Here is a 66,007-nt window from a genome sequence, read left to right on the forward strand (position 1 = left end):
ACAGAGCAAATTGAGATTTTCAAAGCTGTATTTTCAACCTTTCTCCTCACACAATCCTGTTATATTAAAAAAACCTCAAACCGAACTGGTGAGTAAGCCTTTGGATCTCACTAGTGTAGCCTTGATAATGCTCCTGTCACAAACATATTTGCAAAGATGAGTGTATTAGGGGTTTTTTTTACATGAATTCAAAAAAGAAAGCATTTTTTTTTTAAATAAGAGGGCATGGAATGTGGGAAATAAGAGCAGCCCAAATTTATTGTCCTTTGAAGAATTTTGTAACATTATCAAGAAAAAGCCTGTTGGTGATGTCTTTTTGGGAGTGAAGTCTCTTCAGCAAATAAGTGTTTAATAATCCTCGTGCTCTCATTTTTGTAATAATTTCAGTCTCATATTAAATATGACTTGTTCAGATGTTTCTCTGATACAAGGTATGTGTGTCAGTGTTTGGACAGAGAAAAATTGGATTCATATCTCTGTTATGCTTTCAAATTGCTAGGTCAGATTTGGGTCTCTGGCTGTAAATTCTTCAATTCTATTCTAAGTCAAAGGAATGTGACAGATTTAATACCTAGAATAAGTTATTAACTGCAATGATGCATAAACCAGCGGCACTTTCCAAAAAGTAGTCTATGCTGCTTCTGTTTTCTAAAGAAAAATTAAAATATAATCCTATTTCCTTGTTTCTTACAGCTCTTGCAAAAATTTTCTTGATTAATCCATCAAGAACTTGAAACTGATGTGCCCATAAATACAATCTTCTGAGTTTTTTTTATTGAGGTAATATTTCTGTGGGGATTAGTTACCCTTTCAAAATTTAAAAAGCAAGAGGAATTCATACATGAACAAAGCATTGAAGAATCACTAGCTATAAACAGAAAGTGCCTGTATCTACTGTTTATAGAAGACTAATATAGAATTACGGGCTGTGTGGAAAGGAATCAAGAAAGATTGGGCGAGTAGGGAACTTTGCCAGCCTGTGCATGTGCTCAGCTAAAAAACAGACAGAGTGACCTGTTGACTTGGTGACTGAAAACACTTGGGTTTGCTTCTCCTGCAGGCTAGTAAGTTATGGTGGGCCCCACACTTTCCACATCAGCCTGGTTTACCCCTGCTGTTCTGGGGACCCTTGTGTGCGTCGCCAAGTGGAGCCTACGGTTCCTACACACAGTTTTGATTTTGGGGATATATCTTTAAAATTATTCTAACTAACTGGCACTGTTCACGAGGAGAGGCTGCTTTTTTGGTATTGAATGATGATTTTTGGTGATTACTAAGGGCTTGGAGAAGGCAACCTACTATGCTTATCAATAAATGAGTTTTGTTTCCAAGGTATTAGAGAATTTGTCCCTGAGCAACAGTCTAAAGGATCACTGGACTACCGTGAATGTCTGCATTTGGAGAAAGGTCTGTGGGAAAAGCACATTACTTTTTATTACTAAAGAACCATATAGGGTAGAGTTCCAGCCCACAAACCAGATTTGGGAATTTTGGTATAATCAATGGAGCCATATCTCTCCACAGTTAGTATTTGCTTAATGTAAGCTAAAAAACAACTGCCATACCTCACATTTCACTTTCTGGTATCCTCAATAATTGGCTAAAGCATGGTGGATATTATTGCCTGTTATCTTATTCTCTTTGCAGTTACTTGCATGAATAACAGGAAATGAGCATGGTTTTTATTTTTTAATGAATAATATATTTTTTCAACCATTACATTACCTTCATTTGTTGTTAAAAGGGTGGGAATGTGATCCTAAGTTACTGCAAGAGAAATAATGTAGAGTGTGGACTTGAACTGAGGACTCCTATGTCCCAGAAAAGAAGCATGATTTAAGAATTTTATCTCTCATTTTGACTGTAATATTTATCCTAAATTTGAAATAGAAATGGTTTTGTTAGAAGGCTGCATCTCAGTATTTGCTTTCAGAAAAAAACTTAAACTGAAAAGTTGTCATTTAGCCCTAAGTAGATACAGATTTTGGTATATAGCATGGAGCAATTATACAAGAAATGAACTTCAATGAGTGTTTTATCCTTTCTGCTACATCTGTGGTGTTTTGGGAAAACCACCTACTAGGCAAGAGCCAAGACAATTAAAAAAGCTCTCATGAAACCTATGAGGATAAGCCTGTCTTACCTGCAAAAGACAATTTTGCTTTTTAAGCAGAAGAATAATCACAGGACAGAGTTATAATGTATTATCCTCTTAAAAGTGTTCTCATGATAGTCTTCACTGTGCCCATTCAGGAGCCAGGTTCAGTAAGCACTAAATATTTACCCTGAGGTAGTAGTGCAAGATCTGTTAGGTCTTGGTTGCTACTAAGCACTAGTGATGAAAGCTAATGATTGAAAGACACCACTTTAATATTTTGATGATCATCTTAATACATTTATGACATTTTAAACATACTTTTTAGGGGTTTTTTAATTATATATTTTACATATATATAACTTCAGCATGGCTAAGTGTTTGGGACACAGTGATAAATTATAGGAAACGAAGGAAATGTTGAAACTGAGACTGCTGTGCTGCCTTTAATTCACCATGTTGTGTCTGGTTGAAGCTGGGACCCCAAATCAGTGGGGAACATTCTGTACCTATAAATCACTACCAGTCATGTGCACATTTACATCATCACTCTTGTTCTGTTATGAGAATAATTTTCTGTTGTCTTAGGTACCCTTGGCATTTCTGATGGTTTATGAATAGTTACTCTTATACTGAATTATATGTTGTGCTGTGACAGAGGCATCAGACACATTTTGTCTTTCACACTTTATACCAGATCGTTGCATTTATTACTGGTGTTAACAGCACCCTACCTCCAGCAGCCAGCACAAAAGTAGGAAATACACAGGGTGATGGAAACAATTTAAAGGTGTTTATTAGGACTGCTTAAATGTTTTAAATAACCAGAAATTTTAACTGCTGTAGGGAGGCAATATGTGGACTGGGGTTTGTTAGGTGTGATGTAGATCTATCAGGGAGTTGACTTGGATGTAAAAGTCCTCGAAATGCAAGAATGAGAATCACCATCCTGCTCGTGGCACTAGGGCTGGAACTAGATCATCTTCCAGGTGCCTTTGAGCCCAGGCCATTCTGTGATTATATGATATAAAAGGGAGTGTACAGTTCAGATAATTGCTGCTCAGATCCTTCAACTGCTACTTCACACTGTGTACAAAGCTACTGTGATAAACTTGATCATTTGAAAGCTGTGATTAGTATTTTAAAGAGTAGGGGGAAATCCAATTATTTGGGAAGTAGGGCCAACTGAATTGAAACTAATTCTGTAAGCACTGAGGTTCCAAATTCTGTTTTTTAGAGAAAATGTAGCATAACACAAGTCATATCTTTAAAAAAAAATGTTTAAATGGGCTTTAATTTCATACTTTTTTGATGTATTGGAGGTAGTTTTCATGATGTCATCCAGATAGTTTAAATAAACAGTTTGCATATAAGGTTAACAAGCTGCAGTGGTAGCTGGGTCTGTGTGGGATTATATTAGAATTAATTTGATCAATTACTTTCAGTTCCAGAGGTCTCCAGATGAGCCAGAAGCCAGCATATGCAGTTTGGCAGATGAAGAATCAGTGCAGTCAACACATGCCGTGAAGGTAATGAACATTCTTTCAAACTTCATTTTTCATCCTGAGCAGAGAAGACAAGCAAGCCAAGACACTGCTGCTCAGAGCAGCCAAAATGATAACCATAAATAATCATAATAGAAAGCCCATGGCTTAAATGAAATAGGGAAGGATAAAATAAGTATTTTGCCATTAAAATGATGTTTCTAAACCTCAAATTTTCATTATGATTTGCCCTGGAGTACATGAAGTTTCTTCAAGCTTGAGATGAAGCTTATGAATTAAAAGATTGCTGAATATTTTCTTTTGATAAACTGCTCACAAGAAGAGGCTGGTATAAATAACATTTAGTCAAATCAGGGGAAATCTTAATAATAATGTATTTCATTTTCACTGCTGATCTGAAAACCCAGGAGGATCAATCCTATTGGCCAGCTTTCACTGAAGAAGTGGGAGGCACACCTGTGAAAGGATTCCATGGGCTCAGTCCAGTCTGGAGCTCATATTCCCATACACACAGAACTTCTGATGACTTTTTAGACACTTTTAACCAGGCTAGAGCTATAAAACAGGATCACAGATTTGAAACACTCAACAAGAGCAAGCTGCCTGTAGTCCATGCCTCTAATCTGTTTCTTGCTGCTGAGAGAAAATTGTTATTGTCTTGAAATTTGCTGGTATCCAAGCATAATTAAAATGACAACTTAGTGGAAATTGGAAAATTTGACAAGTGCAAAAAGAGTAATCTGTCATGCATTTCATTCTGTATATACACTCTTCTTTCTATCAGCTGCATCTTCTTTCTTTCCCTGTCTCTCACTAATAACTTCTGTGTATGAGCAAACTTGATGTACTTAAAACAAATTATCAATAGGCCCATGGATACCAACCATTTTGATTTTTTATTTACAAATATAACAATTTTGCTCTTCTAAAAGAAGGTTTTGTATTTATATTTAAATGTCTAAGCATGAATTTAGAATGTTATGTTTTATTAATACAGTAATCTGCTATAAATTTTCATTTAACTGTAGGTGCACAGTTCCATGTTAAGTTGAAATTGTCAGATGGTTTGTGTTAATAATATAAATGTTAGGATTTGTGTTTCATATTATGCAAGATTAAGACAGAATACAGCCTAAAAAATCTGTCCTCATTACAAATCTGATATGTCTGTTGGAAAGAAGAATTTCTTTTGACTATTTCCATGCAACTTTTTAAATGACAACTTTTAAAAATAATGAAGCCAAAGGGAAGCAGATTGGCTCTGCTTAATAATATTTTAATCAGAATTGCTTATACCTTCAACTTCTTTCAAAAAATCTGTGCTAGCAGTGTTTGCAACTCAGTAATTTTTTTAACAGTGTTTTGATAAGTTTTCCTCTTATTGAAATAGCAAACACACTTAAATTCAGTTTTAATATTTAAATTTTGAGATTCACAGTGTTACCACATTTTCAATTGGTATGTGTGACAGCAAATTTCAATCAGCCAAGCCCTGATAGCCAGACATCTGGTTTCTCTCTCTTCTCAGAACAGTCTGTTACCCATATGCAGCTACTGCCAAGTGATTTGCTTCAGGTTCCTACCTTGGCATTTCCCAGTCATGCAGCCACTGTGCTTTGTTACCTCTGAGCAGAGATTCCGGGCAGAAGTCCTGCAGTTCACTCTGCACGTGGATTGTTGTCGTGTAAGTTTTAATCTGCACTGTAAGAGTAAAGACAGCACCTATTAGAGACTGCATTGCCCCTGTCTCCTTCCTTCACGTCTCCCACTGCTTTTCAGTAGCTCAAATAAATGCTCCTTCAGACTTTTCCATTTGCACTGCTGAAAGAAGCAAGCTGTACACAGTGCAGACACAGCTGGCAGCGGGTGGCCATCAGGTCTGCAGCAAACCAGGTCATTAAGACCTGCAGTTTGCAGGGGAAAGAAGGAAATTTGCCACGTGCAATCAACACCCACGGTTCATTAAATGCCTCTCAGTTGTCGTAGGTGATGTTGCCTGACAAGGGGGAGCAACCCACTGCAGTCAATTCTGATAATGTTATTTCACTATCAAAAATTTGGCTATCATAGCTATAATGAAATGTTGACAGTAGGTGATTTTAAGCGTTTTCAGTGTTCAGGTACTGGATCATACTGCTCACAAAACACAGTTGTTTTCACCATAGTTTTTACTAGATAGGAAACTCTACCTTCACCTCGTGTATGCAGCATTATTGGCTGTCAGGGCATGTTCCTTTAGGCTGTCTTGCTTGCTCTGTTCTATCTGGATACGTAACAATGCACATCTGAAGAAATGTTTATTGACTTCACTGAGATTTAGAGTTTGTATGTCTGGGAACACTCAAGAAAACTAATACAAATTAACTAAAGGTGTGAATTTAGAGTTGTGATTACTTTAACTGCATTATGTGCACATTCTCATTCAAAATTAAAGTGGCCCTAATTCAATCTAACTACATTTACTTCCAAAGTAAATTAATACATTCTAAATGAGAGTTGGCTACGCAGAAACTTAAAGTGGTTTAGCCAATCTATTTTAAAAGTTAATTCAGATTGATTTTTCTGCATGCTCTAGACAAAAACATCAAGTCTTAAATGGAATGTGAAATCCTATTTCATTTAGGTGTGTAGTGTAAAATGTTACTTGCTAGTTCCGCTAAGAAATATTCTGCATGACTGCAGCCTATGTCTTACACCTAGAGATATTTTTTAAGGATCAAAATACTGCTTTTGTCACTATTTTTTTCTACATTACTATTCCTTTGCAACAGAGGCTGCTTACAGATATGTCAACCTCTCTGGACCTTAGATCAGCAGTATTGGAGTGTTTTTAAAATAAATGGTTTTATGTCAGGGTTAGAAAGCTATTGCAAGTCTTCTGAAGGAAGAGAAATTAACATACTATTATTATATCTTGAACCAGCACAAACCAGAACTCAGGTCCATGAAGAATATGTAGCTGAAAGAAGGCATGCTGGGCTGGTTTAGAGAAGTTGTTGTGAGATTAATACAGTATACATGCATACATACAGATCCAAGCTCCCCTTAGATTAAGAAATAACAGCTATGGACTATAATGTGTAACAGCAGAGATCCACACTAACTGCTGGGCTGCTGTTGATGCCATACACTCTTATTTACTGGCTCTTATAGCAGCAGAATAAAATGCTGCAAGAAAGATGATTGCAGATGATTCTTGTTAACAGCCACCCCTATCAATACAGCAGTAGTTAATGGTATTTTCTTACAGCATGATATCATGTAGTATGTTTTACCTACTTATCCAATTTAGAGCAAGAGAAGAACAATTATTTTTTCAAAGCTGAAGCATGCTGCATTCTTACAGAGAGAACCATTAGTACATCATTAGTTCACCCTTAGCTCAAACAACATCCTTTGCTGATTGATTGATAGATGGACAGGAGAACAATATTTATGGTATGTATAACCTGTGAAGATAAGTTAGAGGAAGACTTATGACGTGCCTCAATGAGTTAGTATAACAAATTTTACTGGTGGTCAATAAAGATTTGTGCTCCTAACCTTCTTGGTTGTTTTGATGAGAAAGGAAAGATATGCCTGCTTATTAAAGTGCAGCTGTACCATAGCCTAGTATACTGCTTTTAATTTAACTAAGGGTCCCTGGAGGGCTTCTCTTCTGATAGCACACACTAAGACTACCCCTATGCCATGATTGTTATTGTTAACAGTACTTGTTCTATGAGGTTGATGTGGAAAAACTACCACATATTACAGCTATACCTTCATTTGATTGTATAGTTGTATGTGAACAGAGACTTTGAGACATAGATTGCTATTGAAATTAGGTTTATAAATATTTTGGGCTGTGAAACTCAGGGGTAGGAAGAACTTTAGGATTTTTAAAATTTGAGTTATGAAAGATGGGATAAGAATTCCTGAATTAACTTCCAATTGGAATAATTTAAATGCCTAAATTCAGACTACAGGTATGAACTTGTTCATGCTTAATATGTCAAAATTTTAACATCTGGCCTTAAAATGTTTTCATTTTTTTTGAATCAGTTGGTGTTTCAAAGAACTAAGCCTTACAAAATCAAATACAGAATGCCCAGCAAAGTGTCACATGTTCAGATCTAAAGCAAGCTGAATCTTATCTTTCAAAACAAGTCTGTCTAGAGGCCACAAAAATTTGTGCTTTCAGTGTGTTCAAGCTGCATTTTGAATCCAAAGCCAGTTCTTTTGGCAGCTTCAGAACTGCTTTTTCATGTTTATTTGAGACTATTTATGGAAAGGATATTCAACATCTAAGGAACTTCCTATAACCCTTTTCAAAGTCTCATGAGCGTAAAAAAAAAATAGAAAATATTTTTTTGAAAAATATAGAGATGGCAAACCTATTATTCGCATTTATGTCATATTTTGTGAGCTACCCTAAAGCACTTCATGCTATATGTGCTTCCTCAGAATTTGTACTTATGTTGATAAGATGAGGATAATTTGATACAAAATAAAACACACCGAGAAAATGAAAAAATTCAATCAACTATGGAGTGAATTGATTAAATTTTCTGTTTGGTGAAGTCTATATAATACTTCTCCCTGAATGTAAAACGATTTCTCTGGGACTGCTGAATTGAAATAGTAATAAGAAGGGCATATTCACTGAAAATTTTAAACAGCAGTACCAACTCTATGACATAGGAAGTTTAAATAAAGTAATGCTGGTTACTTAATCTGCTAAGGCTACAGCTGATCAGTCAGCATGGTCTGGTACTTAACATAAATTGCATGCATGCAAGCTGTAGCTAAGTTGTAATAAAGTTGTCCAAATAGAGGCTAAGATCAGAGCTGTTTGTGAAACTGAGCCGAGAATGTGAGAGTGCAAACAGGTTGGGGCTGCAGCTCCAGCAGGTTGCAATCCTCTGCACAGGCACCTGGCAGTCCAGCAGTGGCAAAAAGGGCTCCCTGAGCTCAGTGCCTTACTATCTTAATGTCAGGACCTTCAGTGCAAGGGTGTTGATTTTAACTACTGCCAAATACAGTGATTTATCAGCTCAGCATGTCTCATGGGGCTGTGCTTGGGCCAGTTGCAGCTGCACAGCTGGTGCTGCCCTTGAGGGGCAGGGATGAATGCTGCCTCTACTGCAGGGTCAGCACAAAGTAATGTTATATGATGGCACACGTGAGGTCCAGCTACAGAGCAAGTCACTAAAATCAGCAAAAGTATGAATGAGGAACTCATTCTCATCAGGATCAGTGGAAAACCAACTTTGAACTTCTACGTTTTGGTTTTCCTACTATGACAAAGGAAATAAAGATGTTTTAACTCCTCCTATCTTTGTCATCTATTAATAAAATTTAGGCCTAATTGCTATTCTTCTGTGACAAGAATTAGTTGGTGACACAGCAATTTCTTACACCAGTACTATTTGAGGAATCACTTGCTCCATTTGTGGTATCTTTAATACTGAATTCCCTACTTGAGTGAGTTTTGTAATTTTTAATCATAAACAGATTTAGTAAGAACTCCTTGAAATAAACAATTCTTTTAAGATCACTCAGTCATCTGGGGGGCATGCATGTGCATTGCACACCAAGGAGTGTATCCTTGCTTTGTCTGGGATTGAGTTAATTTTCTTCCTAGTCGCTGGTACAGTGCTGTGTTTTGAATTTAGTATGAGAATAGTGTCAATAATGCTTTAGTCTTAGGTAAGTGGTGTCTACCCTGAATTAAGGACTTTTTAATGACCCCTGCTTTGGCACTGAGCATAAGAAGCTGAGAGGGAGCACAACCAGAACACCCAGTCTGAGCTGGCCAGGAGGATATTCCATACCACAGAATGTTTTGTCCGGGGGGAGTTGAACAGGAGCTGCTGATCTTAAGCTCAGCAGTCTTAAGCTGTGCCAGGAGAGATTTAGGCTAGACATTAGGAAACAATTCTCTTCAGAAAGCATGGTTAAGCAATGGAATGGGCTGCCCAGTGAGGTGGTAGAGTCACCATCCCTCGAGGTGTTTAAAAAAAGAGAATGGATGTGGCACTCATTCCATGGCTTAGTTGATAAGTGAGTGTTAGGTCAGAGGTTGGAGTTGATGATCTCAAAGGTCTTTTCCAGCCTTGTTGATTCCTTGATTCTATGGCTTGGGAACAGTCTAGGCATCTGTCAGCAGGTGATGAGCATTGTGCATCACTTCTTTCTCTTGAGTTTTATTCCTCTTTCTCTCTCCTCTTCTTTACTACTAGTACTGTTACTATCATTAGCATTGGTATTATACTGTATCTTATTTCAATTATTAAACTGTTTTAATCTTAACACTCCATCAAAGTGCAAATATATCATGCTAAATTGATCTTCTCCAGTAGAAGAGTTGTCTGTGTGAGTTGTCTTGAGGGTTTCAAGCTCCTTTTTTCCAAGTTGTAAAGCTGGCAGCAGATTTTTTTTTATTATCCTCTTAAGAATTTTCAGGATGGAATGAGTCATTCCCACAGTGTAGTACAGCAGTCCTTCTGATAGCAGCTTCTGCAACAACCAGGTATTGTCCATATGGGCCACAGCAAATCTTCCATATAGGAATCTTGGTACTTTGGATGCCCAGTCACAGGGAACAACTCAGAGCTCTTTTGGCCCTTGATGACTACAACACAGAAGGACACCCACAGCCTTTAGATATTTACAGTTCAGGAAAAGAAATAACAGGCAAGATGAACAAATGCAAGGGGCTAATAAAGTGGCACAGTAGGCCTGGTACAAATAAAAATTAAAAGAGTAACAGAAACATTAAAAATCTGTTTTCCTAAAGGACTTTGTGACATCAAAGAACCTCTGGATGATGTCAAGGGGTCAGTGCTGCAGCATGTAGAACTCCTGGCCAAAAAAAGGGTAAAGGGAGAAAGGTAAACGGAGAAAGACCAGATTTTATTAAACCTGCATCTTTGTTTGAAGTCTTGTAGCACCACTGTCCATCTTCCATTCTGCTAAATATTCTGATTTATACCTTACATCTCTTCATCCATTCACATACAAACACGAGTAAGAACTTGTGAACAACTAAGAACACATTGAGAAACAAAACTTCCCTGTATTGATTTTTAGTGATTCAAAACTCATTCAATGTATGTATTCAATGTATACAAACAAGAACCACTAGGAAAAGATAATTAAATAATAGTCCCTAGCAGCTGTTTCACACATACACAGAATTGTTTATGTGATAACCTATTATGAGATAACCTTATTGATCAAAATACAACCCTATCTGAGCACTAAATGCTATTACTGGAATTTCAAAGACATTCCTAATCCAGATATACATTTTCTACATTTTTAGGCTTCAGTATTAAAGATGGTAAGAAAGAACACTCCAGTGTTTTTCTTTTTTCTTTAGCAGCAGACATACAATTTTATTTTATTCTCCTTTAAAAGTTGAAATGCCTTGATTTTGTCCCAATTTTAAAGAAAAACTGACTACTCCTGAAAGAACCAGCCTATAAGGTAAGAATTTGATATTGCTACAGGGGAAAATGCACTGCAAATTAAAGGCTGCTAAGTAATTTGTTTGACCTAGAAGAATTCCTGCTTCAAGATGTTGGCAGGCAAGGGAATAGAAATTTGCATTTGCTATATACAGAACAAGCTTAGAAGGTTACCCATATTATTTCAGGGACTAGATATTCAGTTCTAAATCCTTGGCTGAAGAATGCCTTTGTGCTTCAAAGGAGCTGGTAGTCTCATTAAAGTCACCCCTACGTTTTGGTGTTTTGGATCAGGCACTTAACTCTCTTCTCTTCTGATATCTTCTGAGGCTGACTCAGCTTTTAGCATATCTAATGGGTGGAGATGTTAGCCAAAGAATGTTGGCATCCTTGTGTGCCATCAGCCAAAGAGAGGCCAGCACCAGAGTTGCCCCCCTGGCTCTGTGCTGCCAGATGCTGCTTGTGCTGGGGCACTCAGTCTGTGCATTTAGGAAGCTGTCTGCACAGGGCTGAAGCAATAAAGACTGTACAGGACACATGTTCTCTCAGGCTTAGTCTTGCTCACTTGATCTTTAAATGGAGCCAAAACAAATGGTGTTTATACATGACCTAACCCAGTGGGCTCCCAGCGGATGACATGGGCTCATATTTGCTATTGCGTTACAAAATATTAAGAAGCTATTGAGGGGTCATTATTATTCAGTGCATGCCTGAAAGTGCAAATGGTGTTTTTGAAAAGCCTCCAGTAAAAGTTAATCTAGCTCTGTAGTTTTGCAGTGTAATGAATAGTCACTTTCCAGCCAGTCAGAATTCTAATTACAGCTCACTGCAAAGAGACAAATGAATTTATCTGCAGTCTCAGTTTGCAGTGCAGGCACACACATGCACAATGAAGTGCATGATGAATGATGATGAATCCATGACCCCTTCTATATTCCTCTCTCAAAGCATGGGATTTGATATCTCTTCAAAGCACAAAAGAAAGGATAAACAATCATCAGTCATTTTTAACAAGGAAAGTTTAGTAAAGGGAAGCAAACAAAATCTGTCTTCAGTTTATGCTACCCATAAAAGAAACAAATTCAAGTGTTGAGCTTTTGAGGGAAAGCAGTGAGAAAAATCAACGCTTAGGTACAAAAAACCTAAACCAAAACATAACAAAAAAAACACCCCCAATTTAAAAAATAAAAAAGACCCCCGAAAAACCAAAAAAAACAAACTCACAAAATCAGAAAAAAGAGAACCAAAACAAATGAAAGGAACCCCTCCACACCTTGACTGAGTCATTTTGGAGTAGGAAAAATAAATAAAGGAGACAATCACTTGGCTGTATTCTCCATAAACCAGAGACCTAGACAAAATAACCTGGTAGTTACTAAACCACCTCTCCCTGCGTTTGAGAAGGATGATATCTGATAAAGATATCAGAATGACCCCTGTGAGTATGGGAGGAGCAACCTCTCTGCCCAGCAACTTCACCACTGTGAGCATTCTAGTGGTGGCTGCCTTTACACCAGGCTTACTCCTCACTTGGTAGCAGTCAGTGAATTCAGACTGAAGTATTTTGACAGGTAGGAGGATACCATGGCACAAAGCCATAGTACCAGTGCTGAAGAGAGAGGGGAGAAGCTTTGCCAAAATATACTCCCTCAAAGGTAGCTGCTTACTGTAATCACACATCATTTATTGAGTATGAAAGACAGTCTGATACAGGGTGCAATGACCTTGCAATTCATTTCACTTTTCTTTGTCACAGACAAGACACAGCTGGGTCAGACTGAGGTTCTTACCCACACTATCTGACCAACATGTGCTTTTTTCCCCCTGCCTAGCATTAGTTTTCTTTATAGAGACCAATTAGGAGAAATTCCTCCTCAGAAGTTAGCAGGTCAGATAGAGTGCAGGTGTTTACACTGACCCAACTCAACTGCTCCCTGTTGAATCTGTCCAGAGCACTGTCCCAGACGCCATAGGACCTTGCTGACTTGGCTGTGCTTGCCCAGAGTGGAAGGGGAGACCACCAGGACATCTCCCAGAGGTGCTCCAAATAGCTGTTTGTCCTTGCATGATGCATAATGGCATTTATCAGCCTGGTCTGGCAGAAAAATAGTGTTGAGGTTTTTTTCAGATGGCATTTTGGCAAGATCTTAGTGCATCAGAGTTTCTCATTACTGGAAGGTACAGGCTTTATTAAATATGTCTGTGCAGTTTCATGTATCACAGGGTTTTCCTGAGTTTTAACAGGTTCATTAGTTTAGTGACAAACAACATTATGATATTAAGATACTTATAAGGAATAAGATGGAGCACATATAAAAAATATTAATCTTGTTAGGCAGCTCCATGTTTTAGATGGTACCCACTGTCTGAGTTCTTCTCTTATCTGCAGCTCCTTCTGTTTAAGTAATTAGAGTGTTTTGTTGACATTAAAAGGCTTGAAGGCTTGAATGTCTTAGAAAGTTTAAAAGTATACATTCACCTCCTTTCACTGCACCCAAATTCACTTTCAGTCATCTCATAGCATACAAGCTGTGCCACACTCCCTGGAAACTTGACTGATTTTGTTGAACTCTAGACAACTGGGATAAGTATATTGTTGACACATAAGCAGATAAGAGGATGTGGGCAAATTTTGGCAGGTGACCATCCACTGACATGACAAATGTGCTGCTTGTAAGCCATGTGCCATAAACCATTATGTATGCACTGCCTTTCTTTTTAATCCATAGCACACATTGCATAGATGGGACAGCTAAGAAATCTGTTCTTATGAAATACATAGGCTGTAGGTAGTAAACATGGATTTATTTTGTTAATGGGTTTATTTGCAGAAAGTCACTAACTCTTAATGCATATTATTGCTGAGGATCAGAATATGTATTCATTCAGCGGGCTCTAAGTACTCCTGTGGCAAATGTCCCTTTGTTCCAGCTATACTGTATTTTTTTATTTCTCATAATAAATATACAGACAGTGCTCACTATTATTTTCCCAAGAAAACCAGGCACTATTTCATTTTGGCTAATCAGATCTCCATTTGTTACTCTTTTCTCTTTATTTTATTTTATTTTTCTCTTTATTTTATAAGTGCTTCCTGATCTCTTGCTTTGAGGCAAAAAAAGTCTCATAGTGCAAAATGCAGACCAAGAATTTTTCCTCATAAAAAAATGAAAGCAAAATATTCATCTATGCAGTACTTTTATAAATAAAAGAGTAGGAGAAGGATTTAGGATTCTCTCTGACGGAAAAAAGAAAAAAGACTATAAGAGAGAGTACTAAAAGTCCTGGATACAGCCCCAGAAAGCAAAGGCATACAAGGTAAAAAAAAATGTTGTGTGTGCCCACAGTCTTTGCAACATTTACTCCCAGGCACTGGGGATGCTGTTAAACAATAACACCTTTTGATGGTTTTACAAGAGCAAAAGGAGGCAATCTTCAGTACTAGTAGAGCCATCCAAGTACTTCTGAATTCCCCACTGAGCTGGGATCCAGCCACTCTAAGAAAGGGTTCTCACAGGCACTACATGGTGGATGTGGCAGAACTCAGCCAAAGGCTTCTCCTGAGTCCATTCTGTATTTCATAACACTCAAAATCATTCAAAGAGATATCATGCTCAAGGTGCTGGAAAAACAAATTTAAATTGATGTATTATGGCTGGGGAAAATCAGCTCATGAAACCCAAATTTTAATTTTTGGACTTCCTGTTATTCTGGGATTTATAATGTAAGAATTTTCTTCATAGATTTTAGGCCATAAATTAAGGAAGTCTTTGAGATTTTTACTATTTGCACAACATAAAACGTATCAAGTTTATCGACTTTCCCATGGTGGCAAATGAGAAAATTATTCAGTTGATCTCCAAACTGAACTTGATTATGAATAAACTAAATTCACAGGTACAGCTGTAAATGTCCTGAAGTACAGTTCATGTCAACTATTAGAGTGTTTCTTAGATAAAATTCACTAACAATTAAATTTCTAGCTGCTTTCTGGTGAGCCAGCTTATCAATTTCATCAGTGAAGCCTTGTATTCCAGTACTTCTCTTCACCTCTGTTTCAGCTCATTCATAGTAGACCTTCTGGAATGTATATAAGGTCATATAAAGCTGGTAAGAATCCTTTTCCAGCATCAGAGGTAGCTAATGAAACAGCTCTGAAACAAATGGAAGCCCTACATATAAAAAATATAAAATATAATTTTTTTAACTTTTTTTTTTTTTTAATTTGCCATCTTCAAGGATCCATGTGCTTCCTTGCTGGTACCATTGGAGTTTCCTGTTGTTGCAGCTGATTTTTCTTGCCACAGAAAAAAAATGTATCTTGCATAAGTCCCAGTATTTTGGGACAACATTTTTGTATGTGTTTCCCAGATTCCACAGTGAAATGGAGAGTCCCCACCCAAAAAACTGCTCAGTCAACAGCAACAACTGCTAATTAACATAATTCTTCCATTTATATAAGAAAATGTCGTATTATAAGTCACTGCATGTGCATTAAGATCTCTTTTCTTCCCTATTTTCAGGGCAAAGGAGTGTCTACTATCAGGCATTCAGAATTTCAACAGACTTTTCAACCTTTCAAATTCTTTTTTGTATCCATTCCAGAGCAGTACTTGAATGGACAGCAGTCCAGCCGCAGCAGAGGATGTTACTGGTTTTTCCAGCTGGTCCCAAGCCTGGCAGTGGTACTGGTTGCAAAACAATGCAGATATAGCAACAGTTACTAAAAGAAGGAAGAAAGGAGGAAAAAGAACCACAAAGGAGATTGAAAATTTATTGCAAAAAAACTCTGCAAAAATTTATATTATTGAATTCCAAATTTAGTATAATTAAACAGTTCTGATAAATCATGGTAGCCCATACTGCACCATCATGGAGTGTAGAATGGTGTGATTCTATTCTCCAGGCATTTTTCAATAACTTTACTAACTATTCTGTTTTACAGAGTTATTTCCTACCTTCAAGTTTACATTGTGTATAAGAACCTTACAAGAAACAGGCTGGATTTTTTCCCCAGAATTTTTTTCCAACACATTAGATTCCTGTAAGTACATGGGTGGGAGGTCAGCCATCACTTTTGGCCTGGCTTTCAGTCATGCTACTGGCATCAGATTCAGCCTGAAAAAGTAGAGAAAGGAATCTGATGTCCAGAGGAAACCAGAAGCAGCTGCCAAAGAAGTGCGGGAGGGAATAAGCTGCTTGGACACAACACTGGATAATCATTGTGTACGTACACAGCATATCCAGACCACAACATAAATTCAATATGTGTAGGGGAAAATGGACTAGGAATGTCTTAAGATGATTATTAACAATTATCAGCATCCTTTCTGTGCTTACTGCATTTCCATTTTCTTCAGTAAAAAGATGCTGTACTTCGGATGGCTCTTCCATAACAAGTGATTTCACTGAGCTCTTTGTACCACTACCTGCGAAAATAACAGTAAATAAGGGCAAAGGAAAGACAGAAGCTAGAAAACAACAATTTTAGAAAAATAATCTGTAAAATAACATAAAGATAAAAGAAAAGCAAAATACACATTCAACAAAAAGAAATGTTGGAAGGCAGGCTGGGAAGATCACCACATTGTCCCAGGCGCTGTTAAGGACCCTTCCCTCTACCTTTTAATTTTCATATCAGTCTTCTTCAATAATCAGAATGAAAAACAAAAATTTTAAGTTTTAAAAATTGATCTGTGCATATTGTCAGATAGGAGACAGATGAACATAAGGCAGTGTGATGGACCAGAAATTTTTTGAGGTCCATTCCAGCTCCATCTTCTACAATCCCATGATAAGGCAGAATGTTATCAGAGACAGATACCTAACTGACAAAAGTAACTGATCATGTTGAACAAATGTGAGAGACAAGATCATTCTTTAAAGAATTCTTAAGAAAATACTGTGCAGGATTTATATTGTGACAGAATGATCTAAGTGATTTTGGTTTATGTTTAAGGATTACTACTTGCTTCACGTGAACTGAAACTTGTTTCTGTTGGATGCTTCCCTTATAAAAAAATCCTCTGTGGCTGATTTTTCAGATATAAATAAAATTGAAAAAAATATGTGGAGTGTGGATGAAGGAGGAAAAACAACCGATCCAGACTGCCTGGTACCATTCAGTGGCAGCACATGCCAAACACAACAAGTAAGTTTTACAACAAGCATTACCGAACAGTCACCTTTCTCATGAAAACTCTGAGGCAAGAAAAAAATGAGAGTTTAACTCTGTGTCTCTTGATAAGCACCTTCCAACAATCCATAAAATGTGGGTATCTCCAGTGTAATGAGAGAAATCAGTGCTTGCTCCTGCATTTAGAGCTACAGCCTAAAATTGAACATACCCTGCAGCACTTGTGTAGCTCTAGCATTAAGACATTGCACCTTTCCACCTAGAATGAAGTACCCCAGTCTGCTCCCTGTTTTAAGGCCACACATATACATAGATCACTCATGAAAAACATGTCCAAAATACTACACAGTGTCTCTTGAAAGAGCTGGTTCACATTTCATCAACACTGCACATATTAGGAAATATTCTTATTATCTGCAAAAACCAAAACCATCCAATATGCAAATAAAACTTTACTTATCATGACATTGTGAGGGAAATGCAAGATTGTCCACCATCACTTTTCTTTACACCATTCTTTAAAACTTCTCCTATATTAGATTAGTACCACATCTTTCATTGCTACCTCAGTTTTTTCTCAGAAATTATGTAATTTAATTTTTATCCTTTGCGTTGCTGTTCTTTGAAGTACTTTTAGTTAGTGTACATCTTTTCTGCTGTTCTCTGCAGACACACAATATTCTTGGCCTGAGGCCTAAACATTAAGCAATAAAAAAATAAAAATCTGTTTCTCATGCTTTATGTAAAATGCTGCTGTTAATAAACCATAAAGAAAGTGCAGATGATATCTTGTTTCTTAGGGGTTAGTTCTTGTTTTGCTTTTGTGTTTCATGGTTTTTTTCTAATACTTTTTTAAAAATTCTAGCAGACAATTTTCAAGTTCTTTAATATAAGAATTTAATCCTTTCACAGTTTTCTGCTCATCTATAGAATATGTGCAAAATTTTTAAGGCTGAACCTGTTTCATCAACTAAATCACATTTGAAGGACTGGCCAAGATCTGTGCTATCAGCTTTATATCATCTTGGTTTTTTTGGCTGTGAAGCATTGACTATTCCTTTTTGATATGACTTGTTGACTCTCTTTTGTGGTAGATGGATGGGACAACAACTTCCCATCAGTTTCAGATAGCTTTTCTGGGAAGAAATTGTGTCTTTGAAAATGCATATTATGGTAATTACTCAAAGCAATAATGAGAAATGTTTTTTCTAATGACAAAAACTATTCAGAGTATTGGTTAAGTAACGTGCAATTGCTTTGATTCAGTAGATTTGTATTTTCAATATTGCAAGTTATTTTTTACTCCTTTTTTCATTACTATATTCCTCATCTTCTTGGATGGACAATGTGAGAAGTATTTTTTACCCATCTAAGGGGCTCACAGATTTTATTATGTTTTTCTGTAGTGCACCTTTGTGACTTTTATTACCCACTTTGTAAAGAAGGACAAAGTCAGGCATTACTTTCATCGTAAGTTTTAGTGCACATAGTTCTCTGCCAGTGCAGCTACTTGATCAATACAGAAAAATGGTAATCCCTGTACAGTTGAGGTTGGAATTTACCACCAGAGGGAGTCTACCTAGTGCCACATGTAGGACAAAATTCGCTGTGATTTCACAATTTCAGACCAAGGATTTTACAAGAAAGTCTGAGAATATAAAATATAATAACATGAGTGGCAATCTTGAAGTATGTTCTGAATATAAACTGTGTTACCAAGAGTGGTGTAAACACCTCTGTTAGAAAAGCAAGTTGATGTATCATAAATTACTGAATTAAAGAAGTAACCTACTGCTTATGCCAGCTTTGACATAAATGTCTGATAAATATGAAAGCCAACATTTTTTTTTGACAAAGAATAACATAAAGTCCTTTGACAGAGACCAATGAATTTTTCCATAAGTAACATTCTCATCTAAACTAATAGGTTCCATGTCAACATGCAGACTTAGCAAAAAGAAATATATTGTGGGCAATGGTTTAGAGCTATTATAAGAGAACAAAAAGTTCACTAGTCCAAAATAGCATTTTATTCATTTTTTATACTCTGTTAAAATATAGTACAGGAATTTCCTAATGCTGATGGTTTATGTCCAGGATGGATCTCTTAAGTGAAGTGACTTTGAAACAACATTTACTCTCTAAACCAGAAAACTCATAATGCATTCTCATCATTCTGAAGTCATAATTACAAATCTACTCCTATTTTTCATTTGATTTTATTTGAATATTCTGATACTTGGATCTAATAAGTAGCACAATGCCAGCATTTAAGTAATTCTATCTATCAGAACATCAGAGATTTCTATAACTTCTTCTTTTTAAAAGACTTAAGTAAAAATGTATAAGCGTGTAAAATAAATTGAAGGAATTCATCCCATGTAATATTCAAACATGTTACACTGATAATGATACATACAGCATACATAGTTTGTTTACATCACATAGAAAGTGTACTGCATATCTTAAAATACTACCCTGAATCCCACACTGTATATGCAAAAAACTAAGCATTTAATCATATATTTATACAACTCCCTATATTCTCATTGGCAGCTTTTAAGGCACCTCCTGAATGCTCCAGCTGTATCCTCAGTATGCCATAAATACAGGCTTAAGAACATCAAGATACCTCAAGGTACAGGCTCACCTCAAGATACATCATTCCTCCTCAATCCCCATCCACCCATCTGTGCCCCCTGAGGATGGAAGGGGCCCTGCTGCAACATTTCTTGGAGCCTGGATAGAAGTGAGTGCTGAGCAGGGGTAGGAACCAGGTCTTTGTGAGATGCTCAGCCTTCCTCATCTTTTCTGCATGAACAATTAGCACCCAGACCTGACAACGTGTATCAGGTTGCAGAGCACAGCAAACATCTCTCTTCACAGGCTCCTGCTGCCTGAACCCCTTTGCAAAAGCACTGGTGCCAGAAGTGCACTTGTATTTCTTCCAGTGCCCCCAGTCAACACCATTTCTACAGACAGTGTTGCCACTGGACAAGCCCTGACACAGCAGCAGCCTGCTGCAAGAGAAGTATGTGCCAGCATTGCTTTTTGAGCCCTTCCTTGATGAATAGGGACACAGAAGTCACCCTGGCACACGGACTGGATGGATGACAGTAAATGCTGCAGCACATACCAGTATCACAAAATGAAGAAATAGTACCCACCAGATTTACACCCCTGTTAATGTGCTGTCAGGGACAGCAGTGATGGTGAGGACCACGTAGACTGTCCTGAAGTCTCTTCCTGGATGACCAAGCCACAGGAACCATCTTCCGAGGAGGCAGACCATGTCCTGTGGCTGCATGGACTGTGCTTCATCCTCTTCTGCTCCATGTAACCAGCCCTCTTCTCTGGGCAGGAGATGGGACATCTCTTCTCCAGACAGCATAGAAAAGGCATTGCTTACTCTGGTTGTGACTCCTGCTGCACTGAGAACCCCAAGTGGAATTTTACCTTGGTGAAGGCAGGTCCCTTCCCAGCAGGAGCCTGCTGCCAGCATGGAAGTATGCACTTTTATGAAGTCTCTGGAGTATTTAGGTAAGAGTCAAAGAAACTAAAGCTTAATCCACACAGTATGCACATCCAATCCTTTTGATGTCTCTAGAAAACAGGTACCTGGAGGACCTTGGGTATGTGAAGTAAATTTTTAGATAAAAAAAGCATGAAACTGATGTCACTGCATGTCTGTGAAAATCAGAGTTGTATACATTGCCATTCTAATTATGCTACTGAAAAAACTTAGCCAAACATAGATTAGAGGAACAGCCACAACAAACAAAGCTATGGTCTTATCCCAACCACTAAAAAAATTGTTATCCAAAACAAATATAGGGTAAATCTTCCAAATTTCAACAACCAGATCATTTATATTTTAAAATTTGAAGACTAATTAACCTTATAAGTATTTAAGTTGATTTTGCTGGTGACACTACATCACATGAATGTCAAAGCCTTTCTGAAAATTTCAACTTCTATGTCTAGATCCAGATTTGAGTACTGAGCCATATCTATTTAATTTTGAAAGATCTAAAGTTACTGCAACTGAAAAATAGTTCAATTATTAGACAAGACATAATAAATTTTCTCTAAACATGAATCTTGATTCTTAGTAATTGTTCCAAAACCATCATGTTCTCTTCCCCTCTACTCACATGTGCTATTCATTCCTTATGTGCTATACAAGAGATATATGATAGTTTTGGTCCTATGTCTCTGTCACCAAGTCCAAATGGGAGTTGTTTTCAGACCACCTGAGACAAAAATCAGACAGGGTTTTTGGAGTGCAAACCCAGCTGTATCCTGCCTGGTGTGCCAAAATAATTTTTAACTGTGCCTCTCAGCTGTCTGGTTCAGTCAGCAATAACCTCCCATAGGAGAGGGCAATAAAAAACAGAGCACAAGTGCATCCTCTGATAACACAAAAGAAGCTGGGCCAAACTTAAGCTGAGCCAGGTGAGACATTTGCCCAGAGCAGGAACTGCTTCCAAGCCATGCCTTGAACAGCTGGTAGCCACCAAGCGATTCCCAGCGTGTGGATCTTTTTTTTGTTTGATCATTCATCTGATGGGTTCCAACAGCAATCACTCCCACTGGCACAGCAGGCAGGTCCACCGAGGCAGAGACAGCTCCCAGGTGAGCAGCTGGAGAAATGGCTTTGTGACACCACAGATCCAACACCTCTTGAAGAAAAAACGCTTAAAAACAGCACATATTTTGTAGAAATTCAGTTGGTCTGTGAAGAGGAAGGTGCATGTGTTTCTTGGAAGAAAGTATTCAAAATCTTCAAGGATATAAAATGTATTAAAATAATTAGTTCCAGGGACTGGTTGTGGTTGTTGTTCTAGAGAAATCAGCATGTCAGCTGTTTCTGATCTGTATTCCTAGAATCAGGCAGGAAGTCAGAGGCTGCTCTTCCTTCTTCCATTTTAATCTTAGAATTGCAAAAAAAGGAGGAACTGAGACATCAGTCCACTATCTTTCTATTATTGTTCCAGGACACTAGCAATGACAGGAAGAGAACTTAGTGATCTCCAGGAGAAGAGTTTTTTGTTTGAATTGAATTGAATATTTATATTTTTCTCAGATATTTATGCTTGTTTCTCTTTTGACTGATATATACATAACACATATATTGATAGATACACATGGATAGACATAATTATATTTTGTATACCAGAAGTGTACATATAGATATTTACATAGTGTGTACATATATAATACTCAAAAGATAATATATATAGTGTCTATACACCACAAATATAGACCATACACTATATACAAATACTTATCTATATGCAGCGATATTTTTACCTCCACACCCTTTCATTCTCTATGTATTAATTTATAATGGCTTTTTCCATGTGGATATTCATATTTTAGTAAAAGATTTAAGATTAAAGCTAAAAAAGTTAAAATGTGGCTTGTGTCAAAGCAAACATCTACCTCAGTTCCCCAAGGAAAGGACCAAAGGTAAGGTAAGACTTTCTGTAAGTTTCCTGTATGGTCATTTAAAAGAGGTGCAAGAGATGGAGGTGGGGAATGGTGGGGGGGGGGGGGGGGGAGGTGATCTAAAGTAAATTGGAATTCCTCTTTGAAGGTGTGTATCTCCTAACTAAATGGGGATCATAAAAATGAGGATGCTTCCATTAATGGAAGTTCAATATCATGCTTAAAAATAGGTAATCTTTATTATCTGTCTTTATCTGAAAGGGAAAATAAGATAGAATGAGCTTCCTTATGGTAGTGCTGGGTTTTTTAAGGGTTGAAGTTAAAACAATCCCACTATGCGCTATTTGTGGAATACTCATGCTAGTATCACTTTCAGTTTACATAAAAATTATTCCTAAGCAAATTCTGTGATTTCATTAATTATCATACTGGCAAATCATATTTGTAACCTCTATTATTTAAATGAGATGCTTGATGCCCGCTTTTTGATATATGCATCACTAAATTAATCAAGGCAAATAAAATATATTCTAGGATGCAATGTAAAATATAAATAGATGGTTAGAAAGCCACATGCCTTATCCATAGCTGAATTTGTAGTTTATACCGGTCAAGCATTTTAAAAAATCCCTTCTAAGATTTAATTTCAATGGTTTGTTACTTAAGTTCCCATCTCTTCATCAATGGATTCCTCCCATCTTATGACTTCACTGAATTCTTGAAGCTGTTTTCATATGAAGAAATTTGAAAAGGTCTTTATTAACTTATTTAGAAACTATGTTGATTGCTTTCTCAACACTCTTGAGAGATTAATCTTTTTTTTCTTAGTCTGTCTTGAGCATCTGTTATCACTTGAATTACAAGCTTGTAGGAAATAGATTTTTCAAAACCCAAATTTATGCCTCCAGAGGATAAAATTAGCCAGAGCATATCGAAACAAAATTTGTCAAAGGAGAATTATGTTGCAAAGCCAGATTTTTGCTTAACATGTCTGAAAATATCTTAAAGAAAAGTAAATATATGTATTAGATACTGTATCAGCTCTAGTGGCAGTGGTGCCAGATTCTTTTGCATTGTTGTTTTGCAAGGTTTCCTATTCCTCGATGGGAAAGCCATAATCAACATTAAATTGATAAACTAATTGTTATAACAGCCAGAGACAGTGCTTTTTGGTGGAAATCAATTATGTTAGAAGTTTTCCATTTTTCCTACTTATCTTTTCCCTGGTTTGGCTATAATGTAGACGGATGCCCCAAGTCAGTTTACAACAAAATTGTAAATGATGCAAATTACAGCTGCATTTAGGCTGTGAAATTTGACATAAAGCAAATTCTGGTTCATGCATATCCACTGTGCAATTTTCAATGAAAAATTGCTTTCACAAACCTTTATCTTGTATGTCCACAAAGTAGAGAAAAAAAAATCTCTATGGATTAAAGGCTACACTCTGAAAGAAAATGACTGGAGATATTTGAAACAAATCTTTCTGGTGCCTAGCTCTCATAATCCATGCAAATGCAAGCATTTTGAGAGATATTTGCAAGTTGGAGTGTGTTTTTTGTTTTCTTTTATTTTAGGGCTCTGTTTCTTTTAAAGCAGCAGCAGACATGCACCAGTGTGTCTGGAGGAAGCAAGGAAATTTTTTCTCAGGCCAATTTTGGACTGAGTATTATTAATAGTACTTTGTCTCAGGTTAATTCTGCAGTCACTTTATAATTTTTATTATGATAAATACTATAATCAGCCAGAAAGCTACATTTAAGATTAAGGCTCATTAACTTACAGAGTTTATAATTTAGGATACGTGCATATGTTTTGCAGAATGAGATTTTCTCACCTAATCACAGTTGGTCTAAAGTCAAGCATCTACCTAAGTATAAAATTCTTTGTAATGGAAATAGGCACTCATCATTAAATTGCTCCTAGCATAAGAGTTAAAGATGGATAGGATGCCCAGAAATCATCTATTATTTTTCATTATCTCCTGCCACAGTCAAAACTAAGTGAAATTGCTTTCATTAGATTGCTGCTTTGTAGCCAGCTAAAGTTATTCGATGTGAACAGCACCCAAAATGCATATGAAAAAACTAAGGGAGAAATGAAGTGTAGGATTTTGGAAGGAGGTGTTGGATACACATGTTCTTAGAATTCCAACTGGTTTCAGAGAGCCGTTTTCCATTCTTTTACTTTCTGCTTCAAAATCTAGGTGAATTATCTCAAACCAATTGCACTCAGCTAGCTGAGAGGGACAAACTATTTAAAAGCACTAAACACCTATATAAGACCAGATGCAACAACTCCCTCATTTTGTACAAGGGAACAGGTGGAAGCCAAAAAGCTGACCTTCCATAATATCTTTGGAGGTCCTCTTGGCAACTCCCTGGCAATGATTTCAAAGTCATGAGAACATACAAAATACGTTGTGTCCAGTGTCTGGAATATCAAAAACGAATATTGTTTCTTATATATTACACAGATATAGTTGCAATGTCACCCTTGCCTTCTACACACATTTTATGAATGAATGAATTAATTAACCAGCACTATACTTTTACATTTTGAGAACGCTTTTAGAAAAATACTATGATCAGTAAAACTTGCATATATTCCTATGGCAACATCTGAAAGCTCTCAGTCACCTTGTGATGGAGTAGACTGGCATATATGATTATCAAGCTTCTGCTTTGTGCCAAGCAAACAGGGAAATAAGCTTCCCTCCCAAAGGCTGCAGACTTGGTGGAAAAATACAGTTGTCCAAAGGTTTATAGTGGTGAGCTGGAGTGGTTATTACACTGGTTTTTGCTGCACATCACTTTCATTTTCTTCCATGCTGCCACCTTCTCTACCCTTAGACTTCTTCCATGATTGTCCAATGAAGAAAAAATATGCAAAAAGTTCCTATGTCATTCACATTCTGCCCAACTCCCTCCTCAAATCTTCTAAACTAAGATCAGCTCAGGAATCGTTAACACTTTGAAAGAGAAAGACAATATAGACTTTCTTCATCTATCAAGTGATAACACAGTAATTTTAAACTCTCATCTTAGTAAATTCTACACTAGATGCAGATAATATTGCTGGCTGATAGAGACATAATGAGATGTAGACCTGGTTATAGGAATTCTTTTATAAAGCACATGCTTTCAGCAGGGGACTTTTGAAAATTCTTCTACAAATAGACACTTGGAAATTAATTGTTGGTTTGTTAGTTGGTGATGGTTTTAGTTTGATTTCAAGGTTTTTTCCTCTTGGAGCTGTTTTCATTATGGTTCTGATCTCCAAGTTCTCACTAGATTAAAATTTCCATGGACAAATTAGATGAAATTGAATGGCAATGTTACATTCATCACTGGTGATGCAGTGATGGTAAGAGTTAGGAGGCACTGAGCATTTCCTAATGTAATACCAGAAACTAGCTGCAGAAAAAAGGATCACCTCTGACCCCACTTCCCATCTGAGGAAAAAAAATGTTCCACAGTTTAAGAGGTATGGAATCCATTAAAGAAAAATTCCAGAGATCACGAGAAATTGATCAGATCAAGGCTTCCCTTACAAGAAACCTCTACTCCAACTGGAGGAACTTTCCAACATTAATTTTTGATGTGCCACCCAGGGATAGAACCAACTGATACTGTGCAATGACACTGACTTGCTTCTGACACTGTAGGGAAGGTCCAGCCTCCTTTCCTCACTGTTCTTTTTCTTGTGTCATCCAGTTTTGGATGAAAGAATTAAGACAACTCATGACATAAATATTAACAGAGAGCTCTAAAAAAAGGGTGTCAAAGAATATCCACTGGAATCAATTGATAGAAATATCATTTGGAAAACAGCTAAGAATGCACATGAATATTTGAAGAGAGTGATAGCTTCTAATGTTTTTATATCTAGCTGAAAGTCCTAGCAAGTCAGAGAATAGTAAGAAATGCATGTTGACTTCAGTGATTTGACATAAAAAACCCCTTGCAACAATTTATCCCTGATAAAATTAGTTAAAACTGATAAATAAAATGCAGCAGATGATCATGCCTTACAAGCTGCTTACCTTACATCATTTTGCTACTTTCTCTGAAAGCAGGAAAGCAGGTCAAGCTAGAGACAGTTTATAGTCATAGAAATATTTGAAATTGACTTAGTCACACACCACAGGTTTGAAATTACACGGTACAAAAATTTAACTGGGCCATAACTGAAAAAACTAGGTCAGGGAAATGAGATTAACAGCTGGTCAGAGCATGGTGCTAATAACACCAAGTTGGGGGTTCAACACCCATACAGGCCATTTACTTAGGAGTTGACTTGGTGATCCTTGGGAGTCTCTTCCAACTCAGAATATGCCAAAATTACTTGACACTTAGGAACCCTTAGTTCCATTTAATGTGATTAAGACTATGCTTCTCTCTATGGACAAAAGCAGATGACTGAAGAAGTGTTAACTTCAGGCAAGTGCATAGGATGCTGTTTCCAAGTATTGTCCCACCTCCATCCATTGTAAACCTTGATTCACATTGCTTAGAGCATATCCATCTTTATTTTGCATGTAACTTAATAGTTTTTTGGCAGATGGGCAGAAGGTAGTTAATGGTATAGTGCCTAAACCCAGATAATTTCTTGTAACTATTTCAAGGCATCAGCACCTCTGTGACCTGAACTAGGGAAATCACATGGAGCCATAATACTGTTGTCCTGTTAATTTTAAAAGCAATTTAAAATCAAGGAGATTATACTCCTGAGCGAAACCTGATTCTGCAGGAAAAAAGGAAGCTTTTTATTGTGTAAAAGATCCCAAGAGTATTTATGCAGAATACATTTTTGATTTCCATATATCCTCTTAAGTGCTGAACTACAAAAGCTTGCAGAGCCCACAGATGACCAGATGTACTGATTTGGAGGAGCTACTGGCTGGTGGGCCAAAACTAGAAATACCATTTTTGGAGGATTTTCAATGGCTTTCAAAACAAATCAAGAAAGTTTGGGACCTGACAATGGCCAACAAAGGGAAAGAAAGTGACACAATAGAGAAGAAAAGAAATAAAAGCCTACTTCTAAAAATGGGTAGGTGTAAGGCTACTACTGTGATATTGTGGCTTCCTGCCTAGGGGACAGACAAAACTGTTGGAATATTCAGTATTCTAGCAAAAAAAACCCCAAATCCTAGTGATCTCAATTAGAACATCCAAATCAATAAACAGTTTAGGTTTAAGTTTTTCCATCTCTAGTTCTAATGGGTATCATACCCTGAAGATAAAGTTCATCAGTGCCTGTGAAACAGGCAGTGACAGACCTCAGAAAAATGGATGTGAGAAGACAAATCTTTGCATCTTCAGTGTAGACTTGAGACTGTATATAATAAATGAAGTACAGAGCTGTTAGGAAGCAAGGAAAAACTATAACTGTGTAGTAAATGCTCCTTGGGAAGAGGGCTCCTGTAGAATCATATCACATAACCAGATAATTAAAGCAGGCACATATACACAAGTTCCACATGTAAACTTAGCTTTGGTATTTCTACTTCTACTGTTCAGCAGCTTTGCAGCTTAATTCATATCCATCTCACACAGCATTAGAGAGGTGGATTTATTGGCTGCCAAGAAAGGGGTGGCTGCAGTTTCCATTAGGATATGGGGTAGCTTCCTCTTCTCTTAGATTTTCACTTAGTGGCGTGAGGTAGAGTTGACAGCTCTTATGTATTTGTCAAATGACATACACATTTATACCCACACTGACAGGGATGAGGCTTGGCTTTAAACTGGGGTTTTTCTTTTTGCAGTAACACATCACAATCTCATATGTGATTGGCTTTCTGCAGTCATTCTAAATTTTCCTGCAACATTGTTTCCCAATTTGTTTCCTTGATTCCTTTTCTCTAATTTGGGTTCTTTTCCCACACTGATTTACTAATCCAGTTTTTCAACATTGAACCTCAATTAGCTAAAAATCCAGGTCCTATCACTATCTTTGGGTTATTTCTTGACCTCTTGACACAAAAGAATCCTATAATAGATTTCTGTGGCCACAGATCCCTTAGCCTGACTGTACTTACAACACTGTTTTGTATCAAATAAGCTAAACTTCTCCAATAGCTTTCTTAATGAGTGACAAAGAACAACCAAGCTAACTTAGGGAGTTCTGCTCTTTACCTCTTCTTGGGAAGGGTAAGGGGTTGAGGATGGAGATGGGGAAGGGGCTGTGGGTGAGCCAGGGGTTTGGGAAAGGGCTCTGGACCAGGCAGTGATTTGGGAAAGGCTGTGGATGAGGCAGTGATTTAGGAAGGGCTCTGGATGAGGCAGTGATTTGGGAAAGGCTGTGGATGAGGTAGGAATTTAGGAAATGCTCTGGATGAGGCAGTGATTTGGGAAAGGCTCTGGATGAGGCAGGAATTTAGGAAAGGCTCTGGGTGAGGCAGTGATTTGGGAAAGGCTGTGGATGAGGCAGTGATTCAGGAAAGGGCTCTGGATGAGGCAGGAATTTAGGAAAGGCTCTGGATGAGGCAGGAATTTAGGAAAGGCTCTGGGTGAAGCAGTGATTTGGGAAAGGCTCTGGGTGAGGCAGTGATTCAGGAAAGGGCTCTGGATGAGGCAGGAATTTAGGAAAGGCTGTGGATGAGGTAGGAATTTAGGAAAGGCTCTGGGTGAGGCAGTGATGTGGGAAAGGCTCTGGGTGAGGCAGTGATGTGGGAAAGGCTCTGGGTGAGGCAGGGCCAAGGGCGGGAAGCGCGCGCTGCCCCCGCCCCGGCCCGGCCGCCGCGGTCACGTGCCGGCGGGGCGGCGGGCGGTCACGTGAGCGCGGGGGCCGGGCCGGAGGGGAAGATGGCGGCGGAGCGCGAGCCGCCGCCGCTGGGGGAGACGCGGCCCGCCGACCTCGAGGAGCTGGAGGACGGCGAAGACCTCTTCACTAGCACCGTGTCCACCCTGGAGGTGAGGAAAACCCGCCCTCCGCTGCAGGCCCTGCGCACCGTGGCCGGTCCGGCGCCCTTCGGGCCCTCCCCTCCCCGTCAGGCCGCCGGTTCTTCGCTCGTGCCCGGGCCCCCTCGCTCCTTACCGGGCCCCCTCGCTCCTTACCGGGCCCCCTCGCTCCTGCCCGTCCCCCGCCGACTGCCCCTGCCGACCCGGCCTCCGGCCGCGGCCCCACCGCCCACCTCGGTGCTTCCCTCACGGAGGGACTTCCCTCACGGGCAGGGGGCTTCTGCTGCCAAGAGAACCCAAAACTCTTTTTTCCAGATACCGCCGTTTTCCCTTCTCTTATCCTCTTGTCCTGCTAGGGAAATATTCTTAGCTTACATCTTTCCAGTTTCGCTGAGGTATGTGTGTGTGGGGGTGTGTGTGTGTGGGTGTGAGTGTGTGTGTCTCCGCCTTAGACTTTGAGTGGATTAATAACGACCCATTTTCTTTGTTTGGCCTCTTTCCGAGCCTTCACTCCATTTCAGTTTGCAAATCTTGCAAAAACTTGTTTGTGTCTGGGGTTTCCTCCAAGGGAGCCGACGCAGTGCTGGACTGCGGCGGCTGCTGGGACCGGCTGGGAAGGAGAGGAGACAGGAGAAATGCTTGTGTGTTCATTCCTTACAGTGGGAACCTTCTTGGCACGTTTTTGTGGTCACGTTCCACCTACGTGCCTAGCCAGTATCTTCTAGAAGAACTTTACTCTTCCTGTACACAGATGCCCATTTAGAAAGAAAATGGTTCTGTTCCTCTTTTCCTGAAGAGTTTTCTGTCCCTGACCTTTACAGAAACAGGATTGGTGTGTGCTTTGATTTTGCTCTGGCTGTAGTCTGTCCCTAACAAAAAACCCTGCAGTATACAAAGAGGCTTTAAAACGTATTTTAAAGTCACTTGTCTTTTGTCAAGCCACTTTCTTTTTTTCTTTATTTTTATAGTTTCATAATCTGTGCATTGGTAGAAAAAGATCTGTGGAAAGAATGAACTGAAGGAATAAGAAATTATGTGAATCTGCAGTAGACAAGAATTGCATGAGTAGACTTCTGTGCATCTCTGTCTGACACAGTGTGTATTACTGGAGTCTTTTTCAGTGCACTGAGAAAGACTGCAGTGTAACACAAACAATGTTTTTATTGATGTAGTCTGCAAGTAAAGCTGCAGGAGATAAGATAGATTTAGTGTCCAAATCACAGTTACCACGAGATAGAAAAGTTACTGAAACTCCTCTGACTGCAAACACTAGCAAAGAAATGGGCTTTGTATCAGTTGCTTTGCTGCCAATTCCACTGTGCTGCTTTGTTTATGTACACAGTCTGTTTGGGATAGTGTCTCCAAGTAGAAAGGGGAAGCCTCTTTGCTTAAACAGAAGCTTTTAAAAGCTGTGTCAGTAAGCTTTTTCTGACATCAGCATTTAGGGCAGTGCGTTGGTCTTGTGATTTTCCTGCAAATTTGGGAGGAAGAGGTCATGAAAATTGACTTTGGACTTCTTACTAGCTTGCATATAAATGGATGGATTCAATGTGTAGAGTACCATAGTCCAGAGGGGAATGATTGTCTCATGGCCTAGTTAAACTTTTGTCTTGTTACTTTAATCTGGTAAATATTCGTGCATGAACTGATTATAAATAGCAGTGGGAGTTGTATAGTAACAGCAGAATGGTGTCATGCTTTTTGTAGTTAATAATGTATTAGTTTGCTGATACCAGAAGTGAGAGTGTGGCAAACACAACTTACGTGAGGGCTTTGGTACTTTGAAAGTGTTCCCAACTGGTTTATCTTGCAGCTGTCAATTTGCTTTTAGCATGATTAATTTCAGTCCCTTCCTACTTTATCTTGCTTTCATTCTCTTTGCAGTTCACAAAATGCATGCTGCACCTTTCTTGCCTGTAATGTGATTGTTAATATGGAAGCTATTTGAAAGATGTATTAGATACCATACAGCTTCTCCACTAAACAAAGTCTCCATTTGGAAAACACAGGCAAAGTTGCTTTTGACAAAATATACATTCAGTGTATATTGTGAATGGCAACTATGTATTTAAATACATGTAAATTTAGTTACTTCAGTGGCTTCAGATGAAGAATATTGTTTATTCCAAGTTGAATTCTCTAATTTAGAAAATAAAATAGAAAGATCTCACTGAGCTGTAACACCTTAGATTTCTGGGCTGCGGTGGAAACACATTTTAGGACTTGAAAATTTGCTATGTGGCAGAGAATGAGAACTCTTCCTGTGATCTTAGGACAACAATGAACTGGGAACCAGGCTGGGCAGCAACTTTTCTGAGCTGATGGGATGCTCATTTTATTGTCAGGTATCCACAGTGCCTATGTAGTAGAATGAGAATGATTATTTTGTTTTTATTGTTCCAACTGTATTGTGAGTCTGGATAACTGCCTCTCTTGCTTTCAAGGTTACTGAGAGGTTTCCCTTTAGCTGCCAGAGTAGCTTTCATTAGTGAGAATAGCCAGGATGAATCATGTAAATGGTTTAAGCCAAAATTGCATTTACAGTGATAATCAGTGGTGAGTTCCATTTGAATAATATTGCTGGTTATTATATATATGTGCTGGCATCTACAGTGCTCCCCTAGGTATCAAGTTTTTGTAGACTAAGTAGACTTATCTAAGTAGACTTATCTACTAGCTAAAATTTGAAGTGCATGGTTTTTGGTGGGGTTTTGATTGGTTGTTTTTGGTGTTGCTTGGTTTTGGGGTTTTTTTTTGTGTTCTGGAATTCACCTGTACATTATGAGAAGAATCACTCCCTATTATAAGTTTGATCAACAAACCGCTATTTTGCTGTATGTGTCCTCTGCTCCCATTAAAAGGGTCCACAAACAACTGTATGAAAGTAAAATTTGGTGACATATGTGTAATATAGATTTTCTGAAAATAATGGTGTGTTCACTATTGCTCTCATTTCATGGTTTCTGCCTTCTTCCTCCTCCATGCACCAGTCTGTGTCTCTGTCACCTTCCTTTTTCATATGTTGCACCATTTCTTATTTCATTTTCCCTAAATGTCTCACTTAGTTCTGTATTGCCAGTCTGTCTTTTGTGAAGGTGCTATGTGAACACAGGAACCTAGGCTGCCACCTACTCATTCAAACAGTATTTATATGCCCATACTCCTGTTTGTTGGTGGAGTTTTTTTAAATGGAAAAATACATGGAAGAACTTGAAAATAATCATTTAGTAGTAGATGTGGTATTTTATCAAGGACTGTAATTTAGGGCAGGGTGTGTAATAATCTCATTGCCTGTTGATCAGTTTATGTCAAAGATCTGCAATATCCATTTGGTTTTTGTACATGAGGCAAAACACTAGATAGCCACAGAAGTCCAGATGGCTTTAATGATATCCATTCAGTTTAACAGTACCATTACTGAGGAAGCAGTAAAGCTGTGGAATATCAGAGAGGAAAGCACTAAGTCGTTCCATACTGTACTATATCTTTACAGAAAGCTAAGTATCCAAGATTAATCTGTATCCAAGATTAATTGGTCTAATTCTACTGAAAATGTGTGAAAATTTCTCATTGCTTGATATTTAAATCTAGGCTGTAAAGGAAGTATGTGGAAATTTATTCTGATGTGGCTGCTTCCTTTCTGCTGCAAATGGCGCTGTCCTGCCGTTGAGTCTATTCTCTCTGCCCATTCTGTGATTTGTGAGCTCCTGTAACCCCATTTCACACCATGAGCTGGGTTAACCTGAACAACTAGAATATTGTGATGGCCACCTTTTGTCAGCCTTCTGTGTTCTGACTGAAGGAAGCTAGGAGGTGCTCATGCAAGGAGAACTAGTTTAGGGGGTACCCTACTATTAAGAGAAAGAAGGATGTCCAAACGTCTAGAGCTATAATTTCAGCCAGCAGAAAATACAAGATCTTCTTCTTGTTTCTTTGTAAGTCAGAGCTGTAAAATGCTTGGTTATTGCCTCCAGATGTGATGAACAATAAAATAACAGAAAATTGAGCTTGTTATTGACATTGTAAATTGGAATGGGCCCATGGGCATCTTACCAGAAACTTGTTTTGAGGAAAAACAAGACAGGATCCTGACTGTCTTGCATAACCGGACATTGAGTATCTTGGTTATTGGAGACTTCACTAAGCATTCAGCTCAGGACTTGTTCAGAAATTTCACAGCTGCATACATTTCAGGAAATGGATGTGTTTGTGATATCTTGTGAACCATGGGCATCAAGTAAGTTTAAAGTTTCTAAACAGCTATGCTATTTGTCTGGGCCAAGAGGTTTTTATTAATCTCATCTCCATTTCTTGTCTGATACAGATTTTCACTGCAGTAACTACTAACTCCTTTGACAACCATTTTTATCGGCCATTTTAGCTGGATTTTGTAGAGATAAAAAAGCAAGGTTTAGGTCCTCTCTTTTAGATCTCATCCCTAGAAGACTGTAACTGAAGCAGCTTAATACATTGTTTGCATGCACGGATGCTTTTTTTCATTTTTGAGAGGCTGGATAGCACTTTCTGATCCACTGGCTGTGCAGAATAATCAGGTTATTATAAATTATTTACCCAGTTTTTGATACATAACGTCTGTGCCTTGCTGGTTTTTTGTAGTTCCCTGAGGACCATGTCCATTTTGAAGAGAAGAAGCTATTCTTCGTTTCAAAACTCCTAAACAAGCTGATGCAGTGTTCAGACCATGAATGATTTTTAAGATGCTTCTATACATTGTCTTTTTCTTGTAAAGTCATAACTCTTAGTGAATGTATTTAATCCCATTCTTAATTCATCTTGTCTGAGAATACAGCTGTTTAGAAGGACCAAAGAGACAGAGAAAGATTAATAGACCAGTAGGGACCTTATTCACCTGCCAGCTTGTTGAATTTTATTTCCATCTGGCATTCAAGACTCCCCCTGGCATGGAAGAGAAAAGTTGGAAGGGTAAAAATGAGAAGACCAGTGGACAGAGGTGAAGAGAACTTAAATAGGTAGAGTAAAAGTAGCATATGCAAGCAATATAATGAATTTATTCACCTCTTCCATGGCAGGCTTGTGCTTAGCCATCTCCAGGAAGAGAGAAGTGTGATGGTGACTTAGGCAAATGTTGTAACTCCAGACATCCTCTCTGTCCTTCTTCACCATAGCTTTGGTGAGCATGGTTTTACAAGGTATGGGATATCCCTCTCGTCAGCTTTGCTCTTTAGCTTTCTGAGGTGCCCATAAGGTTTGTTTGAGTCCTTGCCATTTGCAAATATTCTCATATGGAATTTGGAGAAATCTGCCTGTAACTGCTCTACTAACTACAGCTCTGAAGCGTGGTATCCAGTGCAGAAATATTGGCTTTCTTTAACTGTGCTGTTGGACAGGATCTTTCCTGGCTCAGTAGCAGAAGGAGACTTGGTGGCATATATTTATATATTTATAGCACCATTCCTCCATTCTTAGAGGAATCTGTCTCTTTCTTTATAGTAGGAATAGCTCTGTATTGACCATTGGCTAACTTGTAACTTTAGGCATGCAGATATTTGCCATGGGTTGATCAGATTTAGGTGTTCAAAGTGAATTTTGTGCCTGACAGAATACTTCTGTGATTAGAAGCCAGGTATAGTCAAAAATAACCACTAGTAACCAAAACAGCTACTTCTGGTAAAACTAAGAAGGTAAACTGAGGGAATAGCTTGAAGGTGTAAGCATTCTCCAAGGGCTCTTTTTCATGATTCTTTAAGGACGAGCATAATTAAGTGTATCGCTCTTAAAAAGCTCTTGCTAATGTGTTACAAGGGTTCAGGAAGACTTTTCTTCTCTGTGACTGTATTAGAGCTGTTTTTCATAGCAATGACTTGACAAGCACAAACCTACGTGCTTTCTGCATCTGTGGCAGTGTGGGACTCGCTGTGTCCTGAAACTCCAGTCTACCAAAATGTAAATGGATTGTTGTTCAAAGCTGAATAGCAGCAAAACTTGTTTGGAATGAGTACCTATGGTGTTTCAGTGAAGAACTGCTTTTGCTCATAAAACTTTAAACTTCTTGAATCTCAAGCATTGAGAAATCAAGTATTTCCATGCTCTTCTGTTCTAGTTGGAATACAAGGTTTTGAACTTGCATGTTTACGTAACACTGGCTGGAGATACAGACCATTTCTTCTAAAACATTCTACTTCTGCATTGTGAAATTGCTTAAAACCCTCGGCTGTTCTGTGTAACGCATGTATACTTTCAGTTGTAAAATAGTGAAGCATGTCAAGTACTGTGGTTGTCTTGCGTTTGTAGCTCATTTAATCTAAATTATTGCAAGTCTTTTAATACGTTTTAAAATAGTTTTATCTCCTTATGACACTCCACAGAGTGGACAAAATATACCTTTATTACCCCAGAGCACGCTGTTTCCTGTGAGGTCGTTTTGGCATTTAGTTTCATATGAGATGAGAAGTATTCATGTGACTAGGTGGATTGGTTCCTTACAAGGTTATGAGCTCTACTGCCTACATACAGTTTCTAAGTTTTTCTTCTTTGATGTTCTTTGCAGGTTCTAGGGCAATATCCAGTCAAGAGTTTGAGAGACTTCTCCTTTTGCTATTCATCACTTTGATTTGTTTCTGGCTTCCCCATATTATGTGTGGCCTTTTCAGAGAGTGGCTGCTTTTGGCAAAAGGAAGGAGATGTGTCTCTTCTGTCATTTCAATGAATCAGTTTGATGTTGCAACCAAAATGTGGTTATGCTGATTTTGACTGGGTAGAGTTCATTTTCTTTGCAGTGCATGAGACTGTGTTTTTGATTTGTGCTGAACACAGGGGCTGATAATACAGAGATGCTTTTGTTATTGCTGAGCAGGCTTGCACAGAGCCAAGGCCTTTGTGGTGTTTGTGCTGCTGGTGAGGAAGTTGGGGGTGCCTGGGTGGTTGGGAGGAGACACAGCTGGGACAGGTGACCCCAGCTGACCCAAGGGATATTCCAGACCATCTGACATCCTGCTCTGTGCATAAAGTGGGGGGAAGAAGGACAAAAGTCAGTTATAAAGAATGCCTCTCTGCTAGGACTCTTGCCCCTGAAAATACAATCTGGACAGACTTTTTCAGTGACTTTTCAGTATTTTTCAGTCTTTTTAAAAAATCTTTTCTAATTTACAGTGTTCTTTCAAGCATAGCCTTAAACATACAGTATCTTTTTAATACATGCATGCATTCATGAATAAATATGCTGTTGTTGAAAACCCCTTAGCTAGCTATCCTGGATGAAGTTGCAAGAAGTGAGTTTTGCAAATTTTCTGGTACTGTAACAGTTAACAGAGTTGATTCTTTTTAAAGAAAAATTTTTCTAACTGATCTGAAGCACTGATCTGCAATTATGTATGTATTTATTTTGTAAGCCTGCTATTCATTTGATGGCCCAGTTTCAATATTGCTTTGGTTTTCCTGAGTGTCTTCAACAGGACAAGTTCTAGTCTTCAGTTTAAAAAATTGTATCTGTGGCAAGCCCAGCTTGCATGTAAAGTTCAATATGATCCTCTGATCCTCTGTGGCAGTAATCTTGTTGCAAAGGTATCAAAATTTCTTACAGCTCCAAGGAGCCTTGAATTATTTGGACTGCAAAATCTTCTCAGTTGTAGAACAAAAGAATGTCTTGGAGATTTCTTTATTGATTTTTGGCTGTGTACAAATCCAGATTTAAATCCAAACCTTTCTAGGAGGAACCTAATAATCAGATTACATTTGGCATTACCGATAAACTTATTCTAGATAGTTCTGTAGTTTATTTCACATTAATTAAACCTGAAGAAACTGTTGACTGTTTTTTCTCTCAAATGAAGAAATTAAAAGAACTGTTGACTAGTCATATCTTTTATTCATTGTTGCTGTGCTAGGAGTGGGAAATGGAAATAGCTGACAGGGTTTCCTTTCCGTAGTCTTCTTTTGCTTCTTTGTAATGAAAGAATGTTGCAATAATTCTTATGTACTGACACATGGCAACTAGTTCTCTTCTGATTATTTTGCTTTTTATTTTTTTTAAAACAGTCAAGTCCTTCATCTCCAGAGCCAGCGAGTCTTCCTGCAGAAGACCTCAGCACAAACTCCAATGGTCCAAAGCCAGCAGAAATCATGCTGGATGGTGATAGAGAAGACCTCTTTGCTGGTAATGCCCATTTTCTTCTAGCATGCCTGCACAAATCCTTTCACCCTTGGACTGAAAGAAATGTGCTTTTCTGAGAGGGAGGATTGAAACCTTATAAGTAGTTTGACAGTTGTACAGGTTTTTTCATGTGAAAAGTCTTGTTAGTTAAGTTTGTTTATAAGTTTCTCAGTGCTGTGTACGGTCAGTGTGTAGTGTGGGAGTGCTGAGCTGGTCACTAACATGTTCTGCTGACAGTAAGAATGGTCTTTATAATTTTGTGATTCAAAATGCTCAAATCTGTTTGTGTGGAAATGCATGACTTAAATTCTTTCTTGTTTTCTATTTAATAATCATGCATATGATCTTTTCTCCAGTTATAAAGAGAGAGAGAATTCACATTGTATTGCAAGTATTTACTTCTTAATACTCTTGTTTTAATGGAAAGGTAGCAAACTGACCCAGGGGACCAGTCCTATAATTTCACTGCTGCATGGTGGTGTCTCTGAGAGCTGACAGTATTGCACTTTAGAAAAAGATGTGAAAGCTCTGATAAGTGAGCTCTTAATAGACAGAATGCTTCTAAAGCTTCATAAATCAGTTGCTATTTTGGTGTCAGTTTTCAGCTATCCTAACATGGGTTATTGTTGCTGTCAATTACAGTTGTAGGAACACAAACTATTCAAGAAAGGAGGTGTAATATTTGGAATATTAGGTGCATAAGATGGTTCTGAATATTACATCTCAATATTACAATTTTCCTTATTACTTTGTATTGAGAAGCTGACAGTCTGCTTTGAATACAGTCATCTCATCTTCGTTGATTACCTGATTTAATCATTCCAAAACAAACTTTATAACCTTTATTCTGGGTTATTTTGTATAAGTGCATATATACTCATGCCCATTACATTTGTACTAAACTTCCATAATTTGTATTTCCATGTATTTGAACATGTTTGTTCATGACACTGTTAGAATGTATTGACTAGTTTAGTACCTCTCTGGAAATGTTTTAAGAGAAAAAAGGAATAAAGGATAGAGAGGTGATCTTAATTTTTTCTGCATTTTTTTTTGCTTTGTAACTCACAAAGACCATAAGTGTTTTAGTAATGAAGTTTTCTAGTACTAGTCAGTAATGTGGTTATTTAGCTTCAGTATATAAAGCCAGCTTTTTATAACCATAGAGCCATCTGGAGTGGATATTTTAAGAAAGCCAGTTCTCCTTTGGATAATATTAAGAAAAAGGGAGACTGGAGTAAATATTGAGGGGAGTCAGAAGGAAGGAACAGGTATTTGCAGCCAGATTATTTCAGCTGAAGTGAATGCTGTGAGAATAACACATGGAATTGATTTAATGAGTGTGGGTTTTGCCATGTAGGACATTCTCTTAAATGCTTACAGCACTGATATGAAGGCGTCTAACACTGTGTGTCCACCTCAGCTGAGACTGGTCTTTTAAAGTTCAATTTGTAGTACAGAGTGAGTCTAATACTCTCATATAGAGGAAAAAACAAATGTGATTTATGGAGCATGAGATAAAATGTGATATTTTTCGCAGTTTCCTGTTCTAAGCAAGAAGTCTGTATAATGCAGTTGAACCCAAGTCAGGAACTTCTGTGTTTGTCTCGCTGTCATTCTCAAAAGACATTTTGAAAAACTGTGTTGAATTTGTGTTCCAGTGCTGTGCACTCAGACATATAACTACCTTCTTCTTTCTTAGGACTGTTTTGCTAGATAGTATAGAAACAGCCTGAGAAAGGCAAGATGAGATTCCTAGTTTCTTGCTTCCAGCATGATTGCTTAAGTCTGGCTTTCTAGGAAAGCAGAATTCAATTTAAAAGTGAATATGACGTGGTTTTTCTCTGACGTGTTGAAGTTCCAAAGAGTCTTAACTTGGCACAGCTTATAGGAACACTTAAGTGGAAAAGAAATGAAGGTCCAGAGCTTTGTAACTTCTGTTGTTCCTTCATGTTTAATCACTAGACACTTAAAAATCCAGGCAAAGGAAATCCTGTTTATGGCTCCTGAAAGGAGAGATTGCCATTTTTCAGGGTCAGAAATAATTAAAGCTTTTCAGACTTGTAAAAAATGTGATGGTATGCCTCTCTAGCTATTGTAGACTTCAAAAAACTTTTCCATTGTTCCATCTCGTATTGCAACATAATGGAAAAGGAGGTGAAGCAGTACAGATTTTTTCTGCAGCTTTAATACAGGACAGAACCTGGGAAATGGTTTAGGCTTTTTTGATTATGCTTAAAACCTCTTTACTATTATGTTTCTGTGACAGCTACAGAATAATATGTGCAATATAGATATTCATTACCTTATCTCTGGCAACTCATAACTCATAACTATTAAAACGGGGTTTCAGAAATGTGAGAAATTAGTTTTCCTGCTGTCATTGGAGACAAGTAACTTTTACTGCTTTGCTGTGGTTCTTGGTTCTGTGACAAAGCAAACTGTCTTGCTAAACCTTGCTAAACCCTTAGAATAAAGGTCGTGATGTTGATTATTTGGCCAGAAGAATTACTTTTTACCTCACAGAGCTCTCACATGTGGAGACCATAATGGTCAGTGCTTCAAATGAGGCAGTATTAGTTGTATCTTGAGGAATTTGGAGATATATCTTAAAACTTGGTTTTCAATAACCTGCTATTGTACAGTGAAGAGCATTGTTCCAAAATGTTGGCCCAAAGTTCAGCGTATAGATGTAGAAATATGCCATGAAATGCCCTTGAAGGGCATAGCTGTGTATGCCTTTGCCTCTGGTGCTCATAGTAGAGCAAGACATGGTGAGCTCATCTATGAAGTTTGATCAGTGTTCCGTCACCTTCTTTAAAAAAGTGGAAAACTATAATTTTTCATCTCCTCTGTTGGGTAAAAGATTAGTGTTATTTTGTTTTTTCAACTCTGAAATGTGTTTGGGAATGGATCCTGTTATGGAAGTGTCTAGCTATTGTGTCCTGAGGAAAAGTCACTGTGTTGCAGGCTGGGGTGACATTTGTTTTCATTGGGTTGTTTTTTTGTTTGGAGGGGTTTTGTGTTGTTTGGTTTTGTAGGGCTTTTTTTTTCCCTTTGGGCTTTTTTTCTTGGGATTTGAGACAGAAGAGGAGATAATTCCCTAAACCAGACAAGATATGTTCTTCAGGCCCATCTGAACAGAAAAGCTTCTAGCTGATGGTGTCTGTCGTGTAATGTGTCTGATAGGAAGAGTTTGTGCAAATGCTTTGCTGCTTTTTAGAATCTGCTTGTTCAGTTATTTTGTAAGAAATAAATTCATGAAAACATGTGAATCTACAGTTTCGAAGTCAGAAGGTGGTTATATTAGTGTCCGACTGTTGTATTAAAACTATTTCTGTTGTCTTTAAGGTTATGCTTAGTACTTCTGATACAACAAGGGTCGTGGGCTATGACTTGGGTGTAGTAGTTCTTACAGTCAGTTAAGTTAAGTCTCTGAAATATTGCTGTGCCCAGAGAAGCCTTTTTTAATGGTTTGTCCTGTTTTCTGCATAACAGCTTCTGCTTGAGTTTACTTCCAAATTTATATGTTCACATGGGCAAACTTTCAAAGATAATAAGCCAATTTTATCATTCAAGCTATGTCAGAATGTTAAAGGTCAGACATTTGGAAGTGTGACTAGCAAAAATAACTTGTGGCTGAAGTGAGCTGCTAGTGAGGAATTCCAAACTTGCATTTTCTAAGATGATATTTCACAAAAACTGCTGGTGAAAAATAAAGAAACAAGCTCTTTGTAAAGCTGAGACTAAGGCCCATGCTTGACTGTTGATAGAAACTTGTTGTGATTGGCTGTAGAATATTAATTAAGCATATGTTGTTGTCTGCTACAGCTGAGTGACATATCTTCATGTTCTTTTGGAGCTAAGCAACTTGACAGTTATCCCTAACAAAGACTGTTTATGGATCGTAAAGTACATACTTATGTGTAGCAGTACACGCTGGTAGATTGATGGGAGTTCTTAATATGTTCTGGTAACTCCCGTAGCTGATATTGAGTCTCAATGTTTTCCTCCCAAAAGTTGTGCAGAGCGGTTGCCTCTTTAAGTGAGAACTTAAGCTCTTGAGAACTAACCTGGAAAAGAAGACCTGTAGATTTCAATTTTCATGCCAATAATGATACTGAATTTTTTAAAAACCAAACAAAATCCACACAAGCACACAAAACCTCTCAAAGCCAAAGCCAACAATAAACTATACCACAAAACCACAACTTAATGCTAAGTTTTCAGGTGGTGATCTAAAACTAATAAATTAAGCAAATGTTTCTGAAAGTGCCATAGTTTGTACTGTGAAGCCTACCAAATTAATGTTTACACAGGGGAATAAACACACCTGCAAAACAAGCAGAAGAATTATCAATAAAACTTTTAATCAGACCATGTCATCCGATTCCTCAAAGTAAAGAGATATATGTAAGAAGCAAAAATGCCAGAATTTATCAGAAGAAACCTATTTCGTGAGAAATAGATCTTCAGCTCATATACTACTCGAAGGCTGCTTTTCTGAGGGGGAAACATAGCTAGACATAAGAGCCTGCTGTTTTATATGAAGCTAAGGCTTCTTTTTCCTTTCAGAATCCTTGAACATTTTTGTTCTAAACAAAAAGTGTAATAACTTTCTCCCTGTCCCATCATCAGATTCCCAACTCAGTCTCATCATCCCCTTCCATATCCTTTCCATGTCATGCTTCTAGATTTGCGTAATGTCTAGAGGCATGCCAAACCTGCAGTGAGAGGTAACAAGAGGGAGAATGGCATAAATTCTCATTTCTTCCTAAAATAACTGACTTACTGCTTTCAAACAAATAGATTTTTTCCTCTGGGTTAGTTCCTTCCGGAAAATAAAAAAATGCCAGACAGCAGCTTTAAAAATTTGGTAATCCTGCTTGCAGTTCATTTGATGCACAAGTTAGATCACTTTACGATGCTAATAGGTGTGTAGATACAAGTCTGAAAAGGAGGAGTACTGGAGAAGTGTGCTTCTGTTTCATCTGATAGCAATGCTGCTTTCTTACATTAAATTCACAATTTTTTCATGAAGTTATACTTTACAATAAGAGGGTTGTGTTCTCAGCTAATGAAAGTTAGAAATCCGTGTGCTTGGAATTGTTTAGCAACTTCTTTTTTAAACCTGCTTAAAATTTGAAGATATAGAGAAGTATATAGAGGTGGTTAATGGTTTGCTTCCGGAATATCCTGGAATACAGCTAGTGATTGCACTAAAGTGCAAGTGCTTTATTTCATAAATATTCTGTATTTTACATTTCATCATGTATATAGTATGCTGTGATACATATGTATGTGAATATTTTTCTGAGAAGTGTTTCTGTGACATATTCATTTGTATAACATATATGTTGAATGCTGGTAGCCACCAAAGGAGAGAATTGCCTCTTGTTGAAATAGTGCTATTCTGCCAATCTAAAAGCTCTTTTGCAACTGCCTCAGCATAACTTCCCACCTGATCTTAGGTTTTGAGTTAAAATTCCTTATTGATTTGAGATGTAATGTCCTTGTTGTGGCATTTGAGGAAAGGAAGCATTAGCAGATGTTTATGTTCTTTAAGATTTAGCAGTAAGAGTAAAGCAATGCTATGAAAAGAATTATTTTCAAATAAAGGCTGCAGATTCTTTGTTTATGTTAAAAATGGAGACTATAATGAAGTTTAATATAATGGTTTTAACATTAGTTTGAAAATACTATGAAAATCTGTAATATGAAATTAGAAAAATGAATGCCAGCAGGCTGCGGGAATTAATCATTCCCCTTGGCTCAGCCCCACTGAAGCCACACCTGGAATGCTGAGTCCAGGTCTGAGCTATCCAATACAAGGGAGACGTGGACAGTGGTTCCTGTGTAGGGCCATGAAAATGACTGGGGCCATAAAGGGTACAGCATGAGAGACGAGATAGAGAGAGCTAGTGGTGTTCATCCTGGAGTAGGGGCTTGGGGTGGGGAGGATCCTGTAGTGTGTATAAGTACTGTATGGTAGGGAATGGAGAAAGGGAGCCTGATTTCTCAGTAGTGCCCGCTGACAGACCAGGAGGGCACACACTGAAAACCAGACAATACATAAATCTTACGTTTTTGTTTGTCTTTGATGGGGGCAAGGGGGTGGTGCTGGCTTTGGGGTTTTTTTCTTGTTGGTGAGGGTAGTCAAGCACTTGCACAGGTTATTCAAGGAAGATGTTGATTTTCCACATTGGAGATGCTCAAAATTCATCTGGTGGTCCAGTTTAACCTGGCTAGAGATCTGCTTGAACAGAGAGGTTAGATTAGATGATTTCAAAAGTGCTTTCCAAACTCAGCAATTCTGTGATATGCTCCAAAAGAAAGTTATGACAGTAAAGTTTGTTAGCCTCATGCCAGAATGAGTGTCTGCTTTGGTTTAGTGCCTTTTTACCTGTTTGGTAAGTACTACCCACAGAAATCTGGTTTGTGAAAGGATTGAGGTCTATTGGAAACTTAATTTTAGTATCAAATTGTTGTTCTGTGGTCCATGTTATCTTTTAAGAAACTGGAATTCTTGAAAATGCATGTCTAGTGAGAGTGCAGCATTGTTCATCTGTTTGAACTAGGAAAGGAACTTCTGTATACCCAGGAAATGTATAGCTTCCCAGTGGTCAAAACCAGTTAGTGAGATTGGTAGAGCAGCCTATATGAATAAATCATCTGTTGTTCAGAGTGCCAAACAGGTGATGAATAAGAGCTGCTTCTGTGGTAAAAAAAAGTAATTAGTGTTCACAATATGTCCTTCAGAAAGAAATTATTTGTGGCTTGTGACTACTTTAAAGGACTCTTTACTGGACAGTGTACAAAAAAAATGTAGGCAATATTGATCTTAATTTAACCCATTCTGCACTATGCACTACAAGCCCAAATGTCATATCTGGTTTTAACTATGTATTGAAAAAATCCTGCACAAATGGGTGCTGTTTATTTAATCATCATTCTTTGTCATGCATGTTTGTTTTCTTTGTGATTCATATCCATCTGTGTTGCTCAGGAAATTTGTTGCTAACTCAAAATGTTTATCTAGAAGCAACAGAAGAAGTTTCATTGGACAGTCCGGAGAGGGACCCAATACTTTCACCAGAATCTACTCCTGCAGTCACTCCTGTAACACCTACTACATTAATAGCTCCCAGAATGGAATCGAAAGCTGTAACAGCCCCAGTGATTTTTGATAGATCCAGAGAAGAGGTATGCTGTAAACTTCAAAACCATGGAAATGTTTCATTTGGATTTTAAAGTTTTTTCTTGTTTTAAAATGCCTGTTCCTAAATGTTGACGTATGGCATTATACCTTGCTGTTTGTTTTGTACAAGAAGTTCAGTGTGAATTTGACTCGTGAAAATACTGTAAGAATTCACTACAGAGGTGATTGTATTTGAGATAAGTAGTGTTAGGAGTAAAAAGTTCTATTCCTTCAAAATAGATACTTTAAAAGTGTGTGTAGAACTTGATACATGAGAAATGATATTCATGTAAAATAATTCTAATGAGCATGTTGATGTCAGCTTGTATTTCTGAAGCTGTTCCTAAGGGGGAAATTGAACAAGCAATTTTTAGCATTATCCTGCATGTTAACAAAGAGCTGAGGGTAATTGTAGTCTTAATGTTGCTATTTACATTTGGTGTTCCAGTCAAAGTGTGAACATTGCTGAATGCCATTCATTCTAGAGAGTTCTCTTACTAGACAGTGACTTTGCAAACAAGACCTACCTGTGACTCAATGATGCCTACTTCCCCAGATACCACGTGATGGTATTTGATTCTGATTTTGTCCCCTTCAGCCCTGGCACTGTCTCTTCTGCTGCGGTGTTTCTTAAGATCACTCTTTTTAGCAAACTTAGGTATAGTACATAAAAGATTATGAAATTCTGAAAGACTAGAATTCAGACAAGAATCAGAAAAATTTATATCTGTTGCTTTTTCCTTCCTAAGCTCTTCTGCTACAGATATTGTTAATGAAAAGGAATGTCTGTCCTTTGATTAGAGGCGCAGAGAAGCATTGCATATGAGAGTGGTTGTGAACCCCAGTGTCTGCTGGAGTTGTAGATGGTACAGTGAACAGACCCCTAAGTCTGCTGTACTGAAAGCTTTAGCAGCAGGGCTTAAAACTGAAATCACAGGACCATTTAGTTAAACTTAGAAAAGTTTAGGGTCATTGAGTCCAACTGTAAACTTAGCACTACCAAGTTCAGCACAAGAATTTTAGTTGTAGCCACAGCCAGTGTTAGAAAGTACATTAAGGTTGGAGTCTGGAAATGTTTCATAATTACACAAACATACTGACTTTTTCTTTTCCTTCCTCTATATCCTTGTCCCTGTACCCATACATAATATAGATAATATAGATGCCCATTACCTTGTTAAACGTGGTATATCTTTTTCCTAGATTGAAGAGGAAGCAAATGGAGATTTGTTTGATATAGAAATCAGCGTATCAGACCCAGAGAAAGTTGGTAAGTTCCTTGACGATAGAAATTCAGATGGTAGACTGTCTTATTCCTTGAAGACTATTCTTAGATTTTACTATGATTTTCTCTTTAGTTTCCTTTGGCAATTTTTAGTATCTAAATGGAAATTTATTTAATGTATATTTTGGACTAAAAGCATATGGCCGGATTACACTACCTTGCCCTAGGATAAGTATTTCAATTTTCTTACAGGAGATGGCATGAATGCTTATATGGCATACAGAGTAACAACAAAGGTAGGAAGTGCAACAAAAATTTCTGAATACTTTGTATTATAGCTGAGATGGATCAGTAATTCACAATGATTTTATTTTTTTTAAGACATCACTTTCAATATTCCACAAAACCGAATTCTCTGTTAAAAGAAGATTCAGTGATTTTCTTGGCCTGCACAGCAAATTAGCAACAAAATACATGCATATTGGTTATATTGTGCCTCCAGCTCCAGAAAAAAGTATTGTAGGTAAGTGCAGTTCCAATAAGGTGACACTTAAGTACTGAATACAAATTTCTTCTCTGCATATATACTGCTTGCTTCTTCTCAGTTGGTACAGATATTCTTCGTCTTCTGTATTTTCAAAAAGTTCATATTAAATTGGAAAGGTATGTAATGGCCTCTTCCTAGCTCAGACTAATGTTGATAATGGGAAGAATATCTCTTAATGCATGGCCTTGTGTCTCTTATCTATGATTCTTTCTTTGCTTGTGCCCTTCAAGAGCAGATTAGTCTACCAAAACAAGGATGTTAAAGTTTATTTTTAAGTTGAGCTGTTATCAATTGCCTGCAATATATAGAGCTTCATACATACTCCAGATATCCGATACTTCTGTTTGTTTCTTTTGATCATGGTGAATGCAAACCCTCTCATAAGTTTTTTGCAAGGTTTTTAAAACACCTTTTGACTTGAATGCCTGGTGCATTAAAACAACTTCAGTTTTGTGATCTCTAAGTAGGAAAGATTCTTTCAAAATAGGTAAATATTTTAAACAGTAAAGGCTGTTAAAGATTTCTGTGTTACTGATATAAATAAGTGATATGAATCTAGAATGTTGTTTGCTGTGTGGGCAATGGCAGGGCTTCTTTTCAGCAGTTTAGTCTGTATAGATAATCAGAGCAGCAGTTTTTCATTTAAGTAGGAGTAGATTTAGACTGAGTAGATGTAGGCAGCATAAGGCTTGGAAAATTCATGATTTTACTTCTGTGGAAAAGCACTGTGTTTTTAAGCCTGTGAGACTGAAAATTTGACCTGAATTTTTGGTAGTTCTTGAAAGTGATGGGAAATTCTGTAATAATCAATTTTTCCTACAGCAAAAAATAACTTTAATTCCAAATGCTAACAGGGCTTATGGAAATGGAATGAGGCTTCTGATCATGTCCTTTGGATGATACAAATTTTAAGGCATTTATGACAGTGCGCATTTACAAGAAAATGTAATGCTTGCATCGCAGTCGAATTCAGCTGGATTTCAGCTGCCACTTGAATAAAACCAGCATAAAAATTGATACACCTGGAAGACAGTAAAATGGTGCAAACAAGCACTGGCTGGTGCTTCAAAGCCTTGTGTAGAGACTTTAAGCTACAGGTAGTTGAGAAAACTCAGACTCTGGAATATTTTCAAAAGAGCATGAAACTCCCTCTTTAGAGTTGAACTTAACAGGTGTTACTTAATTCTGTTCAAAAGCATGTAGTTGGTAAGTTTCTAGTTTTGAGAAAAGAAGGAATTGATTCTAGTCTGTTTTGAAATAATGCATGTTAAACCAGAGAGCTGACAAAACAACTGAAAGTAAGGTGACATAGTCTTTACATTACGCATGCTTGTGTTTAAAATCATATTGTGATAAATTCAGTGTTATGCAGTGTGTGTTGTAAAAAAGTCCCTGGTCTGTTCATTCTGTTACACTGTTGGTAACACCTAGAGTTTTATGCTCCAGTTTCATTGTGGTGATCAGAGGTAGGGGCTATAATTTTATATCCTAGCTACAAATTCAAGTCCATCAATTACTGACTGTGTAACAAAAGGATAAAAAGGAGTCAATTGTGAACTGGAATTGGACATTCATTAAGGTATCTCATTACTTACATAAGTGTGTATGAAAATCATGTTTTCATTTTTTTAAGGAAAATAATCTGTTATGTCATGTGTTTTTTTCCTGTGAAGGGTTAAAAGAGTGCTTGGTCTACATAAACAGTCTTATTACTTGCATTTAAATAGGCTTATATTAGCAGAGAAAGAAATCTGGCAAGATATTTAGAAATAACTCGCATTATTACAGGGTAGGAATTCCTCATGTGGGTCATTTGTTTGTGTATTTAGTTTTTCCCTATGAACTTCTGTTCAAAGTTCAGCTGTGAAGGCTCTTTTGTATTAAGCCACAGGATTTTCTTCTTTCTGCAGTAAAATGTCATTGTATAGTAATACGGTAATATAAAAAGATGAGGCATGTTAATTACCTCAACTTCCCTTGAATACTTTAATTCTTGTATTTGAAGACATATTCAATTTTACTGACAAGTTTATGTATTTAGTTATATTATGCTGTGTAGAATACTTCTGGAAAAAAAAGTCTTCATCAGATTTATTTTCATTATGTTGCAGAGGAGGGAAAAACTAAGACTTCACTGAGAGGTTAAGAGTTCCTTCTTGTTCCTGTAAGGCTTTGCTGCTTGTCTCCTCCAGGTGTTACTGTGTGAGACTTCTGAGTCCAGAAGGGAGAATGGGTGAGGAGCTTAGGGAACTATTGACCTGGCAGATCAATGAGTATATAGTCAGATCTCAAAACTTTTAGCTGAAGAAACATAAAAGTATCAGATAAGAAATATACTACAACTAGGAATCAGACATCTGGACTGTATAATAAAATTTCTTTCCTGTTTTTTAGGAAATAAGAATAATTATTGATGTGCAGTATTTCGTGGTATTCTTGATGGGACTCAGGTTACCAAACTCCAAATTTAGATCTTTAGCATGAAAAATAGTGACTTCAGTCTCACTGTTAAAGAGTTCCTTTGTTGCTGAGGTTGAATCTAATTCTCATGCCATGATACATCGACAACTGGTTGGTTGCCACTCTAGTCTTGGTCAGAGAAACTACTGTAAAGCTGCACACGTTTTATTCTGCTGATTTTATTCTCCATGCAGTTCAGTTCAGAATTTTCAATACTTGTTAGTTTGCATTAGTTAATTTAAAAACTACTAGTTTTAGAACTTAAAAAATAGTAAAATGAAAATAATGGTAAGAAGCATGCCAAGGAATAGGCTTATAAACTGAAGACATTTTTGCAGTCTCCTTTATATGGCTGTTTTCTTTTTCTGGAAGTTGCCAGTAAGACTCTGATCAGCATTTAGATTCTTTTCATAAATGCAAATTAAGCTAGTTTTACTTACCTATTAGTCACAATTAATATGTTACAGGAAATTGAGTATTTCACAGAGCTACTTCCACAAAACCATGCAATAGATTTTTTTTTTAATGTTCCTATGTATTGTTTTTCACTATAATTTGATTTAAATATGCAAACTCAGGTGAGCCTTATATTCTAATCACATCAGTTATGTTAATGATTTATCTGTGATAAAATCAATACGATGCTGTTTCCTTCAAGGCATGACCAAGGTTAAAGTAGGCAAAGAAGATTCTTCATCTACTGAATTTGTAGAGAAAAGAAGAGCAGCTCTAGAAAGGTAATGTGTGTATCTAACTAAAATTTATTTAGGCTCAGAATTACTTGTAGTATATTATATGGGTTCTGTAATGACAATGCTGGTGATCTGTACTTAAAAGAATTCCGGAGATGTATACAACTGTCTTTTGTGTAGAAATTGAATAATGCCCATTAATAACAGGAAGAGTAGCCCTATTCATAAAAATTATTGTAGCTAACTTGTTTCAGGCTTAAAATTAAGATTGCAGAGGTTCACTAAGTAAAACTGTTATTACCAGTTTTTGTAGACACTTTGTATTGAAGGAATCGAAACACTTTCAGCAATGTATTTGATCCATAGCACATCAGCTGTTGGGCAGGAAGGTGGGAGAAGAGACCTTCATTCACTGGAAAGTAAAATGGGCTTCTGATGATGTGCATTGATAACATTGATGTGACTTGCTGAATTTTGGCATAGGAGATACTGGATCTCTGTCACCCAGCACTGATAGACAGCTGATACTGTTCAAGTATCTTTGTCAGGGAAGGGTCTTTCTCCTGGTATACTGCTATGTTAGCCTTAACTTGTACTTCATATGGAGTATGGAACAAAGAAAAAGAGTTGAACAATCTAATGTGTAAAATAGTTTTACTGCAATCCTTACCTTCTTCAGGAAAAACCAGATGAGGATCTGTTCGTCATACCTAACAGAGGGTGGAAAAAAATTACACTTGAGGTTTAAGCAGAAGTGCAAAAAAAAAAAAGGAAGGAGTTGCATTGAATTTTACTTGTGTGTGTATGAGTCTTTTAGAAGTAAATGGAGATTGAAGACTGTAGTATATCCAGCATACAAGTAGTTTATACCTAGACCAAAATCGACTCACTCATCCAAGATTTCCTGTAATTCTAAATAAATCAGCCATAATTATCTGTAACAAAAATAACCTGTTTATTGCACTGTGTGGAAAAAAAGCAGCTCATTTTTTTTCTAGCATAAACTGGTTAAAAAAGGAGTATGTCTTCACTCAGCTATTTAAAATAAGAAGTTTATTGTTTTACCACTGTGCAACATACAGATACGGCAGGCCCCACTTTAAGGAGTTTCTGGTGTAAACAAACTGTATTGTAAAGCACTACCCAACCTTTATTATGTTATGTTGTGCTATGGAATGTATGGCAGTGCATTATGTTCCGTCAGTTTGCACATTAAATCTGCACAGTCAATATGCTCATTAAATCTGTTCTGTTATCTGATATTTTAATTTTTAAAATCATAGGTATCTACAACGAACAGTAAAGCACCCAACTTTGCTACAGGATCCAGATTTGAGACAATTCTTGGAAAGTTCTGAGGTATTTATCTTCCTTTCACTTCTCTTACTTATTTCCAAATATGGTAACCTACCAAGCAATATATTCAAATGTATTTGAGACCAAATCCCCTAAATTAAAATGAAATCCATACCCTTCATTGGCTAGAATGGCAGAGGCTACTTAGGTAATGGTGTGCCTCAGTCTCTAGTAAAACTTACAGTGGTAGTGACAAAAAGCTATTTGCTGTATAGTGGCTTCTCAAGCAAGTTGGTCTTTTCAGTTCTGATGTTACTGGTTGTTAAGTAAGATGTAAAATTAAACTGGCTTGGAAGCAGCTCTTTTGCCTCTAGGATTTCAGCTTGAGGTGTATTGGTAGGAGATAGTGAAAATGCTGGCAGCGCTTCTGGCCAGGCTAGGTATTTTGTGAATAAGGATTTCAGTCATCTGTACTATTAATCCAGTACCTTTCGCAATATTACATATATTGTTAAACATAAATAGCATTTCTTTATAAATGTGCATGGGGGTTTCACGATAATACTGAACTGTGTTTTGGCTAGTGTCAGAATCTTAGTTATCCTAATGAGTCACAGAGCCTCCCTACTGACAAAAGCATCAATAGATAACTTACGGTGGGTTTGTCAATGTTGCTGACAGACAAAACATCATATGAAGGGTAAATGGTCTGACGTAGGGGCTACCTTGTATACCATATTCAGTCTAGCCTGAATAATAATATCAATTAAATTTAAAGTTTGTTAATTTAACTCTGAGGGTTTCTCAGTACCTAAACAGATAACATGTTCTCTTGATACTTGAGGTACACTTATAGCCTTATACTGAAAAGCAAAAAGTCATCAACCTTTTATTAGCAGCATGCAGTGCATGGCTTGCATTACAATTAAACACGTAACAGAATTTTCTTTGTCTAATTTGTTGTAAATCTAAGCTTTTCTGTTCCTGTAGTGGCTGTTTGTTCATTGTAGCATATAGGTGGACATTTAGGACATTTGGCTAGCTCATAACAGCTTTGGACAAGTGGTTTGTTTGTTCCATTTAAATGTAAAGATGTAGAAGAAAAGTAAATAGTCTATATTTTTAAGTTTTCCTCTTGAGAATGTAGAAGGAGTAAATTTGAGAAATTAGATTCCACTATATTGAAACACATAGGAGTAAAGAAAACACTATATCCTTTTCTTCCCCCTTGTGCCCAGTTAAACCTCCATCCTTTTAACCAGTCTCTTTGCCCTTATTTGTCATTCAATTCTAGCTGCCGAGAGCAGTTAACACCCAGGCTCTGAGTGGAGCAGGAATATTGAGGATGGTGAACAAGGCTGCCGACGCTGTCAACAAAATGACAATCAAGATGAATGAATCGGATGCAGTAAGAGCTGATTTTTCGGCTTGAATAATGAGATGAATTAATGAGCCTCAACAACTGCATTTTAAAGCTGTAGAAGTAGAAAATGGGTTATTAATTTCCTTATTGGCTTGAATTCTTAGCTGTATCAGTTGACCACCCTGGAAGTACCTGGATAATTTTCTTCTTTAGAACCAGAAATGTTGATGGTAATCTAATTTGTAATGCTTGACTCTTTCATCTTTTGTCAGTGGTTTGAAGAAAAACAGCAGCAATTTGAGAATCTGGATCAGCAACTTAGGAAGCTTCATTCCAGTGTTGAAGCATTAGTCTGCCACAGAAAAGGTAACTGAACCTTAGGAAATAGTGATAAAACAAGAGCTCAGCATGTCAGAACTCTTAACTAAAATAGTTACACTAAAATGTATTTTAGTGCAAAAATTTTCTAATTATATCTTCTATTTTAAACTGCTCTAGTATTTTTGTATACCTGTCTTTAATTTTAAATTCAACCAGAGTATCTGTCATTTCTAGAGTCACTATAATGATCTGGCATATTTTTTTTTCCCTTGCACAGTTTCGTTATCACATCTAGCAAGTGGTTCTCCTACAGCAGATGTCCTTAAATTTACCTTTAGGTCTCGTGGCAAGAGTAATTTCTTTCTGAACAAAAAGTGGCTGCATAGATCCATTTAAACATTTTTTAGTTCCGTATTGCTCTGTAAACTGAGTTTAAGTGCTTACACAGGAATTTCTTATTCTTAATTTAGTCTGTGTAATGACATACTCTCACACGACTGTTAAGGTAAACTTTTCTGGTAGTCACAGAATATCAGCTTTTTATTTACTTATTTTAGATATAAGCAAAACCTGGAAGTTTATATGCTGTTTTTTGTCAGGGATGGATTTCCATCAGATTATTTAAAAAAACAAATACAATAAAAACCAAACTAGACAAAACCCTAGACAAACCAGTTTTGAATTTGTAGCTCAACAAGACTGTAAGTGTGCTTTCTGATAACATTGTGTTATGTTAAAATATGGTGTCACCTTTGAGCATTTCCAAAAGTACATGAAAATGTTGCTTTCTCATAATTCTAATCAAGAATTACTCTCTGGAGTTAAAATATCTTTAGCCACCTATCCTCAAGGCAAAGGAGCATTTAAGAAGGAATGGAAAATGGAAATCTTTATTTACGGTTGATTTGACGCCTTATAGATTTGAAGAAGTGTTGGTTCATTGGATTTTTTTTCTAAGAGTTGTGTTTAAATTGTATAGGCTTTAAATATCTGAAGATAGCTTCCTTCTGCAATCACTTCTGATGTTCTGATTGTTCTGCAGGAGCGGCAAAGTTGCATACTAACCTGAAGTAATTTGGACCAAACATTTGTTCAAAGGTCCTTCATGGAACTAAACTTTGTACAGGATTACTTACATAGGATTGGAGACAGTCACACCAGTATTGTTAATAAATAAGCTCAAAATTTCGCATTCTCAGATGCTGATATGTGAGGTTTGATTGTTTTTTTTATTTTAAGGCATATCAGAATGTGACAATGCATTACAGTATACATTCATAAAAGTTACTTAAAGTCAATAAAACAGCCCAACAGAAATAAATTCCATTCATGGGTGAGATGATTTTGTCAAAATCATTTGGGTTTTTTTTCCACACTCAACTAAAAGGAAAAAAATCTGCTGTAAACCTGTTAGAATTGTGAAAATTTGTTCTATAGGGGACTTGGCTTTTGTTCTGTGGGTTTGCATTTTCTCTGAAATAGGCAGTTGGATAATACTGAAGTGACTTTTGTTTTCTTTTGCTGGACAGAGTAAGCATGACATTAACAGACTTGGCAAAGCATTTACTGATTGAGAGTTTCTTTGCACGGGAATCTTTCTCCTAAATGTGGTTTCGTTGTGATGTCCTTGTGTGTCCTAATGTGATCTTTAGCTTATGTTCAGTTGGTGAAAAGAATTGGCTCCACTGATGTATGCTGCAGAGTAATTTAACAAATTAACTCAATCTTGCTGAACATACTCCTGTATTTCAGAGCTTTCAGCCAACACCGCTGCCTTTGCTAAAAGTGCTGCCATGTTAGGTAACTCGGAGGACCACACTGCTCTTTCTAGAGCTTTGTCTCAGCTTGCAGAGGTTGAGGAGAAGATAGATCAGTTGCATCAAGAGCAAGCTTTTGCTGATTTCTATGTGTTCTCAGAACTGCTTGGTGATTACATTCGTCTGATTGCTGCAGTAAAAGTAAGTACTACTAGGAAAAGTACTGATTTAAAATTTTTTAAGGTTTTTAAATCACATTCCTCAGCTTATGGGTTCAGAGTAAATGAATGTGTGCATTTGCTCATGTAATATGATTAAATTTTTGCCTGATGTTCTAGCAAGGTAAAGTTGAAAGCATTCATGAGTTATTCCAATGTTAAAAATGGCTCTGGTTGAAAATGAGAATGGACTGGTAAGAGCCAGAGAAAATGCAAATCTACTTTGAGCAATACTGATTGTGTACAGTATTTGGGGATACTGTACTCTTCTGTGTTTAAGCATACTGCTCCTGTTTATTTCAGGTTACTTACTGTTACAGTAAGCATACATAAGTGTGGATGAATATAATTTGGTATTCTGTATTTGCTACTGTCTTTGAATAAGAAAAAAAAGTGCAATTTGTGGGTCTGCATCTCATTAAAGAAAATATTCAGTATAAGTGTAAGCTGTGCTGCACAGCATGATTAGGTTTAGACGTGAGAGCAGGTATTTTTGAATTCTGTCCAGAAATACCTTTGAACTTGCCAGATTGTTGAAAATATATCTATATGTTTTTACTTTGTTTCTTTTCTTTTTTGCCTTTTTTTCTTTTTTCTTTTTCCTTTTTTTCTTTTTTTTTTTTTTTTTTTGATATGTATACTTCTGCTGCCTTAGTCTGTTGCTAACATAAAGGTGTTGCTGAAAATGCATGTAATCCATATGCATGAGCTGTTTGCTAGTATCTGCATTTAGAAATTGTCTGCATAGAGCACTTCATACTGGCTGTTTTAGTAGTATTTTGATAAAATGAGGTGTATAAAATAATTTGGAGCACTGAAGTGTCTGCTTTGAAAAGGGTTCTTGAATAGCCTGTTATTTGTGGAAGGTATTGAACTGTGCAAGCATGATGTCAAGTGAAATGCAGTATGTGGTAGACATGCTAAGGTTTCTTTGAGTATACTACTTGTTCCAGCTTTATCCTAGAATTATTTTTTCCTACTGGGAATTTAGATAGCTCTAACAATTCCAGTTGTTTAATAAGGTTGTCTGTTCTCTTAGGGTGTGTTTGACCATCGAATGAAATGCTGGCAAAAGTGGCAAGATGCTCAGGTCACTTTACAAAAAAAACGTGAAGCTGAAGCAAAGCTCCAACTTGCCAACAAACCTGATAAATTACAGCAAGCTAAAGACGAGATAAAAGAGGTAATGTTATCAAACATTATTTTGAAGGTCAGACTTTCTGCATTGGCTCATTCATTCTGCATTAATGCTGCTTTATATCATTTTTGTTTACAAATCACTTGCTGTTCCCATATTTACTGAATTTTTTTAAAGGAATTTACTAAAAACACTAAATGTGTGCAATTTTTTTCTCATTGTAAGATCTGTAAGACAGTTTATACTGTCTCTGCAGAGTCTGGGAGATGGGAGGGAGGGAACATGGACAAGTTAATGCTTTTAACTGTTAACAGCTTATTTGGATAGGCAGAGGAACGCCTTTTGGTTTCTAAAGCTAAGATGACTTGGGTAAATCCAGCAAAGACAGCTAATAGAGAACTATTCCCATGTTTTGCTTAAATATGCAGCTTTTCTACCCATATATATGTGCATGTATATATGGTGTAATTTCAGTAAAAGTAAATCTAACATGTTGAAGTATCATAATTTATACACTTTTTCTATCATGCTTCACTTAAGGAAATTGAAGAGGTAGGACAACTTAATTACTTAACACTAATGCTTTCTAAGTTTGCTCTAGTGCTCTCCCATTAAATGGGAGAACGTTATTGCAGATTACACAGTTGCTTTGTTTTGCTTCCTCATTGGTCACTAACCACATGCTCTTTTTTCTTTTTGCCCTTTGATATATTTCACATACAGTATTGAAATTACTCATTAACTTGATTTTCTTTTCCTTTAAGAAGTCCTTTGTTTACTGAGAAAACCTACAGTTACTCTTGTGTGACCACATTTTTGTTGATTGTCTCTCCTGATGTCACCCATCCATGCACAGTAAATTTCCTGATTACTGGTAGTAGTGGGAAATACTGATCTTTTCCCAGTCCCAATATTAAATTACTTGCTTTTTTCCGAAGGAATTACTTTTCTTGCATTATTGGATAATTAGAGAAAGCTTTTAGTAAGCCCACAGTTTAAATGTGTCAATTGAAAGTTCTCACTACCACTGAAACATGTTCAGAGTTGCTGAATTCTGTAATAATGGACTCTCTGGCTGGAGGAATTGCCAGAAAAGTGGAAACTAAGTAGTTTGTGCATCATCCATGACTTGGTTGGTTTTTTTGTGGATAAAGGGAGGAAGGGCCATCCTAGAGATAGATGCCATTTTATAGTACCTGACACAGGAAATTTCTCATTCAATAAGCTGTTACCCTATGATAATTCACATAGGACCTGAGATTTGGGCATGATGAAACTGAAATGTTGAATTTATTAGGCCTGTAGAAGCTTTCACAGAAATCTCAGGCTCCTCTGCTTGATGTGGTAGGAAGGTATGGGCAATCCTAATCTACTTTTCCTTAGCGGTGTTTTGTACTATTTCATTTATTAGTTAACTCTTCAGGCTGATCTTCCATGAAGAAGATACTATTATGACTTATTAAGTAAAAGGGCAGCCAGGGGACTGTGAATAAATTATACCAAAAATATAAATAGGGAGGTGTTTATTGGAACATAGATTATGTTTATCTCATATCACACTAGATGTGACACTGCATCACAAAATGCTGGTTTTTTTTTTTTTTAATCAGTAGGACCACTGGATTGCAAACATGAAGATGCTACATTGAAGCATATTGCTTCCCTGCTGTTTTTTTTCTAATGAAGATAAATGTTACTTAATGTATTTGTTCTCAGTTAACATGTTGATATGAATAGATACAGTTGCATTTCAAAGAACTGCTAGCCTGCTCTGGGGCTCTCAGTTTATCAACACAACTAGCTTAAATTTAACAATGTAATAAGTCTGTGAAAGCACTTTCGGGGCAATGTAGAGGCTGATGATCCTTTTTGTCTAGCTGGATGTCTTTTCACAGAAACTAAGGAGAAACGACCTGGTGTCGTATGTTGTTACATGAATGTAATGCTCCCAATATGGCAAGACCCCCTAAGAAACAAGTCTTCCTTTGAATTTTCCTCTAGTGATCTTCTTACCTGCAGTAAGGTTTCTACTTCAGCTTTCTATGAAAACAGTTGCCACTGAAAAAGAAGTCTTGTGCTTTGGAAAGCAGATAAACACATCGTCAGTAGCTTGTCATTTGCAGCAGAAATATCATAGTGATAATCAAATACTTGACAAGTGGCAGAAGATTTACTCATCTCTTCTGGAATTAGAAACTATGGGGAACTAACCTGAGGCTCTTCCAAGCTTGATTGGACAGGTTTAGGTTCCTAAGTTTGTGAAGAGAATAGTTAGTAAAGCCTTTGAGATACATTTTGTTTTCTAAAGAATATTTTGTTAGTGTTGCTAAATATTTTTAATAGCAGTATTAAGATATTTTTACATTTTATCTACAGATAGCATTACCTTAAAGATAGCTTTGTTGTAATTGGTCTGATAACATTCTGTAACACAAATTTGAAATTGTTATTTTAAGATTTTCTTTCAAATAGGCCAAAACAATCAAATAGGTCCTTTTAGCTCTTAAGTCACTATCAATGTGCTAAAAAGTTCAGATATGGGTTGACTGAATGGACAGCACAAAACCTGACCTCTGTATGTCTTTCCTTTGCCAGTGGGAGACAAAAGTTCAGCAAGGGGAAAAAGATTTTGAACAGATCTCCAAAACCATTCGCAAGGAAGTGGGAAGATTTGAGGCATGTATAATTTTGTCCAAGTAAATGACAGTTTTACTGTAGATAATATTGACATTACAAGTAAAATTTGTTGAGAAGTTAATATGCTATAATTTATTTATTAACAGAAGGAACGAGTGAAAGACTTTAAAACTGTTATTATCGAGTACTTAGAATCGTTAGTGCAAACACAACAGCAGGTAAGATAAATTTTAAGCTTTTTACAAGTTAATAAATAATACATTCCATCTTGGGTTAGTTAGAAAAAGATGGGCTTTAAGAACAGCTTTAAGAGAGCTACTAGTCTGTACTGTATTGGCAAATGACATGATGTTTGCAGTTTGTAGCCTTTGCAGAACTGTAATTCAGGGAAGCAACGGAGAAGCTCCCTCAGGAATATGGGCAAGCAGAGGGTCTTGTCACCTTCTCAAACTGAATTAGTACTTTCACTTAGAGATTGGAGTAAATTGTAATCAGTATGTGCTTACACTTACCAAAGAGACTTGGATTCTTAAATGCTTATTGCTTTTTTAAAAAGTACAAAATATTATTGAATATTGGAAAGCTTTAACACAATTTTCAGTGTCTGAGAAGTAGGCCTGCTTGAAAAACAAGGGTTGGTTCTTCCGTTCATGGCAGGAATAGAACCCTCCAGCTTTGTTTAATTTAAAAACACCCAAAACCTAGTGTCTTTAGTGGTAATAATAAGTGACTGATCTTTAAAAAAAAAAAATCTATATAATTGTATTCTATAACATTGTGTTCAGCATGTGGCAACATATCTGTAGTATGAGCAGATTTGTGTATTTATTACTTGTGTTTTTCTTGCACTATGTAAAAATTGTAATGAGTAAATACCTATGTTCTTACTTTGTCTTGTGGAGGCAAGTTTACTGCAAGACAAGGTAGGTATGCATTGTATTTTCCAGTATCTAGTACTTAATGAGTGATTTTCCCTTCTCTTCAAGCTAATAAAATACTGGGAGGCATTCCTACCTGAAGCCAAAGCCATTGCCTAAAAGAAGAATATTCCAAATGACAAGACACTCTGGATGTTTGTCCTGGATAAAACTAAATTCCACAGTGAAATCACTTTAAATCATCCAAATAAACCACTATATATTTTATGAATTAACATGTGGCTTTTTTTATATACCACAGCATTTTATTAACAAGCTGCATGTCCTGACCCTCTTTGAAGTGGACTGTGGCATGATGTTCTGCAATACATTGCTGAATTGAACACTACTGTGTCTTAATACTTGCACTAAAATGTGCACTGCAAGGCCAGAAAGCTGATATTTTTGTTCTCTACAACACAATGTTCTGTAGTATGTTTACCTGATCTTTATGAAACAAATTAAATTGCATTGATTAATATTCACTTAAACATTCCTGTACAAAATCATGTTTTTGTGATTACAGTAATAAAGGGATGTACCTTGTGAAACATTAAACACTCTGGGCTTGTGTCTGTAGATGCTTACTGGTGTTCTTATGAGTACCATTTAGAACAAATTAGAACGTATCCAGGGCAAACCCAACATTTAGCAAAGAGTGCTGGAGAACATATTAAAGATCCACAAACAATTATCCATGATAAACTGTTCTGTTTCTTAATTCTGAGTACCTTCATTACAGGTGTCCTTTTCACTTGAAGTTATCACTGCCTTTCCAAGTCTACTGAGTTAATACTCATAGGGTCAAAATACTTGGGCAACAGATAGATGTAAACTGAAATCTCCTTCAAGTGTTTACAAAGCTTCCGCAGAGTTAAAACACCTCCATTGTCAAATACTGATGTCCTACTGGACTGATACATTACATCAATTGTATTCAGTGGTTTCAGGATACAAAAAAAAAAATAAATCTTGCAGTAATTCTGTAATAATTGAGGAAAAAAAGCGGGTAATTCAGCTGACTGCCTGTTAGTTGTAAGAGCTAGCATTCTGTGTGGATTTTCTTGAGAACAAAATACATTTGGAGGGACTGGTTGTACCTTTTGCAAGAAATCAGAACAGGTAAACACCTTTCTGAAATACACAATATTAACAATATAGTATGTGCTGTCCTTTCATTTTAATGACATACTGAGCCTATTGATATATTAGTATTAATAGAAGGTATTAATGCTAACAAATTTTAGGCAAATGCTAATCACATAAAAAATCAAGAGAATCTGTTGCTTTCAGCTAATCATAAGACTGCAGGATAAACCCATGAATTTGTATTGTTTGGGGTCAAATATAAAGAAGCACATAATACCATTTCTGAATAGAATGGCAACCTCCATTCAACATGAAGAACATACTCTTTTTGCAACAATGTTAGTGTAAACTTGACAGATTATTGTTTCTCTACATACCTCTCTTGACTCAGTATTTCTAGGAATTTTTCAAGGAAACTAGAACAGAAAAACCCCCACCAAAATTTATCAAGCCTAAATCAAGCTTTTTTTCAACTGGTTAGATGCTAAAATCTTAAGCTAGTAATACCTTTTGTTTGTTCTGTCATTGATCTTAAAACTGCCTTTTGAAGAGTTCACATATGCAAGAGGCTTGTGATGAAGAAATTATTTAACATACTGTTAAGTGTTACAATGTACTTAAATGCTGTTTTGCTTGCTGCTAATGAAAATTTACCAACAGCTCAGTATTAAATTTCAGATATATACCGCTCACACTGAAAATGATATTTCCAGAACTAAAATACTGGGTTTGGGCATGCAGAGGTCAAAATGGGTGAACAAATCCTTTCATGATGTTTCTTCTGTAAGTGGTTTGTCCAGTTTTCCTAGCTCTCGATCTCTTCTTGCTTCTATCCAGGTTACAGTTCTTTTGAATGATGGATCAGTTTTCTTCTCTTTGTGGCAAGAGAGTGAGAAAGTCTGCTAGCAAGGATTAGTGTAGCCATCTATACCAGTCAATTGAAAACAAGAATGAGTTGTGCAAGTTTTTTCTTAAAACCTTAAAGCCTTTTGGGGAACAAAAGGATAATGGCATTTCTGGAGGTCATTGTCACACAGGGTTGGCTGCTAATACAAAAGATTCTAGGGGTTTTTTTTTACATCACAAGGTAAGCTTGAATAGAATATACAGATCAGCCATCGCATTTGGCTTAGCATAAAACTCTTCTTGTTTCTAGAAGCCATTAATGATCCTGAGATTTGCTTAGTTGGCTGATAATGCCAAAGCTCTGGGTTCAAGGCTCAGATGGGTGATTCATTTAAGTGTTGGACTTGATGATCTTTGTAACTCCCTTTCAACTCGGAATATCCTATATTTATATTTATATTCATATTCCCCTGCATTATGAAAATTAGAGGTTTGATTACTGTCTTTCTTCATGTGATTAACATACATATTAGCAGATGTTTCTCAATCCAAGTAAATGGAGGTATTACTGAACTCTTTCGTCTGTGGACTTCACTATTAGATATTTTACAAAATTAAAGTGTGTATTTCATTAAAACTACAAGCCAATATACCACTGAAGGATCACTAGCATAAGGAAAAAGTAAATGCTTGCAAAATGATGAACTGCATTTGGAATACTGTACGAAAGACAAGGTGCTACTGAATTTTAGTTTATCTTTTAGGTTAAAATATAATGCAGATATTTGCAACATATTCTTCTATTTATCAGGTCCATGGTCCTTTTTAAATTAAATATATATGATATTAAGTGGCTCAAATTGAAGATATTTTTCTTTGTTAAACTGATGTTCAGTGTACAATAAGTCTGTAATTATTTCATCACTGTCCCTTTTAAAACAGAATAGTCTGCTTCCCTATCAATTATTCTTTCTTCTACCTCTCCCAAGTTATTTCCCTCTGAAAGCCGCATATGGGAGTTGGTTTCAGCATCTGTGGAGTTCATGCCCCAAATATGTCAGTTTCTTTAAAATTGTGCAGATGAACTGCTGGCTGGTAGATCCTGTGCATTTAAGTGAGCAGCCAACATCCACTAAAATTATGTGTACAGTGAAATTATTGTCTTAAAGAAAAACAAACAGGAAAAAAACCCTTTAGGGTTATTTTTTTCCTCTCCTTCCATTCTAGAGTAGAACAGGCTATATAATAATCTTAATTTGTGGCAAAATTTAAGTCTATCACAAACGTAAGAAAAAAAGGGCAACATTTTAAGAGGCTATTAAGCTGAATTTTCAGGTTCAAAATGTTACTTGTTATCTGCTAAGATGATTCTTCCTTTTTTTAAAATACTTGTCTTCCATAGTTGAATCCAGGGTAGTAGCTGCAATGGTAGTTACTTGCTAGTAATCTTTTTATTTCACTGGTGAAGTAATTCCTTCACTTTCCTCTCCCCAAATCAATGAGGAAATTAGTAACAAAGGGAAGGGGTATAAAATAATCCAAATATTTTTTTCTGTCATTAAGAAAGAAGAGTAAACAAAGAAGCGTAGGCAGACCTGTCCTAACAGGATATTCATATATTCATATGCAAACTAAAGTTAAAGAAGTATACTATGGAAGAGGAAGGGCAAGAAAAGACTAGAGATAAACCATGTATCTGTGGTTGAATTATGTGATTTAAAATGAGTTTTGTAGAAATTGAAAAATTGACAAACTTAGGTTGTGGTCTAATTAAAGACTGTCGTTTTTTCATCTGGCCTCTTACTTTGATTTGTATTTTACTTATCACTTAGATTAAAATTTTTGTATGGTTTCTTTGCCTACTTGTATTCTGGAAACTAGCCATTCGAAAGTCTTGAATCCTGAGAAATAGTAGAAAGTGATCTTTGCCTGTAATTTTTCCTTTTTCTCTGCTGTGAATCATTCTAACATGATGAATGCTAAATTCTGTCTCTCTGTATGAGGAATTGCACAGCGATTATTTGGGGAAAAAAGAAACATAGAAGTAGCCAGCAAAGGGACAGATTGATGATTTCTAGTTTCTGTAATTATGGAAGGTTAGGTGGAATCTGATGACAGGGAACAGTTACAGTTGGAGGGAGGATATTAATTTATTTCACATTCTGGATCAAGGTAATCTAGGAATATAACCTAACATGCTGATACCTGCCACAACACCCAGCACTGAAGACCAACACTTCTAGAGTGTTTTTGAGAGACTGCTCAACAGATGAATTTGAAGACAGTCTCTTAGCAGTGTCTCTTACCAGTAGAGTTCAAAAATGTTACAGTTTTGCTTTTAGGATTACTAACATAATTGTAATACATATAATGCCAGTTCTAGTCTAGCTACATTTGAAGTATATTGACCTTGCTTTTTTTTTTATTGTGGGAAGCATTATAACATCTCTGCAGTTGGCTTTCCAAGACCTGGATGGTTTTGAACACACTGATAGCATTCTATGAACTAATGTTTCTTAAATTTTTGATCCTCAGTGTATTAGACAGAAAGACAATCCTTGGCCAGCCAGCCGGCTAGGGGAGAAATCCTTTTTTTTTTCTTTAGATGTAACTTTAAAGATTAGCCAACTAATGATGATATATTGTGTAAATTAAGTATTTAACATTCCAAAACATATTGATGTATTTGAATTCAGCTCACCATGTAATCTTCCTTGTTCCTCTTGGCTGATGCACAGTCAAAAGTCCCATTATATTCTATTGAATTTGAAACCAGATTAATGTCTAAAACTTTTCTTTGTTAATAAGTTATATTAAAGAGAAAAGTAGCTTTTCAAAATTACTGCTTATTAGGTTGCAAACAGCCACAGTGCTCCTATGAAATTCTTCTACTGACTTCTCAGCATATGGCAAAAGTGGTGTCCTAAGAGTTATCCCTCTGTTTTTTATTGTGGGGAGAACAGAAACTATGCTTGAAGACTAGATTCCTAACCAGAAAGTAACAGTAATGATACATGGTATTACCTAGTATGCCTGCATTTGCTAGAGTGCTAAGACTATTATGATATGGCTAGTCTTTCTTTGGGATTATTATAATACCTTTATCAGATGTGCTTTGTGGTGGAATGCAATTTCATACACGCCTTTCAGTCAAAGGGCATAGTGGGGAGCACACGGGGGCCAGAAACACTGCTCTTGTCATTACTACCACAGAACGATGCAGGGACTGTCCTGCTGGTTGTCACCAGTTGGGGACACTGGCCCAGAAGCAGTGTTGTGCAGAAACATGCTTGAGGAATATCTGGCTTTGATTTCAGGTAATGTAAAAAAAAATTCTGGTTTCTTACTTCACTTTAGTTTAGTAAAGTAAAATAGTGTTTGCTTTAGTATCCTTGGTTGAAGTCAAATGATGTCTATTTTGTATTGTGTCCTTCAAGGTCACAGTTCTTTGTTTAGAGCAAAATATAATTAAATTTACCTTTCAGTAAAACAAAGAGAAAAGTAGGGAAAAGCAGCTTGTGATATTCTTCTCTTCCTCCCCAGTGCTATTAATATAGAAGGAAACAAGTTAGTTTTCAAAAGAAATTTCAGAAAGCTGATAGCATAAACCACAGATGTCAGATACATTTGTTTTCTGCCTATTTTTGAGATATGATTTCATACTTGAATCTACTTCCAAAGATCAAACCCTCTATGGTCAATGGATTTATCATGGCAGCTACTCTAAAAGATCAGTGACAGCGTGAGGTTGTCTCAGGTAGTGCCTGAGACTCTCCAGACTCACAAGGTGAGTTTAAAGATATGACCATCTAATACAGTGGCAGCTTGTTGACATTTTTCAGTTCTTCCAGATGGTTTGAAGCTTGGAGTTAGCGAGTTTGTGTGAAGTCAAAGCATTTGCTTGTACTAACAGCCCAGCCTCCTAAATGCACATGGTATTACAACTTCTGTTTCCGTTACTCTTTTAAGTCATCAAAACAGCTGCTTATTTTGGAGTCTTACTTAATTTCTCCAGTGGTGAGAGATCATTTACAGATCTCTGAAATGGTATGGTTTTCTCTGCTACATAAAAAAGTTAAGAGATAGCTTCGTGGAAACAGACATAGGCAACTTTCCTGAGCACTGCTTTTTTTTTCCACCCTCTTGACTTCATGTCTGTTCACAGCAGACACTACTAAAGGTGCTGCAATTGTTTGTTGACTGACCTAGTCATAGCAGAAGGCTGTGCTGCCATTCAGTGGGCTTGGTAGGCTGCAGAGTTGGGTGGTAAGAAATCATATGAGGTGCAGTGAGGGCAAATGTAGGGTCCTGCACCTGAGGAGGAATAACGCCACGTACCAGCACAGCTTAGGGACTGAGCTACTGGAGAGCAGCTCTGTGGAGAAGGACCTGGGAGTCTTCTTGGATCACAGGTTGACCATAAGCTGGCAGTGCCCTTGTGGCCAGGAGGGCCCGAGGTGTCCTGGGGTGCATCGGGAGGAGTGTGGCCAGCAGGTGGAGGGAGCGCAAGTGACACCGCATCTGGAGTGTTGTGTTCAATTCTAGTCTACGAGAAAGACAAGGTACTACTGAGGAGAGTCTGGTGGAGGCCAAAAACATGAGGGATCTGGAGCATCTCTCTTATGA

General features: G+C 37.1%; 1 protein-coding gene across 1 annotated transcript; it reads left to right on the forward strand.

The window, feature by feature from the left end:
- Nucleotides 1–29,413: 29,413 nt before the first annotated feature.
- On the forward strand, nt 29,414–60,004 carry SNX2 (sorting nexin 2). The gene is made up of 15 exons (XM_056514667.1): nt 29,414–29,558; nt 37,563–37,680; nt 44,717–44,880; nt 46,079–46,145; nt 46,353–46,396; nt 46,482–46,623; nt 49,766–49,844; nt 51,083–51,158; nt 52,390–52,503; nt 52,731–52,824; nt 54,532–54,737; nt 55,794–55,937; nt 58,488–58,568; nt 58,676–58,747; nt 59,516–60,004. Exons 1-15 carry the CDS (start codon nt 29,451–29,453, stop codon nt 59,564–59,566), a joined length of 1,560 nt encoding a protein of 519 aa, XP_056370642.1. The 5' UTR covers nt 29,414–29,450; the 3' UTR covers nt 59,567–60,004.
- Nucleotides 60,005–66,007: the final 6,003 nt, after the last annotated feature.

The sequence above is a fragment of the Oenanthe melanoleuca genome, chromosome Z (genome assembly GCF_029582105.1).
Source record: "Oenanthe melanoleuca isolate GR-GAL-2019-014 chromosome Z, OMel1.0, whole genome shotgun sequence".
In the NCBI taxonomy this organism is placed as follows: Eukaryota; Metazoa; Chordata; class Aves; order Passeriformes; family Muscicapidae; genus Oenanthe; species Oenanthe melanoleuca.

Excerpts from the sequence above, each read along its gene's own strand:
- SNX2 (XM_056514667.1), top strand. The coding sequence starts at position 29,451 with ATGGCGGCGGAGCGCGAGCCGCCGCCGCTGGGGGAGACGCGGCCCGCC. Across the intron at positions 46,146-46,352 it reads ATCAGACCCAGAGAAAGTTG|GAGATGGCATGAATGCTTAT; the intron begins GTAAGTTCCTTG and ends ATTTTCTTACAG. Across the intron at positions 54,738-55,793 it reads GTCTGATTGCTGCAGTAAAA|GGTGTGTTTGACCATCGAAT; the intron begins GTAAGTACTACT and ends CTGTTCTCTTAG.